At 41.3% G+C, this 60948-nt stretch overlaps 2 protein-coding genes across 7 annotated transcripts; one reads left to right on the top strand and one right to left on the bottom strand.

Annotated features, from left to right (window-relative positions):
• Positions 1-31645: 31645 nt before the first annotated feature.
• On the bottom strand, positions 31646-51067 carry Rchy1 (ring finger and CHY zinc finger domain containing 1). Of its 2 annotated transcripts, XM_050149967.1 has the most exons (9): positions 50919-51067; positions 42440-42559; positions 42099-42214; positions 38450-38528; positions 36090-36134; positions 35930-35988; positions 35816-35842; positions 34894-35014; positions 31646-32775 (listed from the first exon to the last, which is right to left on the bottom strand). In XM_050149967.1, exons 1-9 carry the CDS (start codon positions 51006-51008, stop codon positions 32647-32649), a joined length of 786 nt encoding a protein of 261 aa, XP_050005924.1. In that variant the 5' UTR covers positions 51009-51067; the 3' UTR covers positions 31646-32646. The 2 variants fall into 2 exon arrangements, with proteins under 2 accessions (XP_050005924.1, XP_050005926.1); XM_050149969.1 differs by lacking the exons at positions 42099-42214; positions 50919-51067.
• A 74-nt stretch (positions 51068-51141) lies between these two features.
• Thap6 (THAP domain containing 6) lies at positions 51142-60549 on the top strand. Of its 5 annotated transcripts, none has more exons than XM_050149970.1 (5): positions 51142-51243; positions 51917-52019; positions 53407-53614; positions 54660-54782; positions 57930-60549. In XM_050149970.1, the coding sequence occupies exons 2-5, from the start codon at positions 51940-51942 to the stop codon at positions 58164-58166; spliced, it is 648 nt and encodes a 215-aa protein (XP_050005927.1). In that variant the 5' UTR covers positions 51142-51243; positions 51917-51939; the 3' UTR covers positions 58167-60549. The 5 variants fall into 5 exon arrangements, with proteins under 5 accessions (XP_050005927.1, XP_050005929.1, XP_050005931.1 ...); XM_050149972.1 differs by having other exon boundaries at positions 51198-51243; positions 51917-52950; XM_050149974.1 differs by having other exon boundaries at positions 51198-51243; positions 51917-52121.
• Positions 60550-60948: the final 399 nt, after the last annotated feature.

Raw genomic sequence — 60948 nt, forward strand, 5'->3', positions numbered from 1 at the left:
AATAAATATATCATTATCTTCATTACATCTAGAAAAAGTACCCTTAGACTTATTATATGCTTATGAAGTCTGCACAATTAAATTTTAAGGCATTTAAGTTTTAAAACATAGAAAGTGGAAGAGAAGGGTGACTTGGGCTATGGAAAGGGTCAAGAGCCATCATCTGCTGAAAAATGAAGCTTCCTTGCTTGGGCCAAGAGTGAAACCTAACTGTGGATATACAAATAAAAATTTCTTAGATTATTTGGCACACATGAATGTTTTTCCTTGTGCATATGTCTATGTGCTACATGAATGCCTGGGGCCCACAGAGATAAAGAAAGGGTTGGATCCCCTGGGACAGAGCTATGGATGGTTGTAAGCCACCAAGTAGGTGCCGGAACTAACCTTAGTCCTCTGCAAGAGCGGCAGTGCTCTGAGCCTCTGAGCCAAGGCTCCAGCCCAAGTCTAAATATTTAGAATGCAGAGAGTACGTGATCATGGTGTACCATCCCATCTCTTAACATCTACGGTGAAGCTTCTATGTCAAAGACTCAGGGACCATAACAGAAGAAGGCGCAGCAGGATTGTAGCACAAGATGTCCAGGATATCTGTGGTGAAATTGTGTTTCAGATAGGACATGGAAGCTGTACCCAGGAAATCTCAGTGACACAGTTGCCTGAACAAGATTTGCATGATGGCAACACCGGTTCTCATGCCAGCACAGATGGGGGAAAGTCACAAGGTCCTTTCCCTACGTGAAAACTATGGACAACTAAGATGCCGAGGAAAGAGAATCAATCTTTCCTAGGAACAAGCCCCTGATAGGTTATAGGCTATCCAATCCCAAGTGTTCAGCCCTAAGACACATGGACATAAAAGAAACACTACATGGGCTCAGTAGGGTGTGTCTGTCTGTCTGTCTGTCTGTGACTGTGTGTGAGTGTGTATGTGTGTCTGTGTATGTCTGTGTCTGTCTGTATCCATGTGTGTGTGTGTGTATGTGTGTTTGTGTCTGTATCTGCGTATGTGTGAGTGTGTCTGTCTCTGTGTGTGTGTATGTCTGTGTATGTCTGTCTGTCTCTATCTGTGTATGTCTGTATCTGTGTCTGTCTGTTTGTATCCGTGTGTGTATGTGTGTGTGCACCTGTATATATGTGTGTATGGTGTGTGTGTCAAATAGTATTCTACTTCCTAACGCTTAGCCTTCAGCACACCGGTTGTCTCATGAGTGGCATGGGGACAACCTTCATGCAAGTTACTGACATGTTAAAGAGCATAGAATATATAAGATGTGTAGCAAATAGGAAACATTCAATACCTAGGACCTGTTAGTACTTTTCTTAAAAAAATAATTGAGCCATATCTCCCAACATGAAATAAGACGAAATTTTATCATTGTCAATATAAACGTTTAGTATAAATCAAGAAGATGAGCCAATTTACTTTTCTAGTCTCCGTTTTTTTCCCCTTCATTGATAAAATGATCTGATTTGTCTTAAAATAAGAACCCAGGAGTTCCAACTTGGCCTGTGCATGTGTAATGTGTGAACCAGCTAAGCTCTCTACAAATAACGTAGCACAGAGAAATTAGACTCCTTTGAAGGCTTGGCCTCGTTTTCCCAGCACTAGACTGCTGCAGCACTTGGACTGTTCGCAGCTTGGGGTGGTTACTGTCAGTGCTGCGAAGCTCCCACGTGATGCTGACAATACTATGCTTTTCTGTTGAGGTTTAGTTCTCATAATGTGATGCGGAGTAGAGATGGGGCTACTTCAGGAAATTTGATGCTATGGACATCTAAACAGGCAAAAAAAAAATCCAATTTTATCACTGAGCCCTAAAGCAAACACCTCTGAATTGGCATTTTATGCTGAATTTTCCTGACCAATAATCTTAGGGAAGAACATAGCTTGAACAAAAAAAAATGCAAAGAAGCCAGATACGATTAAAAAAGAGAGAGAGAGGGAGAGAACTGCACGATTCCACTAAGAAACTTATCACATGATAAGGATCTGCAGGGTAGAGTCAGCCTCCTGGTGTCTGGAGGTTACCTCCAGAGAAACCGATTTTTGAGCCCCTCTATAGAGCTGAACTCTGCCAAGAAGACCCCTTTCCAAAGAAAAGATGGTTGTCCATCTGTCAAGTCTTGTGACTTACATGAGTGAGTTCTGAGTATAAAAACCATCCTACCCTTGCTCTTGGATTGGGAGGATCAGCATAGTAAAAATGGCAATTCTTCCAAAAGCAATATATAGATTCAATGCAATCCCCATCAAAATCCCATCAAAATTCTTCACAGATCTGGAGAAGACAATAATCAACTTTATATGGAAAAACAAAAAACCCAGGATAGCCAAAACAATCTTATACAATAAAGGAACGTCTGGAGGCATTACCATCCCTGACTTCAAACTCTATTACAGAGCTACAGTATTAAAAACAGCTTGGTATTGGCATAAAAACAGAGAAGTCGACCAATGGAACCGTATAGAAGACCCTGACTTTAATCCACAAACCTATGAGCAACTGATTTTCGATAAAGGAGCTAAAACTATACAATGGAAAAAAGAGAGCATCTTCAACAAATTGTGCTGGCAAAACTGGATTTCAATCTGTACAAAAATGAAAATAGATCCATGTCTGTCACCATGCACAAAACTCAAGTCCAAGTGGATTAAAGACCTCAATATCAGTCTGAACACACTGAACCTGATAGGAGAGAAAGTGGGAACTACACTACAACAAGTGGGCACAGGAGACCGCTTCCTACGTATAACATCAGCAGCACAGACAGTAAGGGCCTCATTGAATAAATGGGACCTCATGAGACTGAGAAGCTTCTGTAAAGCAAAGGACACTGTCGCTAAGACAGAAAGGCAACCCACTGACTGGGAGAAGATCTTCACCAACCCCGCAACTGACAAAGGTCTGATCTCCAAAATATATAAAGAACTTAAGAAACTAGACTGTAAAAGGCTAATCAACCCAATTATAAAATGGGGCACTGAGCTGAACAGAGATCTCTCAACAGAAGAAGTTCAAATGGCCAAAAGACACCTAAGGTCATGCTCAACTTCCTTAGCGATCAGGGAAATGCAAATCAAGACAACTTTAAGATACCATCTTACACCTGTCAGAATGGCTAAAATCAAAAACACCAATGATAGCCTATGCTGGAGAGGTTGTGGAGAAAGGGGTACACTTATCCATTGCTGGTGGGAATGCAAACTTGTACAACCACTCTGGAAAGCAGTGTGGCGGTTTCTCAGAAAATTTGGGATCAACCTACCCATGGACCCAGCAATACCACTCTTGGGAATATACCCAAGAGAGGCCTTATCATGCAACAAAAATATATGCTCTACTATGTTCATAGCAGCATTGTTTGTAATAGCCAGAACCTGGAAACAACCTAGATGCCCCTCAATTGAAGAATGGATGAAGAAAGTATGGAATATATACATATTAGAGTACTACTCAGCAGTAAAAAACAAGGACTTCTTGAAGTTTGCAGGCAAATGGATGGAAATAGAAAACACTATCCTGAGTGAGGTAAGCCAGACCCAAAAAGAGGAACATGGGATGTTCTCACTCATATTTGGTTTCTAGCCATAAATAAAGGACATTGAGCCTACAATTCGGGTTCTTAGAGAAGCTAAAGAAGAAGGAGAACCCAAAGAAAAACATATAGGCATCCTCCTGAATATTAACCTTCATCAGGCGATGAAAGGAGACAGAGACAGAGACCCACATTGGAGCACCGGACTGAAATCTCAAGGTCCAAATCAGGAGCAGAAGGAGAGCGAACATGAGCAAGGAACTCAGGACCGCGAGGGGTGCACCCACACACTGAGACAATGGAGATGCTCTATCGGGAACTCACCAAGGCCAGCTGACCTGGGTCTGAAAAAGCCTGGGTTAAAACCGGTCTCACTGAACATAGCGGACAATGAGGACTACTGAGACATCAAGAACAATGGCAATGGGGTTTTGATCCTATTGCATGTATTGGCTTTGTGGGAGCCTAGGATGTTTGGATGCTCACCTTACTAGACCTGGACGGAGGAGGGTTTTCCTTGGACTTCCCACGGGAAGGAGAGCCCTGATTGCTCTTTGGGCTGACGAGGGAGGGGGAATGGATTGGGGGAGGGGGAGGGAAAGGGGAGGCGGCGGTGGGGAAGAGACAGAAATTTTTAATAAATAAAGAAAGAAAGAAAAAAAACATCCTAAATGACTATCTTCCCATTTAAAAAATAGCCCAAAGCATATGCTACTTAAAAAGAAACAATGGGCATCTGAAGAAATAGCATAATGGGCGTGAGCGTGCTCTGCTCTTACAGAGACCCCAGGTTCAGTTCCCAGCATCCACATGGCGGCTCACAACCATCTGTAACTCCAGTTCCAAATGATCTAACATTTTCTTCTGGTCTCCTCCGGCACCAGGCATATATGTGATATGTGTGTGTGTGTGTGTGTGTGTGTATGTGTGTACCTGTGTACCTGTGTACCTGTGCAAACAAAGCACCATACTCATAAAATAAAACAAGCAGTTTCTTTAATGAGAAAAGGCAGTGCTGGAGAACTGAGGAGGAACTAAAAAATGATTGTAAAATACGAGACCATTCCTTTTGCTCTTTCTACAAACACATATATGGCAAGTGTGTCATACATGAGCCTGGGGAATTAAAAGGAAGAAGGTCCTTGTCCTCCAGGACCTCAGCATCCATTGCTATCTAAACACAAACTGATTTAAAGAAAAAAAAAACCTACAAAACTATCTGCAAATGAGAGCAGAATTCAAGAATGCTGCAGAGAGAACAAAACTGTCAAGCAACCTTAAGTGATTGTTAGACCCAAAAATGTGCGTTCCTGGCGTACAACATGATGCTTTGACATGTGCATATGATGAAAGCATCTAAAGCAGGCTAACTAGCATGTGCATTACTTCATATATGTGTGGTGAGCCATTTCCAAGTAAACAGTGTGCTATTATTGACTATAGTCACCATAAAATACGATAATCTATTAATATATACCTCCTGTCTAGCTGAAACTCACATCCTCGGCCCACCATCTCCCCATCTCCTTACTGCAGGAAAATCAGCATTCTATTGTTTCTGCAGCCCAGCTTTTGAAAGTTCCACACCTAAGTGAGATCACACAGCATTTGTCTTTCTGTATCCGGCATGTTTCACCTCACACGATGTCCTCCAGGCCTCTGTTGCTGCATCCTGATTCATTTGACACATACAATGCTGAAATGACAAGAGGCACATATAGCAGGGGAGAAGGGCACAGGCCTACAGTCCCGGCTACGGGGAAGGCTGGGGCAAAAGGCTCACAAGCTGGATGTTAGTCTGGGCAACCTATCTCAAAATGAAAAGACAAAAGTCAATGATAAGGTACTTGTCCACCACGCAGTAGGCTCTAGTGACCCAACCTCCAGTTCTAGGGAGGCAGAGAGGGGTGCTTACATAAGCAAAACCCAAGATGGCTTTCTTGGAACAACAGAATCTGGGACAATGTTAAATAAAGCCATCAGTGTATTGCTTGACAGACTGTGGTGTGATTGTAGAGTCGGAATTTCTGTAATTACAAGAGAGGAAAAAAGCCGAGCCAAGTATCCAGTTATTTCTAGTGCAGTCATCTTACTCAATTTACATAAACCAACTTCTTAGTTGGGTGCAAGGAGAATATTTAAGCAGAACCCTGCTAATCATATTTTACTTCCACAGAACTCTGAATGGGAACCAGCCGCTACATCAGCCAAGGGTCTGTTCTGTGCAGTTGTTTTGCTTGATGCTCTTGGAGAAGCACTTTAGGTAACCAGTCTGGAAAAAGAAACTGGGTTTCTAGTCTAGAAAGCCCCAGGAAAGTAGAAAGCGTGGCCTCCAGGTTTGGAAGCCCTGGTGACCTCCCACCTGACTCCATGTACCCTCTCCCTGACTAGCAACAGACAGCCTCGCACCATCCATCCCCTTCCAGGGTGGATGGCTTGCAATTAATCATTTCTGACTATACCACATCCACCTGGCAAGACTGCTCTGCTTCTCACCCACAAATGCCACTGGCATTTCTAAAAATCTCCAGAATGTTTTCAGAGCCCCAACCTCCACAGGCCACACCAGCCCTGACCCATCCTCCTTGCCCACAGCATGGTCTTTTTAAATTTTCTGTAGTCAACATCACTTGACAACATTAAGACGGAGACGGAGGCTGGAAAGGGTTTTAGAGTTACAATACAGAAGAACATCTCCCAGTGCACAGCACATGAAAACCCCGTGTGCATTTTATTCCCGCAGTCCATGGTAAGTCAGACTGCTCATACTTCAAGTGTACGGTTATGACATTTGGCTAGAAGCGACTGAATTGGCCAGTCTGGCTCTGCTGCTGCATCCTTCCTATGTGACACTGGATAGATTAACCTCCCTTTGCTTCAGAAAGTAGTATATGACACGTGATCCGCAAATCCTTTAAGGTACCTAGCCCTTACAAATGTTCCCATAAGCATCAACCATGGACTTCATCTCAAAACACAAGGGTAAACAGAAAAGAGCGCCAGGGAACGCTTGCCAACTGGTGGCCCTCGATAAAAATACTTGCAAGAAAGCAACAAATGAATAAAAATCTCACTACGGCTGCTTAGGATTTCCAGGTTTTGTAGTCGTTAAGAGCTGGTATGGGACTCACCCTCGGTTCTGCTATGAACCAGCTGTATGACATTAGAACATTTATTTCATCACCGATGCTTCAGTGCCGTCACCTGGAAAGTAAGAATGTAGTGGTCTTGATCTTATGTGACGAGGATGAGGATCTAATGATTCCTGGACAGCAAGCACTTAGAAGAGGAACCAAGAGTGGGGATAAGCGGTGGTCACCATCTTTTGACATCATTGCTGCTGTCACTGGAACTGTGATCGTTACTGTTCTTCTGCCAGCTGTGTAGTTGACACTACTCTCACCATTGCACTGAATACCTGCTGGGCTTTAGTGGACCCAGATCCATCTGCGGGGCATCCAGTTATAAACGTCTCTATTCGAATTATAAAGCAAGGGCAAAAACAATTACAACACACTGGTTAAAAAAATCCAGTTGGCACACATCCCAATCCGGGTTACGATTCTAAGTACTGAGAAGCCGCACCAGGTGACTGGAGACTGAACAACAAATAAACGAATAACCAGATATCACCTGTCAGTCCTGCACTCCCTCCTGCCCTCTTCTTTGTTCTCCTTGATAGTTCACGGGCTAGAAGGCGGGAATTAAAAGCCATGTACACATTGCTGGCATGCTACCAGGTCTGGTTTGTAACCATGAGGAACAATCACTGTTGTCAAGCCATTCAAGTCTTAGAAGGCAGAAAGGAGGTGGAATTAGTCTTCTTCTACTTGCCTAGCAAATACATGGGTTTCAAAAGTGGAGAACATTAATAAAAGATTCCAGCTTCCCTTGAAATCTGCCCTCTGAAAGCCTCAAAAGAGTTAGAAAGACCCGCAGTGGTGGCTTCTTACCCTGGAGTGGCATCAGCAGCTCCCTGGCCCCCTGGAAGACCACAGATGTGATTGTCCCCTTGATATTTGCTGTTGACCTCCTCAGCGACTGAGGGGACACCTAGAATGATTTCCATCTTCCTAACTCATCTCCTGTTTTCCTCTGAAATTTAATCTTGACTCCTTAGCTCGCTGATACTTCCAAGAGCTGTGGGGAGCTAAATGCCAGGGGCCAGGGAAGACTTTGAAATTCTGTTTAATTTCAACATAGTAACATCTATGAAAGCTGTAAGTCATCACCCAGTTCTCAGTGACAAACCAGGGAATCTTTTTATATGACGACAACTTGTTTTCATGAATCCTGTCTCAGGATTCAACCTAAAATACCTTAGAACAAAAGCCCAACCCCTTTTTAATAATAAAATTGCCTCTACCTAGTGTACCATAATTGAGAAACTGTGGGGCTACTGGGGAATGGGGAGGCTGGGGCCACATCCACACTTACACTGAGTTCAGCATCAGTGCCACCGCCAGCAAGAGCTGTCACATCTTAGCTGCGGGTGTGCATGACCCTTGTCCTTCACGGGAGCACAGGCTGGCTCTGTCGACAGGGTCAAGATAAGACCAAGTCTAAGGCAGGTCCGTTTGATTTCAGAGTGAAACGAACATGTGACAGAGAAATTCCCAGCAGTGGTTTTGAAAATCCTGTGTCACAGGAAAAGCGTTTGTTTCTACCTAATTTAGCAAACCTCATTGACAAATTGCCTGGGATTCCCTCTCCCCCTGGAAGAAGTCTGGGATTGGGGTCCTTCTCTAGAGAGCTGGGTCGAATGCTGATCCCATGAACGTCTCCTCTCACACTGGGCTGCTTTTGCTAATGAGATAGAAACAGGTGGATAAAGTAGCTGAGATCAGAAACGAGGCTTCGGGCTCTGTGTTTCCACAGCAACATCATACCTGGAGAAAAACAGCATTGTGATAAAGCCCAGCATGTCTGTCTCCATAACAACAGGCTCATGGCAAGTTGGCTGAGATTCCTCCCCAATCTTCCTCAGCAGCAGTGACCATGGTAACAATGCCACACACCTTCACTTTCCAAGTAGATAAATGTCCACCTTCGGGCTCCTATGATAAATGTCTTAGGGCAGGCTCCCAAGGGAAAGCAGATAGGAGAGGGCAATAGCACAAGAAATGAGAAAGCCAGACAGTGGGGGACCATCCTACACGGTCCTGCAAGGACAGCTTCAGCTTAGTGTAGTGGAAGAAATCACATGTCTAAGCTGCTGCTACCCAGAATTGTCCATCACGTCACAGAAGAACAAAGTTCCACATACTTTTACTTGGTTTTTTTTTTTTTAACCTTTGGTGGTATTGAAATTCCAGAAGCCAGAAAAATTAGAGAAAGGCTGCAAGGACTGGCTTGCAAAGTAAAAATTAAAACCAGAGAGTGCGCAGACACAGTGAGAGGGTGTTCAAGGTGGGGATGTTAGTAAAAGGATGACACCACCATCCACTGTGTCAGAAGCTAGAGGGCTATGCAGAGACGGATGCTGCGGGCTTTCAATGCCAGGATGAGCTGTCGGCTGCTGATCATCCACGTTTGTTTAGCACACGAATGGGAGTCACAGAGGCATAAGGCAGCACAGCACGTTAACTACGTACAGTGGGCTAAGACTTGGGTGACCCAGCAAGGGATGCATATCTGTGCAATAAAAAAGGAACTAGGAGCTATATGACTTCCCAAAACAAACTCGGTGAGGATCATGTGATGTGATATTGTCTTGACTACTTTTCTATTGCACAACATGTCTAAGGGGATTTTCTTCCATATATACAAGATAAATTTGACACTTCAAAGTCAACGTAATCTACATATTAGTGAACTAAAACAATGGAAAAAATACATGATTATATCAATTAATGTATTCGTTAGCTACTTTTGTCATTGCCATGATGAACTAGTCAGAAAAAGCTGTTTAAGGGAGGAGGAAGGGCTTTTCTTGACCCATGGTTTGAGGTTACCATCTATGGTGAAGAAGGCAAGAAGGAAAATCATGGTCATATTGTGTGCATAGTCAAGAAGCAGAGACATGGATGCTGGTGTCCGGCTAACATTCTCCTTTTTATCCAGTACAAGACTATAGCCCATAGAATATGGTACCACCCACATTCAGGGTAGGTTGTCCCACCTCAATCTAGAAACTATCTCACAGACATGCCAAAGTGTGTCTCCTAGGTGATTCCAAATCCTGCCAACGTAGGAACCAATATTAACCATCACAATGCATAAAAGTCATTTGACAAAATTCAACATGTACTCATTATTAGAAAAAAAGAGAAAAACTCTGTTTAACCAAGATCATTTGTAAATGTCCCTATGGCTTACCTTGTACTTGACGGTGACAGGTGTGGCATGGGTAAGAAAAACCCAGAGACAGATATTGGGGTTCGAGCTGAAAATCAGAAAAGCTACTGGCTCTTACCTCTACCTCAGACCGAAACGGATGATACTGCCTCCACAAACTACAAAACTCAGACTGGGACTGAGCTGAGACCTGTCTGTCTCCTCCCATCTTATAATCCTTTCTAATGCTGAGATTAAAGGTGTGTAACACCACCACCCAGCCTTTATGGCTAACTAGTGTGGCTGCTGGGATTAAAGGTGTGTGCCACCACTGCCTGATCTGTATGGTTGACTTGTGTGGCAGCTTTGCATTCTGATCTTCAGGCAAGCTTTATTTATTGAAACACAAATACTATTGATGTGGGATTCCCCTCTGTATGCTGTGAATATGTTTTATTACCATTGGTTAATAAAGAAGCTGTTTTTGTCCTACGGTGGGGAAGAATACAAGATACATACACAAAATAAATTGCATTTCTACAGATGATCAATGAACAATCACTCAAAAAATAAATATTTAGGTATAACTCAAACAAAAATGTTTATATCCTTAAATTCACATATTAAATTCTTAACCCACAATGCCTTTGGGAGGTAATTAGGTTTTTATGAGATAATTATGGAGCATTCATAATGCAATTAGTTAACTCATAAGGACTGAAGAAGATAGCAGAATTCTGTCCCTCCTGTGTAAGGATGTAAAGAGAACACAGCTGTCAGCAAATCAGGTGCCAAAGTGGCTAGGACTTTCATCTTGGACATCACAGTCTCCAGGCTATAGGATTAACACCGCATGATCTGCGTTATATTGTTGTTATATGACAAAGATAGACTTAAATGCTAAAAGCAGTGCAACAGAGAAAGAGAGAGTAAGTGTAGAGCTATATCATGCTATAGAGTTGAAAGAGCTCAAGACAAAAATGTGAACTCTTCCCAAAATAATACATAATTTCTGTTGAAATCCTTGCAAGATTTTTATAGGTGTAAACAAGATGATTGTTAATCTTATATTTTTCATTGTGAGCCTAGCCTTTAACGGCTGAGCCATCTCTCCAGCCCGATGATTGTTAATCTTATAGGTGGACAGGGAAAGTGGGCATAGTAATACAGCTTTGAAAAATAAGGAAGTGGGAAGAACCACCCTACAGGATTTTCAGACTTAGTAGGTCATTGCCATCATCAACACTGTGTTGTCCTGTCAAGGGGCAGACACACAAATGGACAGATTAGAGCACAGAGCCAGCAGACATTTCTAGATATTTTTATAAATGTCCAAAGTAGTTATACAGAGGAAAGACAGCCTTGCCACAAATGATACTGGAAGAATTGAACACTTAGAACCCAAGCCTTGTGTTTTCTATTTAAAAAAAAAAAAGTCATGGCCCTAAATGTGAGTCATAAAACCTAAAAACATTTTGGGTAAAATGCAAGAGAAAAGCCTTGGAAATCTAGGGGAAAAGTTAATGCTTACAGCCAAAAACACAACTCATAAAAAGAAGCCTTAATTAATTAATTGTAGTAACCAAAATTTCGACCTTTGCCTTTAGAATGATTAGCAACAAGAATATAAAATGGGAGCTGGAGTGATGGCTCCTTGGTTAAGAGCACTGTTTGATCTTCCGGAAGACCCATGTTCAATTCCCAATACCCACATGGTGGCTCACAACTGCCAATAAGTACAGTCTCAAGGGATCTTACACCTTCTTTTACCCTCCATGGGCATTGCAACACATACATACAGGCATACATATAAAATATTTTCTTTTTCTTTTCTTTTTTTTGTTTTTTGTTTGTTTGTTTGTTTGTTTGTTTGTTTGCTTGTTTGTTTTTCGAGACAGGGTTTCTTCTATAACAGCCTTACCTGTCCTGGAACTAACTCTGTAGACCAGGCTGACATCAAACTTACAGAAATCTACCTCCCTCTGCCTCCCAAGAGTTGAAATTAAAGGTATGTGCCACCACCACGTAGCTAAAATACATTTTCTTAAGAATTTTAAAGAAAATGACAAATTGAAAGAAATTATTCACAAACAACATACCTGAAAAAGGACTATACACTTAACTCATGAATAAACAGCTCAATTATGACATGGACAAAAGATGTAACCACATTTCAACAAATAATGTGTACTGACATAAATAAATATAAAGAAGTCTGAGATCTAGCCACAAGGAAAATACAAAGACCTATCAGAATGACTAAAATAAAAAATAGCAGAGCCAAGTATGATGGTGCACACCTTCAACCCTAGCACTTGGGAGACGCCTTGATCTACATAGCCAGCTCCAGCATAGCCAGGACTATAGAAAGAGACCTTGTCAAAAAAAAGTGAAAACATGAAATAAACTGTCAAAATAATTCCTAATAACAATAATTACAACAAGCTTTATTTGAACCCTTCGTTTGGAGATTACTAAGCTATGTTTAAAAAAGAAGACCTCTAACGTGAAACACGTGAGCTTTTCCTCACACAAACCAGTTCTCTCACCCTCTTTGTCGGCCGGGAAATCCCACAAGCTATTTCCAGTTTAAAGCCATTGCCAGGTGTTAGCAATGAGCCCACGGTTCTAAATGTGCACCCCTCACTTCCTTCACTTCGCGTACTAGGAAAAAGCATTGGGTCTCAGGCTATTCACGCTTAGTTCAGCTTAGTTCAAGCATGGGGGTCCAGTTGGGTGTGGTAGCAAATGCCAGCACCTGGGAGGCTGAAGCAGGAAGGTCAGAGGCCAAGCTGGAAATCAAGAAGATCCTGTTTCAAAGAAGAAACAAAAGAAGGGAGGGAAGGACACAGGGAGGGAGAGACAGAGAGACAGAGGAAGGAGAACCAGGAATTCCTACACTCTCCTCCCCGCTGTCTCATCCTCCACCACCACCACCTACAGCCTCCACAGTCTCAGCAGTATCAGAAATCTATAGACAGCTTACAGAGAGCGAGAACAGAGAAGAACAGAGTTGACTTGCTACGTATTTGTTATAAAGAGCAGCCAAATGGAAGCCACACTGGGCAAACTGTGGGGAAGAGGTAGCAGAGCACCTATCTGTGCAGTTGCCAGTACATTCCAACCCTCCCAACACCTTGATATTCAACCAGCATGCCCTCCTAGCCTTGCCATTTGGAAGTTTTTATGGAAATTTCATTACTTAACTATGCTTGATTAAATCATCAGCATTGGTTATTAATTCAATATCCAACGCATTTTCTTTCACAATTGTTTATAATCTTTTGTAAGAAACAAAGATAAGTAGAAGATAGATAGATAGATAGATAGATAGATAGATAGATAGATAGATAGATAGATGGTAGATGATAGATATTAGGTATATAGATGATAGATAGATGATAGGTAGATGATAGATAGATGATGGACGGATGGATAGATAGATAGATAGATAGATAGACGATAGATAGATAGATAGATAGATAGATAGATAGATAGATAGATAGATGATAGACAGACACATGAATAGACACACAGACAGAGAATAAATGTTCAGCATTTACATAGAACGCACCTCCGCAATCCCACTCCTAAGTACACACATTAACAGCAGGCTGGCTCTGCTCTGGGTTATCCAGCTTTGTGTACAACAGCAACTTTCAAGCTGTGCCTGGCCTGAAGTTATTTCATTTCATAAAGCAACAGTTTTGACTTGAGTTACTCCATTTTGACTATAAGTGACAAGAAAGAAGGACTCCTTAACTACCCCATCAGCACACCAGGAGACACAAACTCATGGTTTATTCATAAGCATAATTAACGACACCTGTGAATGCATCAAATCATAAAAAAAAAACACCAGACACAGGACTTATCAATCACACGGATACAACCCCCCTCGTCTGGGAGATGTGACAAGCACAGCTACCTGATGCCCAGCCACTCATCACAAGCCTTGGGTGGGAACACTGCCAGTGAGGGACCGCTGCCTCTGTCCCCAAGCTTCAGATCAACCACGGATCCTCCTGCCCTGACAGTCAGCTTCAAACTGACACCCGAAATGCCTGTCCCCCTGCCCTGCAGTGAACACCTTTGTGTTTGGGCAGTGCTGTCTCTGCGTAATGCTTCTTAGCTGTCCTCCAGACTTGCCCTTGTACCACGATTCCACAACATACATACATGTGTATAACATGTAATCTGAGAGCTACCATTAGCAGTTAGAATAAAACATCCAAAGGCCAATTGTATCAGCAGAAATAGCAGCATTTGATAAATGACTACTAACTAAACTGACTTATGAATCTATTATGTTAGTCAATAGATTCTGGCATTATGGAAGGACAAAAACCTGCCATTTGTTTCTGACATTGCATCCACACATGTCTGACAGAAACCCTTGCTGGGACCACTATCTTGGCCTGCACACATATTCATGACAGCACTATTTGGAAGAGCAAAAAATCCTAACAATTGAAAAAGAATGATGTCTCTTCTTTTTCAAAAAATAACAGTTTGTCTCAGGGAAAAGAAATAGTTACCATGGCATGGATGAATCTGTCAAATGTTAGTAAGAAAAACAAGTCCTAGAATTTTATTCTTTGTAAAGTTTAAAAACAGATACTACTGTATTCTTCTGCCATATATGTGCACAAATATGTATGTATATGTATATGCAGCATCCATATTTACCAAATATTCTTACTGTGTGTTTATATGGATATATTGTATGGATATATACACAATATCTGTTTGATATATACATATATCAGATATACTTAGTACAAAATATATAGATATATTCGGCAAAATCACTTTTAAAGCAAGACAATGAAAAACACAAAAATTAGGCTAAATTTTTCCCAAGCAGGGAAGCAGGTGATGGGGGAGCCCACAGAGACAAAGCTGTTACCATCTAAATCGCATAAGTTCTTAAAAATAGTGGTTCTGTATACTGACTGAGGGACAACAGGCCAAGAAGATTCACGATCATGAACAATGTGCATTTAATAACAGACTTTGAAATACGTAGAATAATGGAAGGAAAGAATCATGCTCCTTGGAAATTGTCAAACTCATATTTTCATCCCTGTCCTTCCATGAGGCGCCATATACCAGGCATGAGTCCTGTTAGCAACAACAATTTACCTCTCACACGTCTGGAGCCCAGGGACCCAAGACCAAGGTGGTGGTACATTTGGTGTCTGGTGAGACTCCACAGCTCCTCATAAACCACATTGGCTCATGATGACCTCATCTCATAGAAGAGCCTCTTTTATAAGAACACGAATGCCGTTTGACGGAGGCCCCACAGCATGATGTAATCACCCTGAAAAAGCCTCACACCTTACTACAGTCATATTGGGAATTAGATTTCGATATATGAGTTGGGGAGAAGGAGACACAAACACTCAGACCAACTGATAACCTAAGTAAGAGGGGAAAGAAACAGAATATTTAATATCCAATCAAGAGGTACATAAACTCAACCCAATAATACACCCACAAGAATAGCCATCCTCTAAGGGGAAAGAGAGAGGGGAGGAGAGTGAAGGGGAAGGAGAAGAAGAGATAGAGAAAGAGAGAAGATCACTAATACCACGTGATATCCTTGATTCTACAAGGGTAGTAGCCAACATGTATAAAGCCAGGAGAAACTAAGACTCACGCTATTAAACACAGAGGCACAAACTACATAACGCATCCCGAACTGTGAGTTCGGGCTCTCTCAGGGATGATTTCTTCTCAGATGTTTTGTCTTCCAGCTTTGGGAAACAAGAGGTATTTGCGGTTCTGGGAATAGACACGGTAGTGTGAAAAGCAAATTCCCACTTCCTCTGAATCTTCCAGAAAACCACAGTTTCTCTGTGGGATCAAACTGGCCTGCCAGCATTAATCTGGTAAAGCTGTACGACACTTAGACTTCAGAGACCTCGTTACACCCTAGGGCAACAGTTCCTCACCCCTAAGAAGCTTATAATGCTGATTGGTCTCCACTAATGTGTTACCCTGGAGATGTTTATCTGCATCTTAAAGATACAAACATTTGTTGGCTTTCTTTGTTAGGCCAGAAAAAAAATTGTTGGCACTTAACATGACTGGCAAAATCAAGTAAAATTGTGTTGGATAGAAGGCTTTGTCTTATTTAAATAAATGAATAGCTCCTGGGCTAAGTAGACAGTCATGACAAAACAACCTCTTGGGCACTGAACAGTGGAAGCCCTATATGTTAAAATTTGTGGGCTTCATTTAAATGCAACTTAGAGGGAAAGCTCTATATCTGAATATATTGAAGCATGACAAAAAAATAAAATTATTTCTCCTCTTCATCATCCTTCCGTCCTTTGTTCCTCTTCCTTCCTTCCCAAAACAAAACTCAGTCCTAACTGTATTGGAGGAACGCAAACAAACCAGGCATCCTCGCCCCAGGAGAGACTGAGCCCCGATGGTTCACAGTATATGTGGAGTCAGTGAAAGCTAAGGAGGCAACCATGCAGGAGAGGAGCCCAGCTCAGCCAAGCAGAATGACGGGAAGTCTGCCACCACCATCGTGTGGAAGGGAGTCAGGTGGGAGCAAGGGAGGAAGACAACTCATGGACCAGCCTGGCAGGGAGGTCAGAGCAGAAGTTCCCGGAGGATGTCCGCCCCCTGGGAGGGCGTGGAGGCCAGGAATCAGAAATCACCTACACACAGGGGATGAAACAAAGAGTGCCCAGGAAGTCTTAAAAGTTTTACCAACTCATAAAAGAGCTGAAATGTTTAAGGACTCGCTTATTTGTGTGCTCACTCATTTATTTTGTGGTGCAGGGAAGCACACTCGGAGCCTTGCACATGAACAAACTTCTCGCTTGCAAATATTGCCTTTCTTGCCCTTTGTTCTGATCATCTTTTATGTCCCATAATAAAATTTTATTATTTTCTTCAAATAATTCTTGTGCTTTTATTTCAAAACATATTTCTAAGTATTGTGTGCATGTTCCCATTGATATAAATCCTATGTTTTTTACTCATTACTTATTACTTATGTTTAAAAGTTACTAATAGATAGGGATTCACACTGTAGCCCAGACTGGCCTTAAATTTACTGCCATTCCCCTGCCTCAGCATCCTAAATCCTAGGACTTATACATGTTATCAGTTACCTAAACAAATCTTCTCATTAATTTTTATATTTTATTTACTAATGCCTTGTACTTCCTAAACATGGTATCATTTCATCAGTTTTCCTACCACTGATACCAATTATCACTGTTTTAAGATTTATTTTACTTTAAATTATGTGTGTGGCTACATGCACATGAGTGCAGTTCATTCAGAGGCCAGGGGTGTCAGATTCTCCTGCACCTAGAATTATGGGTGGTTGGGAGCCCCAAGACCTGAGTGCTAAGAACTTAACTCAGGTCTGCTAGTGGAGAAGGAAGCACTTAACCACTAAGCCATCTCTTCAGCCCCCAGTTATTATTTTTATGGTCTCTGTGTCGGGAATTTCCAGTAATTGATAAAATGATAACACGGCTTTGAATAGTTTTCTATTTTAATGGGAAAATATTTCCCAGCTTGATTTTGGGGTAATGTTCGCTGTCGGGTGCTGGCGGATGGCTGCCGAATGCTTTAATTTGGTAATGGAAGGTGAAGCAGCTAGCCGCACGAGCTGACAACAATGTGGGTTGTCGGGAAATGTCAGTCATCAGGCACGAGTTAATGAACTTGCCCTTCGGTTTGGACATTACATAGTGCTCTGCCAGCTAAGCGACTAAAGTCTTAAATCTTCCTATCACAAGATCTAGGGATATCCTTGGAACACTTTGTACTGCAGAAGAATTCACTTGTTTTAAAAAACTTGTGCTAAGCCTGAAGCGATTGCTCAGCTGCTAAAGGCTAGGCTCACAACCAAAAATAAAAAACGGGCTAGGTAGGCAGTTTGCTCTTCAAGCTATTTAGAACATTGCGAGTATCTGTATCCACCACAGAAATGAGAGTCATAGACCCTTCCAATTGTGAGTACCATGAAATGAGTTGCTTACAAATAGGAATACACTCCATGCAACTTTAGATGGCTAGAAGGCCACATTAGGGTGCTGGCCTTTGACCTAGAAAGGACCCACTTCCTGATTCTCAGACAACTTAAAACTTTACTGTGTCTTCTCATGCAGAACGAATATGGGAGCTCTTTAGGGTCTTTTTTATAAGGGCACTGATACTGTTCATGAGTACTGTTCTCATGATTATCTAAGTCACCATAAAAAGCTCTCCTGTTCCCTAATACCTTGGACATTAGGAGTCTAACATATGAACTCAGTAGAATATAAATATTCAATCTGTAACAATAAAAAATGAAAATTTAATGTAACAGGACAAATAGTAGTTGTGAACAATGAACAAGGAAGATTCCTATTCCTGGCTTATTTTTGGTTGAATTGGGCACCAGTACTGATTTTCATCAAATACTCTTCTTCTATACCTATTAAAATGATACGATTTGCTAATACAATAAAGTATTTATGGATTTCTTGCCACTAGTTCATTTTCATGTGTCTAAAATAAAAATATATTTGATGAAGTATGACTATTGATTTAGTGCAAAATTATTTTTTACTAATGCTTTTTAAATTTTTTCTCCTATATTAACAAATAAGGCTTGCTTAAAATCCTTGTCTTCCTCCGGGTAACAGCAGAGGTGGCATTGCAGGCAGGGACAAATCATCCCGGACATCCCTGTAACCATAGGATATTCTATAGATCCCCCCAAAGCCAGATCTCAAGGAGTCCTCCCGCTTGGTGACATCTCTCTCCTCCGTACATTTTCTCTCCTCCCTCCTGGAGGGAGGGAGCTGCTGCCTTCCCTGGCCCAGCACTGCTATAAATATCCTCACATCTGCATCGTGGTTGGAAGCATTTCTGTAAGTCACCAGCCCTGAAGTGGAACCGCGGCACAGGGGGGTAGGTGCCGCTCATGCACCCGACCCTTCCTCCCCAATTGCTGTCATTGTGAGGCGTTTTGTCTCTTTTGTTTCGTTTATGACAGGGTTTCCCTCGTTAGCCCAGGCTAGCCTAGAACTCCTGATTATCCTGCCTCAGCCTCCTGAGTGCTGATTACAAGCCTGTGCCCTTAGCATTGTGAAACTTTTTCAAAGATTTTTACTTTACGTGTGTGAGGATTTTGACTATATGTTTATATGTGCACCACATGTTCACAGTGCTCACGGAGGTCAGAAGAGGACATTGGACCACTTAGAACTAGAGTCACAGATGGCTGTGAACTGCTGTGTGGGTCCTCTGCAAAGATAGCCAGTGCTTTTAACTTCTAAGCCATCTCACCAGCCACAGAGACATAAATAGGACTCAAAACCCGTTCATTATATGTTTAACTTTATTATTTTTCTAGTGTTGTAATTTTTTTTTCTAAAATGAGCTCTGAGTTCTTTCAATAACCTGCCTTTCATAGTGCTCATGAAAATACTGAAGGCTATTGTCTTAGGGTTTCTATTGCTTTGAAGAGACACCGTGGCCATGGCAACTCTTATCAAGGAAAATATTTGAGGTGGCAGCTTATAGTTTCAGAGGTTTATCCCATTATCACCATGGCAGGGAGCATGGCGGCTGGGAGTGTGACAGCATGCAGGCAGACGTGGGGTTGGAAAAGGAACTGAGAATTCAGCATCTTGATCCAAAGGCAACAGGAAGTGGTCTGAGATACTCGTCCTGGCTTTAGCATATGAGACCCCAAAGCCTGCCTCCACAGTGACACACTTCCTCCAACAAAGCCAACCTACTCCGAGAAAGCCATACCCCCAAGAGTGCCACTCCCTATGAGTTTATGGGGGCCAATTACATTCACACTGCCACAGTTATACATTTCTATTTGGGCATGAATAGCTTTTGCAAAATACATTGATTTTTGGCATAAATCATTCTTTTATTGCTTCCTAGAGATTATCCAGGCGTATAGCATGTATTATAAAGTGATAAAGAAATTTCAGGTCACTGTCCTATCTTTCTATTCTTATTAAATTTTAATCCTAGAATATGACCTGCAGTATCTCTAGCATTTAAATCTCAAGATTTTTCTTTGAGATCAAGAACATCAGGTTTTACAAATCATCCAACTATAAATGAAAAAGAATACTTCCAATTCAAAATGTGTATGTTTCTGTAAATGCCAATTACATGGACAGCATTTAAAGTAGCATTTGGCTCTCCTGGTGCTCACTTAATTTGCTCGCTACATCTGCTTAGTTAAACGAGACAGTGAAGTCTCCCACCGCTGTGTATCTTGGCTGGAAGAGGAATTACAGTTTTCAACAGTGGCTGGAGATGACTAACCAAGGCCTGAAGGGAGGTCAATTATGCAGTTATTTCGGAAAAGAGCAGGCATGCTGAGGAACTATAGACTATCCAGAATATTCCAGAAACCAAGGGGAGGTCAAGGTAGATAGGGGGGCTAAGAGAGAAACAGGCCGTTCGAGCAATGGGATCAAAGCATAGAGGACCTAGTGGTGAGCCAGTGAGGAACCAGCTTAACTCTCAGGTGTGCTCCCTCTGACAGCCAGCATCCCTGAGCCACCTCAGCCTCCCAGGGAGGTCTCTGCAAGCTCATCAGACCTGTTGACTTGAGACAAGGATGCAAATGCCCCTGCCACTCCTCTTTGAGTGACATTGAAATTCAAAATACAGCTCTCTCCTCAAAAGTTCTCCACTCTGGACCCTTTCAATACTAATCATAAAGGAGTTTGCAAAGCACTGAACCTGTAAGTCCTGATCTACACCTCACAGAGTTTCGTACCTATGTTGTTTCATCCCAAACTTTCATTATAAAACCTGTAATGATCAATTTTGATTGCCAACTTAGACCTAGAAATGCCTACAGGATTCATCACCCAGCCTGTGTGCCTACGGGGCCCACTTCAAATGACAACTAGCTCACAGGGATAGCACCTGAGGGGAAAGACCACTGTAAACACAGACAGTATTGTTCCCTAGCCTAGGGACCCAGAAGGAACAGAAGCAGAAGGGGAAACTTGTGTGCAGTCTCCACCTGCCCCTCTCTGCCTCCTGGATGGCCTGAGTTGGGCAGCACTCCTGTGCCATACTGTTTCTTCCTAGCCATAGGCCCAAAAGCAGTAGAGCCCGCTGTCTAGGGGCACAAATCTTTCAAACGGTGAATTAAATTTCCCCCCAACTGTTTCTTTAGGGCATGTGTTAGAGCAATGGAGATCCACCATAATGGCATATGAAAATACAAGTCGAGGACCTGGAAAATGGCATCAAACACAAGCTCCCTTGCCTTGCATCAGTCCATGTTTGTGCAATGATATTTCCAAATTAATGAGTCTGCAAATAATTAGTATTAATTATCATGTTTGATAATTGGTATTAATTTGGGGAGGAAGAGAGAGCAGCAGAACAGGCTATTATAATCATCCCACTTCATCACGAGGAAGACACATCTTTCCAGTCAACCCTCAGCTAGCATCAAAGCCATATCTTGAACCCAAGTCCATGAGTCCTCCAAATTAGGTTTCCCTACCACTATTATTTAAATGAAAACATATTACAGCTAGCCGAGGTGATAAGTCAGCTTGGCTCTGTTTATGCATGGTCGGGTTTGTTATAAATGTAATAACCTTCCCAAGTTCTCAGAAGCTGAAGAATTGCCAGTCAGATAAAACTAAAAAGAGTGACCCTGGATCTACCAAAAGTTTATACAAATTTTACCAGGATGTGAGTGGAAGGAAGAAAACGAGGGAAGGAGGGAGAGAGGGAAAAAAGGAGAGAGGGAGGGAGCGAGAGAGGGCGGTTGGCTAATGTAAGGAGGGTGAGTCGGAGGTTCCTGGTGAGAGGTTTATTGTTAGACCAGCATCTCAGCAGTTTTCTCTTCTGTCCATGTATCTCGTGGCTCCCTGAGAGTCTGACGGTTTCCCGTGACTTCTCAGGAAAGCATTATGGAAGAACACAGCAAAGTCTATTACTCCAGTTCCGCGTCTTCTGTTACATGGAGTGTTTAACAGTGAAGCGAGACATGGAGCCCACCCAGATGGAGTCAGCAGCTCCGTCCCAGATGTAAACAGAACTCTCCTGGATCAGCCTACACCCTGTGCATCACGGCTGTGCACTGCTCAGGCAGATGGGGAAACAAAGTCAATCTTTCCCTACTATCCACTGGCAGTGTAGCCCCCTGCAGTCACTCTCAGCCAGGATCATAGCGCCCCTTAGTTGGCGCCTATATCTCGCTTCTCTGCAGTCTACCTTCCAGATATCAGTAAATGAGATGAGCTAGCTTGCTTGAAATCTTCCCAGGTTTCCCACTTGAACCAGGAAAACATCCTTCACGTCTCAGCACGACATTGAAAGACTGCGCGAACCCATCACCCTTCAAACTGCAACACGTCTTACCTACAGGTACCTAGGCCTGGCCTCCCACATTCTGCCTCTCTCCTTTGTCCCTCGAGACACCAACCCCGACTCAGGCCCCGCATCTGCTGCTAAGTGTGGCTGGATTCTCTGCCTCATCCAGCCTGCCCCACCCCATCTCTGCTTACTTCTCTCCCACTTCCCAGCCCTCACTCCAGTTCAGTCTCTGTGCAACCCACCCAGCCAAAGCAGCTGCTCGCCCCAGACACTTCCTCGCCATATTTTAAGGGCCCCAGTAGTACTTTTTCCGTTACCTCATTCCTGTTTGATTGTCTTTCTTTGGCCTAGAATAGAAGGCTCTGTCTATCAGTGCCTCTGTATCCTGCTGTTTCATGGGCACTGCTGCCCAGTGGAAACACTCAGTAAGTACGCAACTGCCATTACCTTCTGGATGAGATCCAGACTTCTCATTCCATCTGGTGTCGGCAATGTCTTCGAGCTCATCTCCTGCGTCTGAACCTCTCCCAGCATGCAACTGGGAAGATGTGAGAGGTGATGCTGACCAGATACATCTCAGAGTCAAAACCTCAACAACAACGAAAAAAGTGGCTTATGCCAAACACAGTCCAAGTACCAAGAAGGAAGGTAAGAGAAAAGGGAACAAGGAAGAGGGAGGGAAGAGAGGAAGATGCTCCCAGAGGTGCCGGGCATGTGTCAGGTAGGTAAACAGCCTCAAAACCAAGAGTGTAATTCTTATGGTGGGGAATTCTCCTTCGAGGAAAAATGAGACTTAAAATCAGGGGGCGGGGAAGACTTTTTATTGCACATGTGAAACTATGTGTTATAAGAAATGCGTTATAAGAAACTAAAATTCTTGAATAGTCATTTTAATTCTTCAACTGGTTTCCCCAAAGACAATAGCTAGCCTCCCCACCTGGCTTCCTTCTTTCCTTTATTTTCTTTTTTGTGTGTTTGTTTCCCCAAAACCTTAAGTATAATATTCTTTAAGTAACAGGAAGTGCTTTCTGAGCCCATTCATGGATGATCTCAGGGTTTATTGGGGAGGAAGAAGTGAGAGATGGGTAGAGCAAGGCATGGTAAAAATCTGGAGTCTCCTGTATGCAGTCAAGAATATCTCATTGGAAGGAGTCAGAACACCCATCTGTGCCAGGGCCAGAACCAGCATCAACAACCCAGCCTTCACAACAGGTTAAAGGAAGTGGGAAATCTTTCCTGCTGGTAGACATTGGCTCATGACGTGCCTCTGTACATAGACAAAGGGAGTCCCTTGCCTGGCTAACTGAAGCTGCTCCCTGACTTCAGGGCAGAGATCATTCTCAAGCACAGAGCAGAAAACACTTAATGTGCTGACCAGGGGAGGAGCTGACCTCCATTCGCAGAGATCTGGCTACTGGGGTCAGCTGTGAGGGTGAGATGAAACTGAAGAGGAGCCGGAGGGAATGCTGATTCAGATGATGCTAAGGGCCAGGCTCGCCAGGGCGGCCCACCTGTCAATTCCTGCCCTGCTGTGGTATCTAAGCAACACTTTCCTTTGAGCACATCAACAGCACTTACCTCCCTGTGGATGAGCAGCAAGTACTGAGCAATAACAAATTCTCCGTTTAAAGGGAAGGAGACAAGGTGCAAATCCTCTAAGATACGGCGAGTCTTTGGAACAGACTGTATACTCTGAGCTCTGTGTTTTATGAATGAGGAAACCAAGGCATAGAGAAATTAAATGGCATGCTAGGGCCACACAGCAAAGCGAAGATTCAAAATACAGAGACCTGTCACTAAACCCTCAGCTATTACCCGGCACCATTCCAGTTCAAGTGATGAACTGATGCTGGTTACTGTTCCAGAGTCAATCTCCAAATAAATGTTTCAATACATTCGTAATGTCCACTCTGGAAAACGTCAGACACATAGAAAACTAGATAAAGCTGTATAATAGACCATCTTATGCCCAGATCCATTTTTACAATTATCAAATCCCAGTCTTATTTTGTCCAGAACCCAGCTCCCAACAATTATCTTCACACAAGCCCTGAGCATCATGTAATTCTAGGATCATTTAAGATTTATTTTTATTATATAGTATTTGCCTGGATGTATTAATATGTACCACATGCAATCCTAGTTCCCCCAGAGGCTAGAAGAGGGTATCAAATTCCCTTGGAACTGGAGTTGCAGATAACTGTGAACTGTCATGTGGGTATGGGAACCAAACCCAGGTTGTCTGCAAGAGCAACCAGTGAACTTAACCTCTGCGCCATCTCTCCAGGCCTTGGAATCATTTCCTAACTGTAGAAGAGCAAACAGTTTTTTTAGATAGACAGACAGACAGACAGAGAGAGAGAGAGAGAGATAATAGATAGACAGACAGACAGATTATAGATAGATGACAGACAGACAGAGAGAGATAATAGATAGACAGACAGACAGATTATAGATAGATGATAGACAGACAGAGATAGATAGATTATAGAGATAGATGATAGATGGATAGATGATAGATATAGATCGATAGATAAATAGCTTTATTGAGCTGTGCATGCCATAAAATACACCCATTTGAGTTTATAAATTCAATAGGGTATTTGTCTATTTAGTCACATAACCATTATTACACTCGATTTTAGAACAGTGACTATTGTCATCCTCACCCTCCATAACCAGCCCCCAACTCTTGGCACTATTTTACTTTTGTTTGTATGGGTTTGCTCATTCTGAACACCTCATCTAAATGAAATCATGCAACGGTGTGTGTCCCTTTGTAACCGGCTTCTTTCATTTGCCATGTTTTCAAGATGCATCCATCATCAGTACCTCATTTATTTTTGTTGAATTTTTATTTATTTTGTGTATGGGTATTTTGTCTGCATCTATGTCTGTGCAGCACATACATATTTGGTTCCTTCAGAGGGAACTGAGTCTCCTGAGACTTAAGTTAGCAGTGGTTGTGAGCTGCCATGCAGGTCCTGGGAATTGAACCCACGTTCTCTGGAAGAGCAACCAGTTCTCTTAAGCAGTGTCATCTCCTCAGCCCTATTAGTACCTCATTTCTTTCATCTATTTGTCTGTTGGTTTGTTTTTTGGTTTTTTGAGACAGGGTTTCTCTGTGTAGCTTTTGGAGCCTGTCCTGAAACTCACTCTGTAGACCAGGCTGACCTCGAACTCAGAGATCTGCCTGCCTCTGTCTGTCTCCTAAGTACTGGGATTAAAGGCATGCGCCACCACCGCCTGGACAGTACCTGATTCCTTATAGTTGAGTAGTATTCCACCTTGTTCATTATGTTTCCCACACATACTCTTAAATGTAAGCTCCATGGGAGGGGAACCCTACACACTGGCTCCCCACTGTACGCTGGGTGCCAGAAGAGTCATTTGGGAGTTGGATGATTAGTTCTCATACTGTGGAGTTCTCCCTCGACTTTGTTAAAGTACTGGTGTTTTACCTCTCTACAATAAGGCCCATTTCCTAAGGACAGCACTGGAAACGGGCATGTTGCTCCTCACCCTGCACTCTTAGTAATGAAGTTAATCCAGTGAATGTCCAAATTCTACAAACTTTGTACAAGGCACTTAACCAGCGCTCACAGGGAGACTATTCCTGGATATGCTTGCTCTATCATATGGAATGAGGAAAACGCAAGCATGTATTATAATTACAAATCTATTTCTTTTAATACATGTGTAACTCAGTAGTTTTTTTTTTTTAAGCCATATTTTCAGTAAGAATCGCCAGCATTCCACTGGAAGATAAGCCTAACTGCCATATTTTGCATCCTCCTTGTTAGGCACATTTGATTACCTGGCTCTGACTAGTTTACAATTATTGGTAAGTTGAGCTGTGCTTTGCCTGCTGGGACTATGTTCCCCAGGGCACCGAATTCCCAGCAAACCAGCACTCACTCTGCAATCCACGTCAGTTCAGTACTGTTCTTCCTCCATCCTCCTTTGACCACTCAAAAAAGGATTTGGCGAAACCCTAGCCATTTTGTCATTTTTCTGATTGGGCTGTGTTTTAGTTGTCTGCTCATCTGGTTGGCGTTTTGAGAAAGGATCTCACCGTGAGGCCCAAGGCTGTCCTCGATGGCTGGAATTCTAAGGACTATGGTGGCTTGAATAAGAACGGCCCCCATAGGTTCATATATTTGAGTGTTTGGTTCCCAGTGGCCCGCTACAGGAAGTGTGACATCGGTGGTGGTGGTGAAGGTTTCCAAAGCTGGCTGCAAGTTTCAGGCCAGATGTGACATGAATGCCTACCTGCCTCCCACTTCCCACCCTGTGCTCACCACTGTGGTTTCTGGACCAACCCTGTGAGACTGCAAGCAAGCCTCTAATTGGACGCTTCCGTTTAGAAATTGTCTTGCTCATGGTGCTTCGTCACAGCAATAGGACAGTGACTAGACAGTCGTGTGGCTTCCTACTTGGCTCAGTCACAGCCTCCTGGAAATATTCTATCTTGACAATCCTCACCCAAGAAACAGAAATACGAAATACAGTGGTAACAGCCTAATTAAAATCTAAAGTCACTCGGTAACTGTGCATTCCTCATGCTGGTTTATGTCACTATTACATAATGGACAATAAAAGTCCTCCATGTTGGTCTCCAGCCAGGAGACTCTTAAAGTGCCAGGTAGAGAAAAGGAAAGTAATCCTGTCTAGATTTCTATCATGAGCAACATTATGGCACCCTCTGCTGTCAGGAAGCAAAATCTGAGGTCCCCTTTTTCCTACAAGTTCCTCCAGCATCCTGGTTCTTACCAGATCTAAAGGCATAATGTAGAGGAAGGAGAAAAGGCTTGGAGCAGGCTGCTGTAGCAAGATACAACAGCAAAAGAATGAAGATCCAGTTGGTGTGGGCAGTAGAGTAAGAAAGGAAGGGAGGGGGCTGTACTGAGAATCTTTAGTCAGCGACGACAGGGCAGCCAGGCTGTCTGAGCACTTACACGAGGAACACTAGACAAACAGCCCATGACACAGGGAAAGATCAAGTATGATGTCCTAGGTCACAAAATAGAGCCAAGATACAAACTTGTATTTTCAGCCATTTTTTGCTCTACTTCCCAACAGGGATTACTAGTTCGCAGGGGGCAAACTTCCTTAAGTACATTTATGGGGTTTTTTTTTTTAAATATTTATTTTATTTATTTATTATGTATACAATATTCTGTCTGCAGGCCAGAAGAGGGCACCAGACCTCTTTACAGATGGTTGTGAGCCACCATGTGGTTGGCGGGAATTGAACTCAGGACCTTTGGAAGAGCAGGCAATGCTCTTAACCACTGAGCCATCTCTCCAGCCCCAGTACATTTATGTTTATTGCTAGTTGTTCTTACTCTCATCTAAAAGAAAACTGAGTGCCAGGAAAATTTCTCTCTTCATCCTACGAAAAGAAATAAAATAATTTCAGTCTCTTGCCCACAAAGTTAAATCTGCCCAAAGTTGAAAAGGATTCTTTTCTAAACTTAGGGGAAAACTTATTCTACGGATAAATTTTATCGTAAAATCAAAATTACAGTAACCAAAACAATGCCCTCCACCACAGCTTCATTGAAAGTGGCACTTGTTTTATAGGGCTGAACAGACTCTCAGAATGTTCCACACTCAAAGACTAGTCACTTGGTGAGTAACACCAGTAACAGAAGGGTGGTACTGGGGTGTGTGGAGTGGTGGCGCTTTCTTCATGAGACAAAACAGCCAGTTCCCCTCTTCCTCAGTGGAAAGGTCTGGGTCAGAACGGGAGGGAGCTGAAGGACACCAGGCTGCAGGCAATACCTGGCAGGATGAAACTCCTCAGACGGCGCTACAACAGCTACGGTGAGCCCTGCCTGACAGCCAGGAGCAAGGTCCGATCGATCAAAAGCTATTTTCCCTGCCCGAGCTCTCCTGGTTCAGACTCCCAAGTGGTAACAGCAGAGCCTAGGCCCTGTTGTGATTGGAGCCTTGTATGCTTCACTACAAGCACAGGCAAGAGACACCCCAGTGTTATGACAGCTAGAGGCATAAGCCTTAATACTTATGAGGAGCTAGGATGCTCCAGACAGCTCCTACTGCCTCACACTTAAGCTTGTTCAGACTTCACCAGACAAATCCTGGATATCAGATCCGTTTTAGTTTATCCTAAGGGGAGGCTAGTCTTTTCATCCTAAATTGCCTTCAGCCCACAGGGTCTGAGCCCTAAATGCCAAGTCAATAGGTCTTTGGAATACAGTATTGTCCTCTAGTCTTGCTTTAGCTAACCAAACAGAAAATTCTGTCCCCATTTAATAGTACTGAGAATAAATTTTTCATTCTCTTTGGGTTTTCCATTCATCCCACTCCATCAGAGGAAGAAATCATTTGATTGGTGAGATTTAGGAAAAGATCATTGCATGTACATAGTCTGGAACCTTCTGAGGACCAATGCTTTCCATAGGCAGCTGCAATGCTTAGGACTCATGGCTTCCCTTCCCAGGAGGTGGGCCCTGTGACAGAGACCTGCTCAGTGATGCCTGAGGAAATTCAATGTAAATAAGTACATATGACCAGATGTCTGGTGTGTATCTGGTCCAAAATACATTTTGTGAAATTGAATAAATAAAGGTCTCTTGGGCAGGTTCCAGCAAGATTTACTTAATCCTTGTATTTCTACCTTAAGAATATTATGGTAGCACCAGATTTCACTCAGTTCCAAAAATAAACATATCTAGGGGAAGTTTTTCTAACAGATTTTTGTCCACATATGTATATGCACAAATGTGCATGTGCACGCACACACACTCCACATACTTTTCTTTTTATATATTGTGTCTTTCACATCACGCATCTCCATTCCATTCGTTTCCCTGTCCCTCCATATCTATCCTCTGCCCTTGCAACCTCCCCCCCAAAAAATAAAATTTCAGAAAAAAAGGAAAAGGAAAAACTCAATCTCATCATGGAAACTGTAGTGTGGCAGTGAGCTGTGTAGCAAACCCTTTGATCCAAACAAATCTTTACCTGGAATTCACTCTTCTCACCACATCCTACATACAGTGAAAACTCGAGAACAAATTATTCTTACTTCTCACTGCAAACTCTATCTATAAAGCAAGTAGGAAAGCTAAGAAAGAAAACTCAAATAAATAAAGCCATAAATGAAAGACAAATCCACTAGTACAAAATACAGTAAGAGACTATTATGGACAACTACATACCTACACTTTGAATAACATAGAAGAAATAGATAGATTCTTAAGAACCTACAACGTATCAAGATTGAATGAGAAAGAAACAGAAACCTGAACAGACCAAAAACAAGGAGACTGAACCAATAATGTAAAAACTCCTATCAGAGGAAACTGAACCAGCTCAGCAGGAAAGAGATACCACAGCACGTGCAGAAGGCTCACATCAGAGAGCTCACAACGGTCTGTAACTCCACCTCCAGGGGTGGGGCCAATGCCTCTGGCCTCAGCAGGCACCTGCATTCACATGTGCATACCCACACACAGACAAACACATAAAGAAAAAAAAGAAAAAACTCCCACCCAAAGGAAAAAAGAATAAGGCTTCCCAGCAGAATTCTAGCAAAGATTTAGGAACTAACACCGATCCTTTTCAAAGTCTTCTGACGTAGGGAGAGAAAACTAACATGATGATGGTGCTCACTGACCCATTTTATAACCCATTACAGTGTTACTACCAATGGCAGGCAAGCCCAAAAGAAAAATTACAGGCCAATGTCACTGATGAGCACAGATAACAAAAACTCTCAACAAAATACTAGCAAAACAAATTTTGGGGGACTTACTTTGAATACTAGATTCAAGATGTAAAAGTGTGACATACGATGTTAAGAAAAACCAGTCAGCTCAATAAATTCAGAAAATATATTTGACAAAAGCTAAGATACTTCCACAATTTAAAAAAAAACTATCAATAAATTAGGTATAGAAGTAATAAACTAAACAAAAAGCCCCTAGCTGGAAAAGCTGGCTGGCTGACCAACTGTGGCTTCCCATAAAATCAAAACACAAACTAAATACTTTCTTACTTCAAGAGGGAAGAACCAGGGCACAGTCACCACCTGAACAAAGCAAAACCAAGTTCCAGCAGGTCCTGGTATCCTGTTCATCACAGCTGATTCTTCAGTCCCTGCTAACCAGAACCACAAATTCTTAACTCAAAACAGCAAATGACCCTGAGGGTCATTAACTTCACAAGTCGGGCCCCGTAGTGGGCACTGCTCTCAACATTCTCATCTTCCAAGCTCCCACAGACAGTTCACCAAGGCTTTCTCAATGACTTTTCTCACCCGAATTTCCTACGCCCTTCTACAGTCCTCTCAAAAACAACAGGGTCAGGTCTGTCACAGCAACACCCACTATCCTGACACAAACTTCCGTCCTAGTTAGGGTTATGATTTCTGTGATAAATTACCATGACCAAAGCAACTTGGGGAGGATATTGGCTTACCCTTCCACATCACTATTCATCATCAAAGGAAGTTGGAGCAGGAACTCAAACAGGACAGGACCTGAAGGCAGGAGACCATGATGGGTGCTGCTTATTGATATGCTCCTTATAGCTTGCTCAGCCTGCTCTTATAGAACTCAGGACCATGAGCCAGGGGTGGTCCTCCTCCATCAATCACTGCTTAAGGAAATGCTCTACAGGCTTGCCTGAAGCCCAGTCTTAGGAAGGCATTTTCTCAATTGAGGCTCCCACTCTTGATGATTCTAGTTTGTGTCAAGGTCACATCAAAGTAGCTGGCACAGTATCCAAGCATTAGATCAAAATAGAGATTAGCCGTCTTCAAATGACCTCTTAGATATTAAAAAGCCCTGTACTTGGGTCACATCCATTCCCAGTACTTCCCACCAAAACTCTCTAGCAAATCACATCCCAACTTTTATTTATTTTTTTTGAAACACGGTCTTTAGCCCAGGATGGCCTTGAACTCAGAGATCTTCCTGCCTCTACCTCCTAAGTGATAGGACTAAAAGCAGGCACCAACATGCCTGGTCCCTGTCCTTTTTTAAATTTTATTTGTATATAAAAATATAAATTTTTTATTTAATTTATATGAATTTGTGTTGGAATTCTGAAATTTCCCCCTGAAATCATGGGGGAACTGGGAATCAAACTCAGGTCCTTTAGAAGAGAAGCAAGTGCTCTTAACAACTGACCATCCCTCCATCTTACCCTATCTTTTTTTAATTAATAATCCACTGGGTCAGATTAGTGCTGTCCATATACACAGAGGTGACGCCATCCACTGGAGCATATATCACCTCCAGAAATCCACACATCCTAATAATGGGTAGTTTTCCCTCCATCGGGAGCCATTCCTAGGGATAGGGTTTCAGGAATCACTCCTCCACCCCTGGCAGGACTTTGACTGGCTCCTCTTCATCCTCTTACATCCTTCCCACCCACCCCCACTATGTTGTTCCTTGAACCTAGAGACACAGACACCCCATCCATGGCCGGCACATTATTAACTTTGGTCCTAAATTAAGAGGTATATTTAATTCTATTATATAAATACAAAAAAAGTATTATAAAATGAAAGCACTTGCCAGGAATAGCTCATCCCACTCATTCATCTCTTACTTTTGAGAATTTAGAAAATAATCCATTTGTTTACATTGAATACATATACTGCTTACATTAATTAAACAGAATATGTTGATCAAATACAAGGAACGGCAGAATGTACCACGACAAGAGCAGGAACTTTTGTATACACTATTCATTGTCATCTATAAAGCTTCAAGAATCATAACTGGATTACATCTGCTTGATAAATATCTGATGAATGAATTACAATGTGGAGAAGTAATTTTGGCAGACTGAAAGAAATAACAATAATAGTTGCCTTAAAATCTCGGAAGAGCTTCATTACTTCACAAGCCACTTTTCCCCAATCAATCATACTTACAGAAAAACACCTCAAAAAAAAAGAAGAGAACTTCTTTTACAATATAAAATGATCTTACTGTCACAATAAAAACAAAAATAAGCAACCTTGGGGGAAAAAAATCCTGTAAAACAATGTCTCAGTATAATTTTATTGGTAGTTTTTACACAAAAACTCACTTGTAGGATCCAAAGGACTGTCTTAGAAAATTCAAAACCATTAGATTTTAACAATAAGAACTTTAAAATTATATTACAGTCCTTAAAAATCAAAGACTAAAATTAAATGCAGTTCTATCAAGAACTAGAAATGAACTCTGCGTGCATAAAATATTTCTGTGTGTGGCTATATCTGAGGCAAACATCATTGACTTCAAAACTTGACTGAAAGAACTTCTGATCAACACATCAGCAGCGGCTTCATCCAGTACGAGTTAACGGTAATTCCATCCAGAAAGCTTGAATCCGTAGGTACATATAATATGACCTGCTGCTTTGCGACATCACAGTTAGGACACATTGTGACAACAGGGTCTTTTACACAGAGTTTATCTACATCACAGAGCTGTCCTCCAGCCGAGGACAGGCTGCTCACTGCCGGTCCACTGCAGCTCTGCGGCCCCCAGCCTGAGCAGTATTGTAGGACTCACAGATCTTACATTTCATGCCTAAGATATGGAATTGGACTGTGGATCGCCCATTACAGTCATTGCAGAGAATCTGAAAAATGAAGAATAAGGACTTAAGTCTTGGAACTACAAGTGGCACTGTCTCTATAAAACAGTCATTTGAGGGTCATATAAAGATGTGAGATACAGGCATATATCTATAGACATTTCTGCAGGGAAAATGTCTTTTCTTCAATGAATATTTTAAAGATTATTAAGGTAGCTTTGAATTCTGAAAATATGAATCTAAGCACAGAAGACTCATTTTAAAATACTTCCTAAAAGTATACATAATATAAGCAAGAAAATTAGCACAGACATATTCAAATCTAATGTTTATCATTAGGTAAAACAATACTTAAAAAATAACACGTATAATGACTTCATTATTTTCACTGGTACTCAGAATTAATCTTAACTAATAAAATTGAAATTTCTACAAATTGGAATATTTTTGCTTAATTTTTAGGTTTACTATGCCTTAGGAATGAATCAAGAACAAGAGCATTTGTTAAACCAGAGTTAAGCCAGAAAGCCTCTTGCTAATCCCTAAACATGATAAAGACTCAATGTTTTCTGGTGTTAAGACACTGAAAACTCAAAATGTCCATCTGAGAATACATATAACTACATAGCAGTCTTAGCATACACACATCATAAACAAAAAAATTCCATTTGTTCTTCACATAATTTGGAAAACTACTTTTAAGAATCCTACTTCAAGGCAGAGATCAGAGGTTGTCTGAGATGTGACTACGGTGAGGTGCAGCTGTTGAGGTGTTTGTTGTTTGGTTATGTTTTTTTGTGTGGTGTGGTGTGGTGTGGTATGGTGCGGTGCGGTGTAGTGTGGTGTGGCGTGTGTGTGAGTGCGTGCATGTGTGGGTATACCTGAGGTCCACGCTGGGTGTCTTCCCTTCACTGCTCTCCACCCTCACCCCTTGAGACAGTCCCTCACAGAACATAAAGCTCAAGGACTCAGGTAAGCAGGCTGGTCAACGGCTCTCAGGGACTGACTCTACCTCCACCTCAAGGACAAAGCTATAGCATGCAGTAACCATGCCTAGTTCTTTCTGTGTTCTAGAAATCCAAACTCAGGCCACTGTGCTTGGGTGGCAGACACTTTACCAAATGAGCCACCTCATCAACCCTGGCCATAGGGTTTTTTCACAAATGACAAAAATATTTTAAAATATTAAAATAAAAATTGTGGTACTATTTGCAAAATTACGTAAAAGTACTAGGAGTCACTGAATTATATACATTTAAGGAATGGGCTCCAATGTATGTGACATGTACCTTCATAAAGCTACTTTTTTAAAAGAAAAAGCGTCTATATGAACACAATAAACTTCAGCTACTAATAAACATCTCAATTACCAGATAGTATCTAAAGGATCTTCCATTGTCCTCAGTAACAACTCAGTTACCAACATTAATTTTGGAACTTTACGGTGTAAATAAACCAGAAGGGGTTTTGTTTTTTGTTCACAGTGCTAGGATCAAACCCATGACCTTACACATGCTAACGACTACTGAACTATGTGTCCAATATTAAAAGTAATTATTTGGTTTTGTTTCCTCTTTGTGTTTGAAAGTATTTGTAGACAATGAGAATATTTATATGTCCAAAAGTTATGAAAGCATCAGAAAGCTATTTAATTTTTCAACTCTGATTTAACTCAACACTATGCTGAGACTAAGCTACAACACAGCAACTCTCCTAGGGCCAAAGGGAATAAGCTAATTGAGACCAAATAAAGGCTACGACAAAATAAAGCGGGCAGTAAACATTAAAATACAAAAGCTAGCTTTCAAAACGCAGCAAATATATTCTCTTAAAACAAAATTTTGAATAATTTAAGTGAAACACAGGTAAAATATCAGTGATTCGCCTCTGACTCTGGCAAGCGATTTGTCAAAAATTCATAGCAAAGTTTTTGCCTGCCATCTAGTGTTGAGGAAAAACTATACAAAGTTATTCTTAGGATTTTTTTTCTCACCCTAGTCTGACATCAACATAAAATTTTTTTTAAAAATAATTTATTTCCTTTGCTTTAATTAGTTACAATGCCAAATAGTAATTTTGGGAAAAATTCAAGCAAAGAAGCAAAAATAAGAAAGACTATATCAGCAAGAAATCTAAAAAGTCCTAAGCATGGATTCTACTCACATCCACAGTCATATTCTGGTACTCAGATGGCATAGGAGTTTGTGCGACCTCATTATCCAGCTGTCTCCAGTACCGCGTCATATCTAAGGCAGAATGCATACACAGTGGACATCTGTAGCCTCTGCAAGAGACAATGAATAGGATCTATATACAAGAAGACACAGCTCACTGGCACATAACCCCAACAGGGTAGTATTCTACATTTCAAGCTAACTTCTCAGGAACCTGAAAAAATCTATGCAATAAAAAAGATAAATAGTCAATTCTCTATTTTATGGTGCATTTAAATCCTAAGTCTTTATCCTCAACTCTCTAAAACAGAGAACTAGTCAGTACTCTTTGTAGAACTATGTCTTTACTTAGTAATACCAATTAAACTATTCATTAGCAAAACAACTTCAATTCTGATTGAAAGAATTTCTATTACAAAAAAAAAAAAGAATTCCAATCATATTACTACTTCCTGTCTAAAATTTTCAATAGTTGCACCATTTCTACTCTTTCCTATTTCTCATTTTAGTTCCAGTTTTAAAGAACATTTTCTTTGTAGTTCATTGCTGGACCAATATAGAGAGCTAATAAAATGTGCACACTGTTCTTCAGTGCTTTTACAACACCATGATTAATTCCAGGGCAACTATGTTCCCCAGAACATATGGTTAGAAAACAAGAGGTTTTGCCCACCTCAAGCTACGCAAAGAAATAGGCATGATGAGGACATGGGAATAGAGATACAGTCCTGTTCCCCAAGATGCCATGGCCAGCTAAACACCAGTTATTTACTCTCCTCACCTCCGTATACATCTGCCATACCCCAAACAGTGTACCTAGCCACCATGGTTTGCCCACCTCCCCACCACCCTCCTCACGAAAACAAACATCTTAAAACTGTACATTTTAAAATTAAAAAAAAAAAACTCACTCTTTTAACATTTCTTCGTAACACGTTCTGAAAGAAAATAGAACAGTATTTCAGTAAAGAAAAACTACCTCCATTGCTTCCAAACACCTCCAAGCAGGAAGAAAGTTATCTTACCTATGTAAGAGATGCCCACACGGCAAGACATGAGCAACAACGCGGGACGTGTGAATGTCCTAAAAGGAAAGGAAGCTATTAGTGCCCTATAAAGACACTAGCAACACTCAAGCACTTTAAACCAAAGAAATTTCCGAAGTGAAAACTATTCCACACTCACCTCCAAACATATTGGACAATTCTGCCGAGAAACATTTTCAATACACTGTTTAAAGGAGAACCGTACATTAACAAAAGCATGAAAAGATAAAAATGTCAGCTACAACAGCATTAATAAAAAAATAAACTGGTTAAAAGAGCCAGTGAGATGACTCACTGGCCACCAAGCCTGAAGACCTGAGTTCAATCCCTGGAACCCACATGTTGGAAGGAGAGAACCCACTCCTGCAAGTTGTACTCTGGCCTCCACGTGTACACTACTAAGAGGTGGAGTTAAGTTGGAATCTCAGCAGTGTGAGGTTTTTGCATAGCAATACATGTCTAATTATATAGCAGGAGAGATCATTTTGGTTCTCAGGTACACTCCATACCTTAACATCTATGTAATTAGGATGCTTCTTACGGTTAATGCCATCGCTGAGTGAATTAAATTCAAATCAAGTGAATATGCAATGGGCTGTGTGAATGCACACGTGTGCATGTGTGTACACAAATGTATTCTATATATGCCATGGAAACCAGAACAGAACCAAAGAAATACAATCCATAAGGCTATTGAAAGTCATTCTCTATCCTGCCCGGCCCACTGGACTGGTTTCTCTCCCGCCTGCAAATCCCTGCAGCCGTTTAGAAAATAATCATTCAGAGGCTTAATATGAATTATAATTCCTTGGTTGATGGCTCAGGCTTATGATTAGCCTGCTCCTACATATAAATTAACCCATTTCTAATTATCTGTGCATCGCCACGTCATTATCTATTCTCTAGTACATCTTGCTGTTCTGACTGCTTGCTAGCATCTCACCAGATCAAGCTCCCACATTACTGACTACAAGCTATCTTCATTAGCCTGTCCTTTTAATTTTTTTTTAATTTAATGACTTTTGTTTATCTTGAGACAAGGCCCCTCTATGTAACTCAAGTGAGCCATGAACTTTCATGTGCCATAACCCTAGCCAGTTTATCCTATTATCGCCCCCCAATTTTTTGGGGTTTTTTTTTGTTGTTGTTGTTTTTGTTTGTTTTTCGAGACAAGGTCTCTCTGTAGCTTTGGAGCCTGTCATGGAACTAGCTCTTGTAGACCAGGCTGTCCTCGAACTCACAGAGATCCACCTGCCTCTGCCTCCTGAGTGTTGGGATCAAAGGTGTGCATCACTACCGCCAAGCCACCCCAAAATTTTTAAGGTCAGACTCAATCTTTAACAAATTCACATCCTGCTCATCAAATTCCTTTAAGCTAAGACTGAGTATCTTGGGAGTTATCGTTATTCAGCCTCACTCTATTCTCAGTTATCATTTCTGTTACTCATCTTAATTTTCCTCACTGCTCTGTATCTGTATATTCTCTCTCTGTGTCTCTCTTTCTCTGTGTGTCTCTGTCTGCCTGTCTGTCTGTCTCATCTTCAGACAGAAGGCTATTATTAGTCTCTTACTGGACTGCCCTCTATTTTATACTCTGCTTTGCTGATCCTCCATTCTTTATATTCTTACAGTAGATAGAATCAGTACTATAAATGCAGTGTTTCATTAGATTGTTTTTAAATAAGAGAAGAGGGTCTGAGATTACAATAAAATTCCTATATTCATATTTATAAGCCTTAATTATGAAAGAAATACAAAGAATACTTTCTAATTATTCTTAGAACACTGTAAATAGTTATATCACTTAGTATTTTTCCTTTTACAGTTAATTTTAGAAGCACTATCTATGATAAGAATCTGTACTCACTATAAGTGGCTTTTAGACATAAAGCAAAGAAAAATCAGCCTACAGTCCACAGCCCCAGAGAACCTAGACAGCAAAGAGGATTCTCCGAGAGACATACCTGGATCTATATAAAAAGGAGAAGACAAGATTTCTTGAGTAAACTGGGAGCATGAAGGTCACAGGAGAGAGTAGAAAAGAAGAGGGGAAGGACAGGCTCCAAAACCACAGGGAAACCCTGTCTCGAAAACCAAAAAAAAAGAAAGAAAAGAAAAGGAAAGGAAAGAAAAGAAAAGAAAAGAAAAGAAAAGAAAAGAAAAGAAAAGAAAAGAAAAGAAAAGAAAAGAAGGGGGAGGAAGGGAGCAGAGAAAAATGTATAGCTCAATTAAAAGAAAAATCCATGAACCAACCGAGAAGCTGCCAGCATTATGCTAATAACTTCTATAGGCATTCTTACATTACGAAAAGTAAACTGTACATCAAATATTCTGAGGCATATATTTTAGATTATCTACTTAATTCTACTTTTTAGAAAACCAAAGAACAGAGTTGTAGTTGGTAATATATGAAAATTAGCATGTTTCCAAACATACTAGAATTTAAGCTTGTTTTCAAAAACACTAATAGGTTTGAAATTATGCAGCTGAATTATATACCTTATGTTTTCCTCGAAGATTCATGGCTAGGCATAAGTTACATTTCAAGCAGTGAAAAAAATCTTCTTTTGGACCAATCCTAACAAAACACAATATGAAAGCCAAAAGATTATTTTTATTACACGATAATTTGTTCACTACATAATACCCAAACTCGGTCTCACTGTAAGAATATTCAAACACACTGAAGAACGTGGAGAAACGCCATCTTTCCAGCACAAGCAGAGTGACACTTCTGTAAAATCGGATATGGATGCACAGAACAGATGCACACAAGTTGAGCTTAATTTCTTACACAATTCTACAGATGCCGTTCTACAATTATTTACACTTAGTAATATATCCTGATGATTGTGTCTGTCCATAGAAAACTACTTCATTCTTAATAGCCACACAGCAGTCAATGGTATAAATGTATCATAATTTTCAAAAATATTTCTTTATTGATAAAATTTACAATCTTTTTGTTTGTTTTTTTCAGTATTTTGAAGCTGGAAAAATTTACAATCTTTACTTGCTACAATGACATAATTTTAAAAACTGTCCAGCTAGCATTTAATCCATATTTAGCCTATTTTTTTTACTATCCCTAAAAGTGACACTACTGAGTCAGAGAGTACTGGATCATCAACTGTGATATTGACAACCTGACCCCTTCAAAGACTGCTAGTTTACATGTCCACATGCACGTTCCTCACAACCTGGACTACATGGACACATGCATGATAGATAATATATGCTATTCTAACTTTCATTTCTCAAATTACAAAGGACTAATTTTTAATGTTAAAGAACTGTTCAGATTTCTGTGAATTTTCTGTTGATGTGTTCTGCTCATTTCTCTACCCCAGTATTTGCCCTTTATCAATTAATTTAAAAGCCTTATACAGCCTGGATATTCACTTTTCACTATGTATGTTATGATCACTGCTCTGTTGTCTAGCTCTTAATAAATATTCACCATCACTTTATATCTATTAAAATGAATCAGTAGATAAAAGCAACACTGCTCTTGCAGACGACCCACATTCAGCTCCCAACACCCATGGCAGACAGCTCACAACTTCCAGCTCCGGGATCTGAGTTCTCGCCTCCACGGTCACCTACGCTCACAAGTACACACACACAATTTAAAACAAAAACAAAAGTAAAACTTAAAGGCCATCAATATTTTCCTTTATAGTTTATGCTTTTTGCCCACTATTTAGGAAAAACTTCTGTAAACTATAGACCAAAAACATTCTCCTAAAAAAAAAAAACCATTCTCCTTTGTATATGCTAACAGTTAAAATAACTCATTTTATATTTTCTTCAGGTTGAAGCTCATTATAAAATTTATAATATAAATGGTAAAAATAAGACTGATAGCTGGGAGCCAGGCGGTGGTGGCACATACCTTTAATCCCAGCACTCAGGAAGCAGAGGCAGGTGGATCTCTGTGAGTCTGAGGCCAGCCTGGTCTACAAGAGCTAGACAGGTTCCAAAGCTACAGAGAAACCTTGTATCAAGAAACTTTAAAAAAAAAAATGCTAGCTGATCCCTACATTTCTATTCTTTGCTTCTTTCACAATAAAACATTTATTTAAAAGGCAGTTATTCAGACCTATCCTGAAAACAGACAAGTTCCCTGCTTTTTTGGAGGCTATGAAAGGATCCGATTTTCTTGTGAGAGCGCTCTACAGGATGATTCAGAAAGCAAAGGCACGGCCAACAGGCCGGAGAGCCTGACTGCCTTCCCTGGAGCTCCCATCATGGAGGAGGGAACAGGCTCCTTCAACAATCCCGACTTCCACATGCACACATGGCACACAATTAAAGGAAATGAAATGAAAGAGAATGCCTCTCTCACAGATCTACTCATCTCTCCCTGCCCAGAATATGAGCCCGCAGAATCAAAGAAGAAAACACCTAGGATCAGAATGTGGAGGGTGCCAAGTTATTTAAGTACCTGAATCAGACTTTTCCATGAGAAATAAAATTCAGACTTTCATAAACTACTATTGAGTTTCTGTCACAAAATGCTAAAACCGTTTTATAATGAATATGCACATTTCAGAATCAAGTTTTTTCCAAATAGGTATCAATTATCTTTGCTTGTTTTGTTGGGTTTTGTTTGCTTTGCTTTTTGAGACAGGGTTTGTTTGTATAGCCTTGGCTTTCCTGGAACTAGCTCTGTAGATCAGGCTGGCTTTGAATTCAAAGAGATCAACCTGCCTCTGCCTCCTGAATGCTGGGATTAAAGACATGGTATCAGTTATCTCAATACCTTTTCTCAATTAGCACATTGTAGGATTTCTAATAGCATTCTTGGCTTGTACCCAGTAAATGTTATGACAACACAAAATGTCTTCACAAACCGTCATAGCGCTGGCCGCCTGCAGAGCCCGAGGTCGCCGGTTCGAGTCCCAGGTAAGTCTGTACAGTGTGAATGTGTCTGTCTGTGTCTCTGTGTATGGATGAATGTCTCTGTGTCTGTGCTGACTGTGTGCTGTGTATGAGTGTGACGTGTGCATGCATAATTAATCGGGAAAAATGTCTTCACAACCAAAATACTCTCTCAAGGCAAAATCATCCTTACTAAATTAAATAAATAAATAGATAATAAGAATCCATAAAATCTCACCAGCATGACCACCCAAACAAGGACTCAACAAACATGCCAAACTTTGCAGGGGAAAAGCCCATGAAGCCTGAACCCTACACAAAGAACTACAACAAACAACTGAAGCTAGGAGGAGAGGTGGCCCTCCCCAGGGAAGAACACACCAATAGCATACAAGTAACATTATATCAACTCAACAGGTTATATTTAAGAACGCTTATATACACAGAAATACACATATATATGTAGGCTTATAACAATTGGTGACAAAATAGACCACAAATTTGAAGGAGTGTGGGGAGGAGTATATAAGAGGGCTTGAAGGGAGGAAAAAGAAAAGAGAAATGTTGTGATTAAATTACAATACCAAAAGTAAGCAAATACAAGAAGAACCACAGCACTTAACTCTAACAATGAGCCCTATAGGCAATAAATCAGATTACTACTTTCAGATGACCACACCTTAGATGATGGTCTCACTTTAAAAAAAATAAGTCAGGCAGTGGTGGCATGTGTTTTTAACACCAGCACTCAGGAGGCAGAGGGAGGCAGATCTCTGAGTTTCAGGCCAGCATGAAATATACAGCAAGCAGTGAGATCCTATCTCAAAACAAAACTAGCTAATTTTTTAAACTATTTTACTGGTTTAAATGAGAATGTCCCCACAAGCTCCAGTATTTACCTTCTTGGTCCCCTGTTGGTGGTGACATCTGGGGAAGTTTAAGAGGTGTGGCCTTGCTAGAGGAAATGTGTCCCTGAAGGAGCTTTGAGACACAGGTGAGCTAGTTCTTTCTCTCTCTGCTTTCTGTTTACAGAGCAAGATGTGAGCTCTACGCTGTCGAATCCGCCACCTACTGCTGAACTGTTCCCCATGCAGAGTGTGTGTGTGTGTGTGTGTGTGTATGTGTGTGTCACCACCAACTCTAACCCTGGAAGAACAGCTCAAACTCTCCTCTCCTCCACATTTCACCACAGCAACAGAAAAGTGACTAAGACACCATAATTGGCCAAATGCAAAGGAAATATTAGGACATTTATATACAGTACCTACAAATTCCACAGTTCTCGCAATGATACTGTTTCTTATCTTTGTCAAACAGATGGCATATATTGCAGTAATATTCTCCAAAGAGTGTGCTACAATGTTCACAAATCTGCTGGGCCTGAAAAGGACACTGTAGTTAAAAACTCAAGTAACTTTACCAAAACGATTTAAATATTCAGAATTTATATGAAAGCATGTTTAGCTTATTTTTATGTTTTTAAACATCTAACTCAACAACATTACTTACTCAGAGTTAGAGTTAAGTCTCATTTCCAACTTTTGATTAAAGTTTTTAATCCATCTTAAAACTTGAAAAAGTAAGGCAGGTGCCATAAGATCTTACATGCTGGAGCTTTTCACAGTTGATGCACTGCACTTCCTTTACTTGGAAACGGTCCAGCTGGTGATCCTCATTGTTGTCATGACACAGCCGGCACGTATAGAGCTTGTCACAACAAGGTGCCTAACCCAGGGGAACAAAGGGAGCATAAGAACACAAGTTAATTATAAAGAAAGAAAATTCCTACTTCCTTCTCTGATCAAGGTCAAAGATTACAACCAATGGATCCATGGCTAGCTTTCATTTCTTGGCATATTTGATGTTAATAATCTTCCCCTTCAATATCTGCCTGAAAGACTCTAAATACAACTTTAAAACACAAACATTATAAAGGCAGAAATCTCTAGACAGAAAAAGCAATCCCACAACAACCGCATCTCATTCTCAACCTAAATAGTAGATAACACCTTCTTAGACACTGTCAGAAAAAAAACAACATCTAAACACAAACTGTTTTAACTTCACTAATATTTACTAATCATGATGCATATACCTAATATTGCACAGGATACAATAAATTTGTTTGTTTTTAGAGAGGGTCTCTCAATGTAGCCCTGGCTGTCCTAAAACTAACTACGGGCCAGCTATGATCAGATTACCCTGCCTCCTAAGTGCAAGGGTTAAAAACATACACCTCCACGCTCAGACTCACTGATTCTGAGAGTGTTAAAAACTGCCAATTGTCCACTGAAATCTGTTCCCTCCTTAGAGCAGATTATTGAATATTCTACAGCTGGATCCCACATAAAGATGATCAAATGCCTTACAATATGTTAAAATAATACAACAGAAAAAAAATTGACTCTAAAATGACCAAGTGGAACAGTGGTCTTTACCCATCTGGATCACACTTGGAATTGTTACATGGAAAGAAATGTACAGAAATGTATTCTTGATTATTTAAACCTCATTATTGTTAGGTCATTTCATAAGTGTTTAACTTTTACCCCATTATATCAAGAAATGCCAGGTTTGGGATATAGATATTGGTATAGTACTTTCCTGGCATTATGCAAAGTATTCATTTCAATATCTAATCCCCAGAATTCAAAGAAGAACATCTCTTTTATTTTTTTGGGGGGGCAGGTGATGTGGGAGTGATTTCTTATTAATAAAGAAACTGCCTAGGCCCATTTGCATTTGATAGGCCAACCCTTAGGTGGGTGGAGAAAACAGAACAGAATTGTGGGAAAAAGAAGCTGAGAGAGAGTCGCCATGATTCTCCCGCTCCAGACAGACGCAGGTTAAGATCCTCCCTGGTAAGCTAGCTCATGGGCTACACAGAATATTAGAAATGGGTTAGAACAATATGTAAGAGCTAGCCAATAAGAAGCTGGACCTAGCTGGGCCAGGCAGTGTTTGAAAGAATACAGTTTCCGTGTAATTATTTCTGGGCATAAACTAACCATGCGGGCGGCCAGGTGCCGGGGACGCAGCCCTGCCGCCACTCCTATTTCAACAGGCAGGGGGGGAGCTGAAATGACCAAAATGTATGACATTGTCAGGGGGAAAAAATGTAGCGGGAGGGAGGGAGGGAAGGAAGGAAGGAAGGAAGGAAGGAAGGAAGGAAGGAAGGAAGGAAGGAAGGAAGGAAGGAAGGAAGGAAGGAGAAAAAAGAAATTCCCAGGCCAAATGTTTCTCCAGTGTACTGACTGTACAGATCTGCACATCCTGACCATTTCCTAAGGCTGTTACTGAACACACCCCATCCTTTAAGTGCTGTAACATGTTACTGCCTTCTTTTTCTTCAACATTATTCCTGACTAAATTTTAGTGATGAATATATCCACAATAATCCCTTCAATAACCTAAGTTTTCTCACTTTCGATGGCCTTGTATCCCAATCCTCCTCTGCCGCACAGTCCCATCCCTAAGTGTGAACACAACGATATCCACAAGCATTCCAGTCTCAGGCCCCTGTTAGGCTCTAAGACTCTTAAGGGCATCAAAGAACTGTTTACCTGGACTATAGCTATCAATATCTCACATAAGAATTACTTATGTTTTTAAAGTATTATAAATTGTTTCTCCTTCATGAGTCCTGACTCCTTCCACACTTTTGAGAAAATGTCTCCCATATACCCAAGCTTGAATAACCAATTATTTTCAAGCAAAAAAAAAAAAAAGTTCCATGAACAAAGCAACTAATTTACTTCACAAGTGCCTAAGAATCTTTACTCAAGAAAACCAAATGCTTGCTGAAAGTCTTCTATTTGTCAAATAAACTACTAAAAGATACGGATGAGAATGAGCTAAGATTTGATAATTATTAATTTTAGCACTTCATCAATGACATTTTTAAGTGACACTGGCTCTAACTGTAGGTATACTACAGTGTACCTGATTGCAATACAAAATCCCTGCTTGATTCATACGGAGACTAGTTTTAATCATTGCTTTCCACCATCAGTATAAATGCCAACACACTGGATACAGCACATCTACTATCCCACAAAGTAGTTTTTAGAGATTCCTGCGGACCCAGTCATTACACTCTGCTCCTGAGAAAGGACTGTACTAGCCCTGTATTTCAATTCCAAGAACGAATTCTACCACTAACTCTCTACTCTTCTCAACTAACTCCATGTGTTCCCTTGCACATAGCCTAGCTGCCTCTTCCTTTCTCCAAATACCAGACAGCTAAACCCTAATACTAGCTGAACCCCACTCCTATCCACTGACATGCATCAGAAGCAGCTAACCACAGCTAAAGTAAACACCACCACACTGTCTGGTCTCCTTCTTTGTTTTTATTGTGTGACAGAGAAGAACATACTTTTGTATGCCTGCCCCCAAGCTTTTAAATTTTATTACTCTGAGATTCCTGACAATACCTTTGATGAGCTCTGTGTGAACTTTTGCAGACTACAATAAGGAAAACTCCAAGTTTTCTTCCCTTAAACACAGACATCATTATTAACAGAATTCATTTTTACACTAGTAGTGAAAATTGTACTAGAATTTATCACTAAACTAACATTTTTATTTATTTTTTTAAAATGTCTTCATATCTTCACTGTAACTTCCTGTTCTTAACTTCTTGGCGTAATGATAAATAAAAATAAACTTCCTTGAATTTTCTACACTGTTCTTGGCACCTCAAATTATTCTTGCTTCACTAGACACTCAAAAAAAAAAATTTTATTACCATCATTTCATAGTTAATCCTCTCATTCTTCTAGAGTCTAAGCCTCAAGGTCTAGCACAGTGGTTCTCAACCTTCCTAATGCAGCAACCCTTTAAAACAGTTCCTCAGGCTGTGGTAACTGACCCTGTGGCTAACATAGATAAGAATAATGGGTTAATTATTAAAATTATTAGTTAAAAGAGCTAATACGAAGCTTGAGCTAATGGGCCAATCAGTTTATAACATATGAAGACCTCTGTGTTTCTTTGGGACTTGTTAGCTATGGGAACTGGGCAGGACAGAAACCTCTACAAGCAGGCCCTCGTGTTACAGATGGTGCCAAAGTGTGGACAACTGCATCCACATAAAACCTTAGAGAGCTTGGTAAGTAATTCTAGACAAAAAAGAATAGAGTAAAGCATGGTTTTTTTGGTAGCAGCAATTTCTCAGCTCTGCTCTGCTTGCTAAAGGCAAGCAAGCACTCTCATCTAAGATAGGCTTCCTGACTCAGCTTTAGCTGTAAAGCCTTGCAGCTCTTTTAAGAGGTCCTGCCAAGAAACACTTACATAGTGTTGATGAAAAGCTGACCACATGCTTTTCAGTTTTCAGCCATAGCAGAAAAAAAGCTGCGCCCTTTTAAAATGCCGGCTTTCTGGGCCATGTCAGGGCAAACTCTGACTCTTTCAGGCAGGCAGTCCAACTACGGAGCATTTGTGTGTGGTTTGTGAGCAGACTGCTGCAGCTTGCTTGCTGGTAGGGACCTTGAAACATTGTAGAATTGTGGCAATAAACTTGGCTACAGACTACCTCCACCATGAAGCTGAAATCTCAGAAAGCTAAGAAATTGGCTGGATCTAGTCGTCAAAGCCACAGCTTTAATCCTACCCATATTGCTTAGTATATTAAAGACTCATGTGGTCAGAAAAAGAGAGATATATACAGTGAAGATAGATTCAAAGATTAAAAAAATCTAAACAGTTTACTGTGTGTTAAAAATATATGCTGGCTTGGGAGAGAAAAGAAAAAGAGGAAAGGAAAAGGAAAAGGAAAAGGAAAAGGAAAAGGAAAAGGAAAGGAAAGGAAAGAAGGAAGGGTAGTAGTTGGGTGTGGTGGTACACACCTTAATCCCAATGCTTGGGAGTCAGGGGCAAAAAACCTCTGCGAGTTCAAGTTGTGGTGGCACATGCCTTTAATCCCAAAGACTGGGAGGCAGAGGCAGACAAGTCTCTGTGAGCTCAAGGTGTGGTAGCACACACCTTTAATTCCCCGAAGCTAGCGAGAGACAGACCTCTGTGAATTCAAGGTGTGGTGGTGGATGCCTTTAATCCCAGCACTTGGGAGGCAGAGACAAGTGGATCTCTGTGAGTTCAAGGACAGCCTGGTCTACCGAGGGAGTTCCAAGACAAAGATACACAGAGAACCTGTCTCAGTTCTCTAAGTCAAAATTTAAAAATAAAAATAAAAGAAATAGAGGTTAAAATAAAGCCATGTAAAGATGAAAAGTACACAGAGAATCTTGATACTGTATACTATTATGCTCTCTTTGAATTGTTTGAATGCTGTGGAAGGAGCAACAGCTGCTAAAAGATATTTGCTTATAAATGCTGCTGAATTAATCCAAGATAGGTATTTTGAAAATTGAAGTCAAAAGGTATGTTACTTTGGAGAAGAGATTTTGCTTTTGTTTCCACAGGAAATGAGAGGCTGTGGATTCATTCTGAGTTAAGAAAAATCAGATTTGATCAAGGAAGATCACTTGGAGAATCTCCGGTAGCAATAGATGGCCCAGATGTCTGAGTTCTACATCCAGAAAAGATTCAAGACTGTTGCCTAAGAAGATCAAGACTCACAGGATACTCCAGTCAGGACTTGATCATAATTCTAAATTTTCTTTAGGTCCCCATAAGATTATCAGAGCCACCAACCAGCAGGAAGTAGCCTGGAATACCCCGCCCACATTCCCAAAAAATGGACTATGGATATTTTCCTTTGTTTTTTTTTTTTTTTGTTGTTGTTGTTGTTGTTGTTTTTAAAGAGGGGGAAGTACTGTAGGACAATTCTATATTCTGTCAATTATATTTTAAATAAACTGATTGGCCAGTAGCCAGGAAGGAAGTATAGGCAGGACAACCAGATAGGAAGTAGAGGGGGAGGGACAATCAGACAGGAAATAGAGGCAGGGCAATGAGAACAGGAGTATTCTGGGAAGGAAGCTCTTTCCGCAGTCCTCCCTAGATCACCAAAGAAGCAAGATGTGACCTACCCAGCTGAAAATGAGCCATATTGCTAACATAGATAAAAATAATGGGTTAATATAAGCTATAAGAGCTAATATGAAGCCTGAACTAATGAGCCAATCAGTTTATATAACTTATGGAGACCTCTGTGTGATTTTCTTTGGGACTTGCCGGCTGTGGGAACTGGGCAGGACAGAATCCCCCACAAGCAGGCCCTCATGTTACATGACCCCAACTATAAAATTATTTCATTGCCACTTCCTAACTGTGATTTTTTATAAGCAATTGTTATGAATCATAATGAAAATATCTGCTATGCAGGATATCTGATATACAACCCTTGTGAGAGGGTCATTCTACTCCCCACATCTAACCCCCATGTTGAGAACTCATGATCTAGATGCTCCTTTTACAGTTTCCACTTTAAAACTCTAAACACCTCTTTCTTCCTGGCAACAGTCTGTTAATGACCTTGCTACTAATTTCACTATCAAAATAGTAGTAATCAAAATAAACTCACCCACAAGATCTATCAACCTTGAGAATAAATATGCTTTATCTTCTAGGTAGAAACTAGACAGAAACTAGAATCACTTAAGAAGTGGGAACCTCAACTGAGGATTTGCCTCCATCAGATTACCCAGTTCCAACACCTGTGGGGCATTTTCTGGATTCATGACTGATATATGAAGGCCCAGACCACTGCCACCACTACCATCTCTGGGCAGGTGATCCTGTGTTATATAAGAAAGGATGCTGAGCGAGCCGTGGAGTGCAAGCCAGTAGTAAGCAGCATTCCATAGACTCAGCTTCAGCTCCTACCTCCAGGTTCCTGCCCTGCATGAGATCCTGACCTGGCTTCCCCTAATGAACTGTCACAAGAAGTGTAAGCAATAAACCCTTTGTTCCTCAAGTAGTTTTGGGTTATGGTGTTTATTACAGAACTAAACTACTGCACTCTACCTTGTCTTCATCTACAAAGACTCTAGTTAGTCCAGGCTTGCAGCCAAGATCAGCTTCACGTTGACTGCTCAAGCAGAACAGTAGTCCTAGAATGCTCCCTTTTCCTGCTACATTACCAAAGGACCTCTTAGATCATTGCCCCAGTGTACAAAAACGTACTGTAACACATCTTCAGCAAAACAACCACGTTTGCTCTCCTTTGCAATAAAAATCCAAAACTTCTGCTATTTGCAGTATCCACTCCAATAAATCTTTATTCTGGATCATTTCATTGACATTTCTCTTGTCAAGATCAACCTTGACAAACCAAAGGTCAATTGCCACTCCTTCTCTGATTGAACTGCTACACTCAGCTTGCTCCTTCAAAGACCTCTGTCTTTGAAGAACGGAAAGAAGAGCAATGCATGACACTCAGGAAAAAGCACTTAAAGTGCTTTGAAACACAGCTGTGGTTGTGAAATTACTTTGCCGGGCCAGGGAAGGGCAAGATATGAAATTCAGTCCCATATCTGACTTTGAACCTATGAAAATACTGCAGTAGAAATGCAATCAGAAGAACAGTATTCAACTGCTTACACAACATTTGATAATTGATCAGTCTGAAAGAACTCCATCCAGTGCAATGAAACAATATTCACCAAACCGTGGCCTACAGGAAAGGGTTTAAGTTGTCCTACAGATCTAAGTGTATCATTTAATCCTAGCTTTCAAGGTCAGTGACCAGCAGGGCTGACCAGTAAAGTGAAATGGAAAAAAAAAAAAAAGCTAGTGACTGAGAGTGGTAATTAATTTTTACTACTCATTTCTGGGGATGCACCTCCTAAACACATGTACACTCTAGTATGCAATCATCGTTTTATTAATAAAAAAGGGACTTTCCCCACGGCAGCGGAGACTGAAGCTATAGACTCTCTGGTGAGGTTAGTAGTATACACACACACACACACACACACACACACACACACTCACCTCCCTCAACCCTTTTTCTCTTCCTTCCTGGCAGTAGCACCCCCAGGCTGGCATTTCTACTGCCTCCGCTTCACACATAGCTGGAAGTGCACCTCTGATAGAACTACAGGCCTTCACCTCTAACACCAGCCATGAAAAAACGAACTTCTAGCCAGGCGGTGGTGGCACACACCTTTAATCCCAGCACTCAGGAGGCAGAGGCAAGCGGATCTCTCTGAGTTCAGCCTGGTCTAAGGCACTAATTCCTCCAGGACAGCTAGGACTGTTACACAGAGAAACCCTGTCTCATAAAACCAAAAAAGAAAAAGGGGGAGGGGGAGCTTCAGAAATTGCCATTTTATATGCAAGCCATTTAAAAAGCAGCTTGCTCAAAATTACAGAGTAAATCTGGGGCAGAACTAAGGTGGGGGCGAAGCTATAGGATTCCAGCAATCAAGTTTCTTCTCGGTGGGAGATTTCTGGAGCCCTAGCTGAACCAGGGCCTCCAGCATTTTAAGCACAAGGTCTACGCTGGGCTACTCTCCCCAGCTCAAATACCAGGCTTTCTCAACAAAATAAAGTCAGGAAACTCTTAACTGTGTGAGGGCCATTTTTTAAAACTCCAAATGACTAGGTTTCTTAAGCAGCAAAAATAATCGCATAAACGTCCTAGGCACTTCCCTGAAAGCCAATGTAATGGCAATCACACACTGTGTGATTCTCTCTTTTCTCCTTGACAGGTCTGGGAATCCTCCTAGACAAGAAAGCGAAGCTGACAGGCCAGACCCTGAGCTTGCTGCCCAAACAGAAGTTATATTCTGATTTTCCCTCTGCTTCGCCTCCTTCCGTCACCGTCCTCCACAGCTGACAGAGGTCCTGGAGCAATGTTCAGGACAAGCCTGCCACTACTTCCTTCTGCTGTCAACCGCAAATGACGACTCAAGCCATTGCGTCAGGGACTCCGTGCGAGGCCCGGCTCTCGACAAACAAGAACTCGGCTTGCAAAGTCCAAACGCTGAGATCGAGTCCAGGGCTCGTGCTCACCCTGCCCAAAAAGCCTTCTCTGCAAGGGGAACCCATCCCGGATGCAGAAGGCATCTCAACAAGCCAATCAGTTTGAAACTTACGCCCAAGCCTAACCGGCCGGTCCAACCCGCCCCCCGCCTAACCCGGCACCCCCTCAGGAAGCGCCCTTTAAAGTCGTCACCTTGAGGAGACAGCCCCGGTCGTAGTGCTCGCAGCCCCGCCGCCCTCGCTCCAGGCTGCGGACGCCATCTTCCCGCGCCGTCGCCGCCATCTCCTCCACCTCCCCTCACGACCTACAGAGCCTTCCCCCAGCTTGGAAGCCACACCTCGGAGCAGCAGAGCCGGCCTGACACGCCTCCCTCTCGCAGGGGCGGCCACCGCGGGCAAGATGGCGGCTGCTCACGTGACCCGGGGCAGCCGGATTTCCGGTTCCTGCTCGAGGGGGCGGAAGCGAAGGGAGGCGCTAGCTCCGTCGCCGACGTTAGTCGCTGTCTTCGCTGCTAACGGTAATAACGCGTAGGTTGGCTCTCCTTTCGCCCCCGCATCGCTGCCGGCCCAGAGCTGGGGGCGAAGGGAGCCGCCGAGACGCCGGGTGGAGACCCCGCTTGCAGGCCGCCCTCGGCCGCCCGGCGCCTTCGAGCAGAGGCCCCTCCCTCGGCCGTGCTCGCGGCCGCCTCCAGCAGGGGGCGGAGCTCGGTGGCGGCGCGTCGGGCACCTCGTGCTGGCGGCTGCCGACGTTCCCTTCGCGTTTCCCCGTGCTGATCGCCAGCTAAGACGTGAGGAGAAAAAGTGGAACTCACAGATGGCTAGGGGGAAAGAACCACTGTGTTAAATAAAATCACAGTTTGGAGGGACCCTTGAAGGATAACCGTGTGTGGTTTCCCTGGGGAAGGGGACCCTCGAGCTGAAAGGGGAATTGCAAACAGTGTCCCAGGAGTTAGGGTGCACAGAGCTGTGACAGGGAAAATCGGGTAAGGACATGAGACAAATAACGAAATCTACAAAGTTGAAATCTTAGACCTCGAGGTACATCAAATGTCCATCCTTATATATATATATATAAAAAAAAGTACCGACACTTGAGAAAATTTTACCAGCGAAACTTCTTTTTTTGGGGTGGTGGGAAATTACCTTTGACTTTAGCCCTAAAGTAACTAACTCATTTTAATTCTCTTACAGTTTCGTTATGAGTTGCTAAAATCATGGTGAAATGTTGCTCGGCCATTGGATGTGCTTCTCGCTGTTTGCCAAATTCCAAGTTAAAAGGACTGACATTTCATGTGTAAGACTTCGCTGTTACTGAAATGAGCGATTCTACCTAAGTCTGCAGTCTCAAGCTCAGTTCCCCGGTCCTCTTAAAGAGTAGCCTTCACGCCTTTATAAGGTGCCAAGGAATCAAAGACGAGAGTAACACCACCAAGAATAAAATCCCACACACAAATCGTCAGTCTCACCTTTGCTAATGTTTCCATTTTAATTGTTAGGCTCCCTGTCCTTTACAGTCTAAATGGGGGGCCTTTGTTAAAATACACGTCCCTTCTATTTAGAAACAGAGGAGGCTTAAAGGTGTTCCCATGGGAATATCTAATATGATTGTAAACGTGCTAAGGATTTTGCAGCTTTTGTGTTAACTTTGATAGACATGGAAATAAAAAGTATGTCTACACTACCTTATCCAAAATAATTGTACTGGTTTGGAAATTTTGAGAATTTTGATTATTGACTCCCATATCCCCCCGACAGTTCTGTCTTGAGAATTCTACACTCCGCAGCTATTCTCTGCACGTTTCGTAAAGCATTTGTAAACCTGCTATGTATCAGCTGCTGTTCCGTGTAATTTTGGGATAATGCCAGAAGTGAAAGTACAGGGTAAATTGTGGATGTCACCTCAGGATGGGAAAGGCCAGTGGTATACTTTCACATCTGTAGATGAGGGAAAACCATGGATTGCAGATCCTGCCCCCAAGGTGCTGAAGGTCCACTGAGAAGTCCATATGGTGTGATAAAATGTTAAGTAGAGGTCCTGTGTCTGAAGAAGAGTCGGCAGAAAAGCCTGGATGCTAAAACTGGGTTGAGAGAGCAGCAGGATGTCTCCGTGGGTGAAGGCAGTTGTCCTCACACCTAACGACCACACAGGAAGAGAAGAAACTCCCACGAATCGCTCTCTAGTCTATACTGTGCATACCATGGGATGCGTGTGCGCACATGTGCATGTAAATAAAATTGTAATTTTTAAAAATTAATTTGTTGCTGGGCGGTGGTGGTGCATGCCTTTAATCCCGGCACTCGAGAGGCAGAGGCAGGAGGATCTCTGAGTTCGAGGCCAGCCTGGTCTACAAGACCTAGTTCCAGGGCAGGCTTTAAAAGCTACAGAGAAACCCTGTCTCAAAAAACAAAACAAGCCGGGCGATGGTGGCGCACGCGTTTAATCCCAGCACTCGGGAGGCAGAGAAGGCGGATCTCTGTGAGTTCGAGACCAGCCTGGTCTACAGAGCAAGTGCCAGGACAGGCTCCAAAGCCACAGAGAAACCCTGTCTCGAAAAACCAAAAAAAAAAAAAAAAAAAAAAAAAAAATTAGTTACATAAGCAAGAATCATGATTTCCTAAATGTTTCAGTTTAAATATATATCAATAGTATTTAATTTTAAATTTTTTTATTTTTTTTCTAGATTCCCCACAGATGAAAACATCAAGCGAAAATGGGTGTTGGCAATGAAAAGACTAGATGTGAATGCTGCAGGCATCTGGGAGCCAAAGAAAGGAGACGTGCTGTGCTCAAGGCACTTCAAGAAGACAGACTTTGACAGAAGCACTCCGAACACTAAACTGAAGCCAGGAGTCGTCCCTTCTGTCTTTGAGTCCCCAGATCACTTGCAGGTTTGTTTGCAAACTACTGCTCGCTCTGAGCACTCACTTCCTGTGACGTTTCTGAAGACACTTCAGCACTCGTGGGTTTGTCGGCGCAACTTTCTTCATCTGACGTGCATTCTGGGAGTTCCAGGGACTGTAGCTTCAGCTTTTCATGATGCCTGGCAGATGATATAGCCAGCAGCCACCCGTAAACATTGGTTAATGGCTAGGGTTCAGATAAGTGGACTGATGGAAAGAATTGTCTTAACTCAGAACCAGCTTCTTAAAAATGGAGAAGGTTGCACTGAGGTTTCAGATTGACTGTACTTAAGAACTCGGGAGCATGGCGGGGCATGTGTTTTAGTCCCAGCCCTCATGAGGCAGACACAGAAGCATCTCTGTGAGTCTGAGGCCTTCCTGGGCTACAGAGCAAGTTCCAGAACAGCCAGGGCTACACAGAGAAACCCTACCTCAAAAAACCAAAACAAAAAAAGAAAGAAAAAGAAAACTCAACAGCAAACTGCAAATTGGACCAAAGTGTGGTTCCAAGTGAAGTCACAGGTATAGAATTTAAAACTTAGATATGAACAAAAGTCAAGCAGAAAAAAGGATAAGTGAAAAAGACAGAGAGATGAGGTTACGAAAGAAAAACAGAAGGGTTGAGTAGTAAACCTCATGAATTTTATTCTTTTCCAGTAACAGTGCTGTGAGTTGGTCACTTTGCCCTTGATGGCTGTCTTTTCTTCAAGAAGAGACTTGGACCATGATTGTCGCTGTAACTCACTTCCTCAGATCCTCTCTGTCTTCTTTTTCTCAGCTGGTGAGGAGTGTCCTTTTTCATTTTCACTCTTCATTTTTAGGGAAATTTTATGTTGATAGATGAACCCTAGAGGTGCTTTAGGGATGCTCTTTGAAAGTAAACAGAATGAAACACACTGACTTCCTTCCAGAATAGTCTCTGCAAGCAGTATAGTGTTTCACTATGTACTTTTTTTCACTTTGAAAGTTAGGAAGGAATCAAACTGTAAGAACAGATACAGTCACAATGTTTTTCATTAACTGTTCCTAACAGGAGAAGAGAGAAAAACTTCATTGTAGGAAAAACTTCATTCTCAAAACCCTTCCAGTCACTAACCATGGTCACCAGCTTGTCGGTGCCTCATGCACTGAAGAATTCCAATCCCAGTTCATTTTTGTAAGTAAAATTTTTGCTGAGCTAATTGTTGAGTTAATTGCTTTAAGGTGAATATGGTCTCTCCACTAGGATCAAATATGTCAGAGTGATAGAAAAACAGAACGTAGACTTGTTGGGGAGGGGTCTTTACTGTGTGATGTTTCCAAACGCGCTTGCTTCCCAGGATCGTTATGATCTGAATGTATGCAGGAGCAATACAGAAGCAGTTACTCTGCTGGTTACTGAGTGTGAAAAATGCCTTTACAAGGATGAGGCTGCAGATAAAATAACTCTTCCCTTTAGTATATTTTCTTCATGGAAATATGTAATTAATAATAGCTCTATCTTTAGGTTTTGTTGAAAAAGTCACAGAACACAGAGTATTCAGGCTTGTATGTACTTAGAGATTCCTTGTTCATTTAAATGCTAGGCTTATATACAGCTTTACCATTTTAGAATCAGGTACTGTTAGTCTACTTTCTTTGTTATGTATCAAAGTTGTTTTGGACCTTGAGATTCTTTGCATTTTTATATGAATTTAAAATCACTTGGTAAAATTTTACCAAAACCCGTGCTGGAATTTTCACTGGTCCTCTGCCGCCTCTGTAGATCCCACGGAGAGAAGCGAGAGCTGGGGATCTTACGGAGTCTTTTGGCACTGGAACTTGAGTGCCCCCTTTATTCGGCCTTTACCTTCTCAGCCCTGCTTGAAAGTGCTCAGCACACGGGTGTTTTGCTTTGGCAGATCTGACCCTTAGTATTTTCTGTTTGCTTGCTGCTCTAAATGATACCGTTGTGTTTGCTCCTAGAAGATGGAAATATAATTTATGTTGATCTTAGATCTGACAAACGTGCTGAACTCAAATATTAAGTACAGTGCAGGTTTTTTTTCCTTAAGGCCATCAGATTTTCTGCATAGATCATCATGTTCTCTATAATGAAGGCAGTTTTAATTTTTCCTTCGTCCTATAAATGTGTTTGTTGCTTTTCCTTGCTTTGCTGAACTGCTTGAGACTCCAGGACTGTGATGAGGAATGTTGAGAGCCAGTGTTCAGGCAATCCCATCTCCTAACATGATTTTTCTTTTTTAAGTTAACTTGTAAGCTGACTTCTCAAGCGCTGAACTAACCTTTTGCTCCAGGATGACCCTTACTCAATAATGTATCATTGTTTTTATGTATTTTGTGTACAACTTGGGAGTTTGTTAGTTTAATCTTTCCTTGAGTGTTTAAGAGGGATATTTAGTGCATAGGGCTCCCCTCTTCCTCTAATGTTTTATTTATCTGAATTCAAGATCAGATTAATACTGACCTTTCAAAACAGTGAGAAAATTTTGCCAACATTTCAAGTTTTCAGGAAAAGGGGTTTTGTAAAATAATTTTTTAAATAAATATATGATAGATTTGTCTAGTGAAGCACTGTGGACTTAGGGGTTATTGTTGTTTGCTTGCTGAAGGAAATACTAGCTTTTGTCTTCCAAAGTTTTGTCATTTCATCACAGCTACAACATTTATTAGGGTAAGGTATTTAATAATACCTCCTTATTGGTCCTTTTGTTGACTCTGGTAGACTCTAGTGTTCTCTCACTCCTGATATTTCTGTTTTGTACATTTCTGATTAACCTACCTGAAGATTTAACTATTTTTTTCATCTTATCATAGATTTCAACTTTTGTTCATTTTTTTATACTTCCCTAATTTCTGTTTGTCTGTTTTTATATTTTTCTACTTATTTCAAAATGTAAAATGTATTGCCTTTTTCTTGTAAGGTGAAAGCTGCTGTCATTGTTATTTAGAAGTATATTATTTGGGGCAGGGGAGATAGCCCAGTGATTATAAATGTGGTATTCTAACTTCACAAGGCAGACACAGAATTCCCAAAGCCAGCTGGCTAGCAAGATCTGTTTGCTCAGGATTTGATTCAGATTCCTTACCTCAGTGAATAGAGACTAGCAAAGAGGATAAGTCTGAACATCAACCTCAGGCTTCCACATGCACACACACAAAAATAGAAGGAAAAAATAGCCTCCTTGGTTTCCCTCATGTTTGCTTAATCTTCTCCTCCTATATGCCAAGCTCTGCATGGGTTTCTCATCTTTGCACTGGGGCATACAAATTCTTCCAAGGCTAAGCTGGAGCGATTGCAGACCTCACCTCTGTTTTCCGTCTTAGTGGAGTACCTGTTATCCTCAAATACTTTTTATGTGTTTGTACCACACATTGGTTCATGTGGTATCAGTCTAGTCTTATACTTTATCTTGGCTAGACGCAAAAGTCCCCTTCAGTGTTTTTAATATTAAATAACTTTACAAAATTAGTTTATAGTATCTTTCTATGTCAGTGTAATTTTCCTTATTTACAAATGAACATGTAAAAGTATATTGCCATATACTTAAGCATAGCCAAAATAAATATTGATGGAATTATCTTTTTTTTTAATTCCAATACTGGAGTCCTATCCAGTCCCCAGCACTCAGCCTAAGCACCCACTGTAATGTTTCTTTCCTGTACCTTTTATAAAGTAAAATATTCATCAAAATGGAGGAAAAGTTTATTCTATCACACACCATCACTAAATCTTGGAACTGGGAATGGAGCTCAGTTCCTAGGGTCCTTTCCTAAAATTTTCAAAGCCCAAAGTTTGATCTCCAGCACTGCAAAAAATGGGCATTGGGGGATGCATGCAATCCTTAGGTGGAGGTAAGAGAATCAGAAGTTTGAAGTAATCCTCCACTATATGGCAAGTTCAAGGCCAGCCTTGGATACATGAGACCCTGTGTAAAAAGATAAATAAATAAAAATTACTCATTCATTTGATAAATACAAGCTGTTCATCATTGCTGTGCTAAAGGAATGAAAGCGTATAGATTTTGCAAGTGCTATGGCAGCCAGTGCCGTTTCAGCCAGTGCTCATCTTAGCAGGCAGGAAACCCCAAATGAGGAGTGATTCTCATCGTCAGTGATCCATCTTCCTCATATATCTGAGCCTCAGAAGGAAGAGAGGCTCAGGCACCCTAATACTGCTTCCACTTCCTGTCTTCTTCCTGTCGTCTTTAAACCTAATAGTTTCCTCTAAGTTTTATAAATGAATAACTAGCTGAAACTTAGTGCTAAACTTTTGTCTAACCACTTGTCTTTCCTATTTAAAAACCTGGTGTTTATATTTTAGGAACATAGCTACAGTGTAATGGACAGTCCAAAGAAGCTTAAGCATAAATTAGATCATGTGATCATCGAGCTAGAGAATACCAAGGAAAGTCTGCAGAATGTTTTGAACCGAGAAAAACACTTTCAAAAATCACTGAGAAAGACAATCAGAGAACTAAAAGATGAATGTCTGATCAGCCAAGAAACAGCCAATAGACTGGATGCTTTCTGTTGGGAGTGTTGTGAGAGCACAGAATGAGACTGGATTTGTGAAGGAATGTTTTATATCCATCTGCAGTTGGCATTGATGATGCTTCTTAGAAGACCTCACATACCATCTCTAAATCCTATAATCACTGACAACACTTTGGATACCAGGCAGCATTATGCATCATCCCTGCTAACCAAAAACTTATCGAAGATGTGCAGAAATGTGTTGTAGTTATGCTTTTGTGTGACTTGTGACAATTACATTTTTACAGACATAAACTAGCGCTGGGTCACTGTTGTAAGATGGCTAAATCTCACATAAGTTATAGCAACTGGAACATCAGAATTTTAACTTTGATTACATTATTGTATGTCCTTTATAGTAAATTGTGATTTTAATTTTAAATATTTTACTATAAAGCAGACTTTGTTTACAACACACGTTTATCTTGCCTCCAACCCAAGGTGCTTTAGCAATTAATCATGGATTATTTTTTTAATAAGGCACTTCATAGCACTGACCCTGAGAATAGCCCATGGAAAAGATTTATTGGCTTTTAAGTTAAGAGCCAGTTAGCTAAGACTCCTGACAGGATGTCAGTGTTTCAGTACAGTGCATCATCCCTCCTCACAAGGACTAGTCAGGATAGCTTCAGACACCAAAGAATGAAAGCACACACGATTGACTTGGGTGAGCAGGTGTTGCTTCACGAGAACATGACTCCTGGCTCTTCAGTCACCTCTTCCATACATAGTGCTGCCACCCGCTGAAGATTTGCAAGGCTGTCTTGTGGTTTTAAGAAGTAATATTGCTGACACTTTTAGAACTGTAACACATAAGAAAAGCTATTGCAAATGTGCAGATCTAGCAGTGGAAATAGAAACGGAACTGATGACTGTCCGGTGGCAGTAATTACTCAGAAATGGCGTGCGGAAGTACTGTTGGAGACTTTTTACCAAGTTTACAGAAGAAGAGTCTTAGCTGTTTACTGATTGAGCCCAATGTTAGGAATATTGCTTCTCCTCTGATTTCTTACTAAAAAAAAAACTAAAATTAAGAATCATAAATACGGGGCTGGAGAGATGGCTCAGTGGTTAAGAGCATTGCCTGCTCTTCCAAAGGTCCTGAGTTCAATTCCCGGCAACCACATGGTGGCTCACAACCACCTGTAAAGAGGTCTGGTGCCCTCTTCTGGCCAGCAGACATACACACAGACAGAATATTGTATACATAATAAATAAATAAATAATTTAAAAAAAAAAAAGAATCATAAATACGGTACATTAAAATAAAAAGTATTAGCCAAAGTCCCTCTCTGTATTAAGCACAAATATGAGTGAATCTTTTTTGGAGATCTGTGCATAGTCAGAGTGTGCAGCAATTGGTTCTTTGTGTTAGCAAATCATGTCTAGTTTTTGTTTATCTGTTCCCTGTAACTTTGTTTCATAGTAGTACCATAAGGGTATGGTCAGATAAAGATTTTTATATTTAAGATATTGTATTTTCATGTAGGACTTTAGCTCTTCCCTCTAAAAGAGATTTTTACCCACATTTGAAAGATTGAAATTACTGAGGTTCTTTTGTTACCCTCAAATTTTTTATTTTCTGCCTGTTATTTATTTTCCTTGTTTAATTTTTTAAGTCACATCGGGTACTCTAACAAGAAATGTGGGTAGAATCTAAATCCTCAGCCTGTTTGTGAGCATATATGTTTAAATTGGTGACTGGGGGGATGGCAAAAGAAAAAGCGCAGCGGTGTCTGCAGTCGCCCCCTCCCCTGGCTGCCGGCCATACATCAAGCCCGGAAGACTGAAGAGGAAGGCTCCAGGCTCGGCCCTATTTCATTGCACAGTCACTTTGCCCGCTTGTGTCTTGGTGAAGTCAGTCTCTGTCCTCTCTTTCACTGGGCCTAGATCACTGAGACTTTGGTGAGTGGGTAAGGACCCAGAGCTTCCCATTTGCTCTTTACCCTTGGACAAATAGTTACAGTGGAAACCAGACCTGAAATAAAGGATCCCTACCAGCTGGCGCTTATCTGCCTAACCGCCATCCCTACCTCAGTCCTCTGCCCAGAGATTGCAGCCTAGGTCTTCCAGGGAAGAACTGCTGTGTATAAAGAAAAGGCGAATCACCATGACCTACCCGGAAGTTCCCAGGCAGCCAAAGCTGACCAACCTAAGGGCTCTAGTTTCTAAACATGGACTGGCCTCTAGACCCTGAAATACACTTGGTTTCCAAAGAAGGTATGAAGGATTGATGTGGCATTTTCTCCATATCAAGTTTGAGTTCTGAAAATAGACTGTTGTTAAATCTTTAATTTGAGAAAGGGTAAAAATGCATTAATTATATACTTAGTTTTGAAAATAAAATTCTGACAAATAATTCAGGAATGAAAGCTATTTATTTGAAAAATAAAAATTTTGTCTAGTAATGTGTTGTGTGTTTCATACCTTGATTAAAAAAATTGGTCAGGGAAAGATAAGCACGTACATACGCAGAGGGCTTGCTTGCTTCCATGTCTTCCATCAGCCCACCTTCTAACATAGTCTGAACTGGCGGCTCTTCATGTTCCCAGCATGTGGAAGAGTGGTGTTGCAGGTGTGAAATATGCTGCCTCTGAACCCAGAAGACTAGCAAGCATTGTGCTTCCTAAGTCATAGCAAAGCATGCAAGATACAATGGTTTGTCTTTTACTTCAGGGAGATGTACTGGCATGCCCCTAATCACTATGTCTCCTGAATATTACAGATTCTTGCCCCACCCCTTAAAGCACATGTAACTCATGGATGCCCTGATGAGAGTTTACTAGACACTTCGTTATAAAAGATGC

The sequence above is a fragment of the Alexandromys fortis genome, unplaced genomic scaffold (genome assembly GCF_014885135.2).
Source record: "Alexandromys fortis isolate MF-2015 unplaced genomic scaffold, M_Fortis_MF-2015_v1.1 scaffold_0, whole genome shotgun sequence".
Lineage (NCBI taxonomy): Eukaryota > Metazoa > Chordata > Mammalia > Rodentia > Cricetidae > Alexandromys > Alexandromys fortis.

Coding starts and splice junctions, on each gene's coding strand:
- Rchy1 (XM_050149967.1), bottom strand. CDS start 51,008: ATGGCGGCGACGGCGCGGGAAGATGGCGTCCGCAGCCTGGAGCGAGGG. Junction 38,529..42,098: donor GAGAACTGTGGAATTTGTAG/GTACTGTATATA, acceptor GTGTTTTGTTAG/GATTGGTCCAAAAGAAGATT. Junction 36,135..38,449: donor ATCTTCGAGGAAAACATAAG/GTATATAATTCA, acceptor TCCTTTAAACAG/TGTATTGAAAATGTTTCTCG.
- Thap6 (XM_050149970.1), top strand. CDS start 51,940: ATGGTGAAATGTTGCTCGGCCATTGGATGTGCTTCTCGCTGTTTGCCA. Junction 53,615..54,659: donor AGTCCCCAGATCACTTGCAG/GTTTGTTTGCAA, acceptor TGTTCCTAACAG/GAGAAGAGAGAAAAACTTCA. Junction 54,783..57,929: donor TCCAATCCCAGTTCATTTTT/GTAAGTAAAATT, acceptor TTTATATTTTAG/GAACATAGCTACAGTGTAAT.